The 71,366-nt window shown below is 46.1% G+C and overlaps 1 protein-coding gene across 2 annotated transcripts; it reads right to left on the bottom strand.

Annotated features, from left to right (window-relative positions):
• Window positions 1–33,614: 33,614 nt before the first annotated feature.
• Window positions 33,615–39,388, bottom strand: EMX2 (empty spiracles homeobox 2). Of its 2 annotated transcripts, XM_008490110.2 has the most exons (3): window positions 38,822–39,388; window positions 36,530–36,714; window positions 33,615–33,782 (listed from the first exon to the last, which is right to left on the bottom strand). In XM_008490110.2, the coding sequence occupies exons 1-3, from the start codon at window positions 39,210–39,212 to the stop codon at window positions 33,615–33,617; spliced, it is 744 nt and encodes a 247-aa protein (XP_008488332.1). In that variant the 5' UTR covers window positions 39,213–39,388. The 2 variants fall into 2 exon arrangements, with proteins under 2 accessions (XP_008488332.1, XP_030309295.1); XM_030453435.1 differs by lacking the exon at window positions 36,530–36,714 and having other exon boundaries at window positions 33,679–33,782; window positions 38,822–39,212.
• Window positions 39,389–71,366: the final 31,978 nt, after the last annotated feature.

The following is a 71,366-nucleotide window of genomic DNA, read 5'->3' as shown; positions in this document are numbered from 1 at the left end:
CATCTTCCAGCAAACTCAAGGCAGAAACAACAAAGCAAATAAATAAAATTTTCTGTTAGTAAGAGGCACATCTGCATGTAACTCTGTGTGATTTTCTTTTTTGTGATATAATAACTGTGCTGCTCAGTAGCTGACTGAAAAGTGAAAACTTAATATTGTGAATTATCCTCTAATGCAATTAAAAATTGCAACTGTAAATAAAGTTTTGGGATTTATTAAATGTTTCTTATATCTAACATAAAAATATCAAAAGCTATCAATGCCAGAGGTAGGCATCATTTTTCAGTGTTCTGTAAGTATCTCCTTCACACATTTTTGCCTAATGAAGACACAGTGAGAACCCTTCATTAACTTAATGCATCAATATACCTGAATTACATCATCAGGATGGCTTAACAAAATAAATGTCTCAACATATGTACCTTATTTTTACACCACAGAGCTAAGAAAAGAATACTGGTCTTTACAAATCTAAGGCAATAGACCATCTCTGCAGGTAGATACCCAAGCTGATTTCTTTTTTCTTCCACTGGTTCCTGTGCAAGGTGCAATGTATTTTTTTCCCCAATAAGCTTTCTTGCCAGAAAGGAAGATAGGTGGCTAGAAAACTGCACAGAGGAAAGGCTTTCACAGCTTTACTCCTTTACAAGCCATATGCTTGTAACAGAGCTTTACAAATATTTTAATTTTTATGTAGATTTCCACAGCATCCACCAATACATTTCAACACAGAGCCCAAACTAATGTGCATGGCTCAGTTCTTTCTCTGGTTTCTACCAGTGCAACACAGACTTCAGGGTTCTTATTTCAGATTTTCACTAAAGGAATTGAAACTGAAACCAGCCTTTTCTTTCAGCAGCACTCAGCATGATGCAGTTCAGCAGAATTTACTCAGTTTCTATTAGCACTTATTCAAAGTTGGCCACAAGTGTCAAATGAAGCTCTCATTTATAGAAATCAAGGTACTTAATTAAAATCTTGCCAATAAAAAAGGGATTTTGCATTGTGTAATTGGAAGTCCAGATACTTAATCCTACTTAAAAAATAACAAGTACTCACACTTTCAAATAAAGAAATACCCTTTTTATTTTATTTTCAGTAGTGTGCAAGCAGTAAGCTCTCTATGGTTTTAACCAGTGAATTCTTATAATTTAAATGTTTTTTAATTTCTGGTAAATGTTCATATTTGGGTTTGACTGAATTTTATGATACCATTTTGTATTGTGGAGTTCCCTAGAGCCTCATCAGGATAGGAAAGTTTCCTCTAGAAATCAAGTTTTCATCAGGATTAATAAAAGAAAGTTGCATTTATTTAACTAGTGTTGAGGGATATCTGTCAAAGCATTGGACCAGCAGTCCAGGGTCAAAACTAAAGCTTTTGATACCTCTTTTCTACCTGACAATCTGAGGCAAACCATGAGTTAGAGGATGTGTAAGAGTGATTTGGTGTGTAAGAGCAGCTATCTAGCATTAGGGAGATTCTCTCCTCCACAGACTTCAAAGTTTTATAACAGGAATCTAAGTTTCATGCCCTAATTTGGCAGATGAAGAAACCAAGGCATGGAGCATGGGGTAAGATGTGTCCCAGGTGACCCAGCAGGACAGTGGCAGGACACCCAGGGCTACATCCAGTAGCTCAGGCTGCCTGAAAAATAAATTATAAGGGTCTCAGACTCCACAGATCACTTCCAGGATGCAGGCAAAACACTGAAAAAACAATCCTGAATGTGGAAGACACTTAGTCTGGATCAACACATCTTTTTGAGCAGAGGGAGCTCTAGATGAAGACAGACCAGCAGACCACTGTGTTATAACAATTACCCCATTCATTTCCAAACTCCCATTCCTGAGCCTGCTCCTGAGCTTCTCAGGGTGTTACAGCAACTTATGAAACAAATCAGGGAAGTCTCTGTTTAGACATTGTTTAAACAGGAACATCTGAGAATTCTTTGTAATAGAAGAAGAAGCTAACAGAGAACTCATCCATTTGGAGGGACACTGTGAAGGGACTTGGTGTGGGCTTGCATGTTCCAATTAAATTGCCTTTTTGCTTCTTCTGCATCCCAGGCAGGTTCTGAATCAGTCTTTGAATCATCTTACCTGCAATTTGAGAGCATTGTTCTCTGCTGGATTGCTGTGGACAGAGTATTTTTAATCATTGCTGAAGTGCATGTGGAGGAGCAGAAGGCATCCCAGGAGTCTGGTAACATTCACCTTCTTGCATCTGAAGACAAAAAAAAAAAAGCCCTGTGATGTTCCTTTTTGCACAAAACCTCCTCCTCTCCAGGAACCACCATAGGTTTTGGCAGAATTACAGGTTGTCTGGCAGGCTTTGTGAGGGCTCAAGAACTGCCAGCCCTTCATTTGCCAGGGTGAAAACTGATCCAAAGCTTAAAGGAGTCAACTGAGAGTGTTCCCATGGATTTGATGAGCTTTAGAGCAAACCTAGACCAGCAATGATACACCTAAAAAAAAGCATTTTTAAGCAGTAAACATGACTTGATGCCCACTTCACCCATACATCTGGTTAGATTCACAAGATTGGTAGGAACCACTGAGGTGTCTTGGACTTTTTGTTTTTTAGAACCACCTGGGCATTTCACTTGACATGGGAACAGGAACACAGAAGACTGAATGGAGCTGTAGAGACCTCATATTTGTGCAGCCCTTGGGTTCATCCACTGGTTTTCTGGGACACAGAATAACAAAAGGCTAAAGCCAGAGCTGCTGGAGTCCTCTGAGGAGCTCTGGGAACCAGGCTGAGCTGCTCAGGGATTCATGGAATCACCTTCCACAACACCAGGTTGTTCCAGGCTCCATCCAACCTGGCCTTAAACACCTCTATGGATGGGGCAGCCACAGATTTTCTGGGCAACTTGTGCCAGTGTCTCACCACCCTCATATTAAGTAGTTTCTCCCTAACATCTCACCTAAGCCTCCCTTCTTTCAGTCTGAACCCATTTCCACTCTTCCCATCACTCCATGCCCTTCTAAAACATCCTTTCCTGGAGAACCTTTAGGTTCTGGAAGGTGTTCTGAGTTCTCCTGGAGCCTTCTTACTCCAAGCTGAACAGCCCCAACGTTCTCAGCTCTTCTTCATAGGAACTTCATACGTGCTTCAGCCCTCTGGATCATCCTCATGTCCCTCCTCTGGATTCACTCCAACAGCTCCATGTCCTGCATGGATGCTCACTCTGGGTTGAGCCCATATGCCCATGGTTCCCTGCAATACTTAGCACTGGTCAAGGCAGCTCATGAGCTCTTCTAGACCTGTTTTTCCTCCTTCTAATACACAGCCCCAGCCAAAATACACACTTGGATATCCCTGCCCTGGGGAACTCTGTTACCTACAGGAGTGGAAATGTTGTGCTGTACACCAGCCTCCAAAGCCTGGTCAAATAGTCCAGGTTAACCAACAAAACACATCTCTTAGAGAAACAAACTTTCCCAGATATGATTTTAAGGCTTTGGAGATGCCAAATCTTATTTATCACTGAGATACTTGGTCAGTTTCAAATGATTCTCACCACTAGAGCAGGTGACATTATAGCTCAAAACACTGTTCATTCTCTACACTTACTTTGCTGAGCTGGAAAGCCTGCAATAAGCTAGAAATTTAATTAAAACAAAAAAATATGAGAGTCCTTGTCAACTACCCAGAACCCAGACACCTAAATACAGTGCTTGATTGCAGGATCCTTTGAAATGATGGGCAGCCACCCAGGGAGATGGTGGAATTTGTGGAAGGTTTCAAGTGTTGGAAAGATGCTTAACTCCCCTGAAATTAGGCAGCATTAAACCTGTGAGTGAAAGTTAAAATTCCTTTCACTTCCTATCCATGACCCAAGCTGTGTCCCCTATTCTCAGCCTAGAAGGTTACTCCAGGAGGTGTCTGTTTACAACAGACCTAACACCAACCCTAATCCTATCAACTAAACGTGGTTGAAACTGCAAATTTAAAAATATCTCTTGTGCTCTTATTCTAATTATTATCCACTTTCTCCAGTTTTCTCCAGAGATTTGAGACTTGTTCGTTGCAGCAGGCATATCTATTATTAATCTTTAGGTAGTTAGTGGAATAATTTGCAGCATTCATTAACAAGTATCACCTTATGGATTACTAAAAAGCATCTATGCTTTTGCTAATGAGCCCCAGTAGTGCAATATTTTACATATTTCATAGCCAGACAATTATGTGATGCTTTGTTTTTATGGTCATGATGCTTTGTTTTTATGGTCAATCTGAAAAAGGAATTGTTTTGGACATAAAGACAGCTAACAGGAAAGTATTTAGCACTGGGAAATCTTAGCTTCTGAGCTGCTAAGTCATAACTCTGAAGAGATGGCACATTCCCAACGTATTCTTTTATTATTTCTAAAATCCTAGAGCCCACCAGAAATAAATAAATAAATTAAAGCCTACTATTCACACTTAGGATAAATCATAATACATGCAAAGAGAAAGGAGACAGGGAGTTTCAGAACTAAACTGTTCCTCCATGGAATATTTTCTTTGATTTTAAACAGCTTCCATCTAAAAATAATACAGGTATTTAATACTTGCCCATTTAAAGTGATAAGAAAATATGGATTATATTGGTAAGTGGCTGGTGAAATCATTCATCTCTCAAAAAATGGCCATATATAGGATTAAGCTGTACACATGCATGAAGTGGTAACCTCCCTGAAGTCCAGACATTCACCAACTTTCAGATATGAAGAATTCACCCATTTTACCTCCTGTTCACTCAGAAAAAAAATATTTGCTTCTTCTCCAAGGTATTCTTGTGAAAGAGCATGCTGTTCTCTTACTGCCCTTGTTATTCCAGGTTTCTATTTCTCCCTTTTGCCTTTGTCCTCTTTAAAAACACCAGTGAAGCAAATCCATCCCAGCTCAGGCATGGAGCACTGGCCTAGCTGGGTGTCTGAGCACAGCTCTGGAGGGACCACCTTGAGGCAGAGGGGAATAAATCACTCTCAGTCCCCATTAAATCTTCAGCCTCCCCTTTGAGACTGCGACAAGGGTGCCAATTAATGTCAATTGTCATGGTGCTTTGTGTGACTGGGACACCTGGCCAGGAGGTGATGAGGGGAGATCACCAGCTGAGAGGGTGCAGCACTTGTCTGGGATGCTTTAGTATATAAATTATTTCACAGGTGAGGAAGCAGTGTTGGCTCATCACAAATTTCATTCATTGCCAACACAAGTGGGATGGGAGCTGGTGTTTGACCAGGTTCACAAAGATCTGTAGCACTGCTTAGTTCTTCTGTGGTCTTTTCCTTTTTCCCTGCCTTCTTTATGGCAGTGGGGCTGATGTTCTCCATTTTCAAGATATTTCTGACCAGAATCAATGCTTCATTCATAGCAGTTGCTTGCACAGCTTTACATTCTGGCAGGTATAGATGAAGGCTGTGAAAAATAAGAATAAAAAAAAAAAAAAAAGACTTCTGTGTAGAACCAGCTAAAAACAAAGTTCTGCAACAAGTGAAAAGTGGTTTTTTGTATTAAGCTTGTTAGGTTTTTGTGATCTAATCTCTAATTATTTAGACTGAAACATCCTTAAAAAACACAGCTACCACCCCTCTATGTAGCAAGGAGTAGGTGATGCCTTTCCCATCACAACAGATTAGCATTTCTAAGCAGAATTACATTTTTTAAGTCCCCTAAATCAGCAAGGCCAGCCCAGATCCATGGCTGGTCCCCAAAACCCTGCAGCAATTCCACAGCAGGCTGATATTTAGCATCAACCACAGTGTCTTGAGAAGCAAGATGCTGAGTCTATCTTTCCAGCTCACCCTGGTTCTGGCTGATAGAGAGATACTTGTGTGGGGCAGCTCCACAGTTCAAGTCATGATATGAGGGGCAGAAGGTAGAAATCACTAATTTTTTTTTTAATTAGGGTAGTGTAATACTGAAGAGATGCACAAGGCATTTGTAAGGTTCTCAGATTTCTTGGTCCAGAAACTAAAGTGACTGCCCAGACATCACCTGCCCTGGCAGGACAATAGAAAGGGAAAATATCTCTAGGATATGCCCATCGTTTTGTCCCATCCTGACCGTTGGGGGTCTATATTGGCAATCTGAATCCACAAGCACCCCAAAACTGTAGATCAGATTAAAGAATCCCAGTCCATTTCGAAGACAGCAGGATATTTAACTTGCATTTTGACAAGCATGGAATGATGCAGAGTTAGTGTATGTCATGGGTGTGAGATGGGGACCAGTGTCTGTCAGACAAAAAAAATCTCAATATCAGCAATGTCATCTCTGTGTTTCTCAGGGCACCAGGTTCCCAAGCTGAGCACACCAAATCCCACACAGAATTTCATCAGGAAGGGCTAAAGCCTCACTGCAGAGAACAAGTTGCTTTCCTCACCTTGGGCTCCACCCTTGCCAGGGTGAAATCACAGCAGTTAAATAAAAAAGAATAAAAGCAGTGAGCCCAGCTCCTATCTTTAATTACATGAATGAAACTGGCACTACCAGAGCAAAGGAGAGAAACTCTGAGCAGCTGTGTGCACCCCACATGTTCCTCAAACCAAACCCAGAGGTGGGATTGTCAGCCAGATCAGGATTTCTGGGTGTAAGGGATGGAGTTGGCATCCTTGTGTTGTCCTCCTTCCTGCAAGAATGTCAGGAGGAAACTGATGTCAGTTCAGTGGCACAAAGGGATGTCATAAACAGTGCTAATAACTTCTTAGAAGATACCACAACTCTCTTTTCTTCTCAGTGTTTACTTTTAGCTATTAGCAAGGCCTATAAATGAAATATTTGAAAATATAGATGAAAAATGAAAATATTACCCTTTCACTTGAAAAATCTGGATATTTTGAGATTTAGTAGGGTTTCATTCCCATTTACTACAAGTTTCTTTTTTCAGTGTTCCTGGTGCCTTTTCTCTTTTTTTTTTTCACTCTGTTATCAAAAAATATTTGAAAAAGAAATCAACAAAGAAGAAAAAAAGAAAAAGAGGAGGGAATTAACTGTTTAATTAAAAACATAAACTGTCTGTGAGAAATCTCACTCAGGCTTTCAGAAAAGCAAAACATTTTAACCAACTCTGGCATCAATAGATAATGGATGTTTATGCATTGCCTGTGTTTATAGAACAGCTGAGGTGGAAACTTCTTTGAGAAGTGAATTCACACCTGAAACACATCTCATGCCCATTTCTCTTCAAATCTTCTTTATAGAATAATTGTTGTGCCAGATGCAAGTTACTGAAGTGGTGCTTGTTCCATACCTCCACAAAAGCAGGCTGTGAATATTCAAGGAGTTATCAATTATTGTAATTTACCATTCTTCAAAGGTTACTTAGCTTATTAAAAAGAGAGCAGAGCATTAATCAGAGACCATTTTCCTGTGAGCTTCTACTCTCCTCAGCTCCTCGGGTTGAGTCCATACCCTGTGGTGCCTGGGGATGACTCTCCAAATCTCAACCCTTGTGTTTCCAAAATCCACTTTTTTTTCTAGCAAAGGAACCTGATTTTGCAAGTAAAGATGGCAAAACAAATTGCAGGGACTAATGAACCTTGGGCTTCCCCCAGAAGGCTTGGGCACCCTGTTCTGTCTCAGACCAATCTTACATTTCTCTTTCTGCCTCGTATTTTTAGGTTTCCCTATTCTTTTTTTCACTGATTTTCACTGCAATAGCATTTGGCCTCGTTCCTTGATTTTCATTGAAGCTTCTGTTAGAATTAATTGGTCCCTCAGGACCAACAACATTTGTTGATATCACCAATAACCTGTTACATACAAAAGCAGATTCTGCCCACCCAGGGGAATAATTAGGGAGAAAAATCTGGGGGGGAAACTTCAGGGAGGCTTTTTCACTCTTCTCCTGGCTGTCATGGACTTTGCTAGGAAATTGGTTTAGAATCCTTTGGTCTCTAGGAATAAATGGCTGCCAGAGCCTATTTGAACTCTTTGCAGAAGACTTCAGTGGGATCTCATGTTGCACCCCAATATGAGACTAAAAAAAAATTATGTTTTTCTTCCTATATAGACAGCTATCTCTCTGTTATATTCTGTTTTGAAACTGGCCCCATCATTTTGGAATCTGAAACACCCATCTGCCAATAATCTGTGGAAACTGCAGAGTAGTAATGCCACTCTGCAATTAGTTGTACAATATAATTAGTGTCTTTTCCAGGATTTCTGAGTCATGTCCTTCCAGCATTCTGCAGTGAGAATTAGAGAGGTGTTTCAGGCTTATAGGAATGAGAGTCCCTTTGTGAGAAGCTCCTGAAAACATTAAAGAATGTTCTCAGCAAAATTAAATTATAATGAGATATTATTATGCTGGATTGGAGAACTGATGCTGGATGGCACACCTGTAGGCACATAATTGTACACACTGGCATCAAAAAGAATAAAGACAAATTTTTGAATAATAAACTTTGATGGTAAGTGTGTCAGGGAAATGTCTTTATCTTCTTACAAATCTAGATGTCATTGAACCTGTAGAAAACATGGAATAAATATTAAAAATCAGTCGTTTTAATGATATTTCCCATCCCTCCAAACGTTTCCCATGCTTAAGTTAAGGTTTGAGCCCATCCACTGTGCAGGTACATCTTTTCCTTGCCAACCATTCCAACTTCCCTGGGATCAGAAAACTGCAGGCAGCATGGAGAAGTTTTCTTCCAGGACTCCATTTTCTTATTCCTTTGACACCAGACTCCCAGTATATGAAAACAAGCATCCAGACATTCACTTCCACTTTTCAGGGATGTTCAGATGTCACCCCAAACATTGGAGAGATCCTGCAGATCTCTGGGAGGGATGGCAGAGGTTACACTCATGTTTATTCCACACCAGAGCGAGGTCTGATCCATCTGAGTGCTGAACACTGCACATTTACTGATGCAGAACCTGAGTTTTTCTCATTTAGCCAATGGCCCTGCTCTCTGGCTGGGGGGGGGGGTGATTTGCATACTCATTGCCCAGGTACAGAGCAGGGTCTGGCTGCATCCCCCTGCTCTGGCAATCAGCCACTGCTCACCCAATATGGGATTTGCATAATCCCTCTGCAGCTCTTTCCCAGCAGCTTCACCCTGGGTATGCAAATCCCTCCATTCTCGTTGGCTGCTGCAATTCCTCTGTGCCAATTGGTTTCTCTGCTGCTTAATTTTTGAGATGTTTTCCAGCAATAAAGATTTTTTTTTTCCTTCTGATGTCTTTTGCCATGAAAAGAAGGGAGAAGCCACCCTGAAATCTCCACAAGGGTTGGTCTCCCCTGTGACTTCTTCCATTCCCTTTTCATCTTCCTTGTCCCATCATCCCACCCAGGCCAAGGCTCCCAACCAATCTGTTTTAGTGTGGTTCCACCAGGAGATCCATGTCCTGATTTCTGCTTTAGCTTTACAAGCTGACAGGTATGGCCAAGCCAGATCCTTGGAGAAGAAGAAAGGAAAGGAAAGCAAGCAGGTGGGGACTTCTGAATTAATATGGATCACCTCCAGGCATAGAGGTCCCAATTACCTTCCTGTACTTATTTATATATAATTTCCACTGTTATTTCTGGCCTTTCTGATCTCAGAGCATGGAGTGAGATGTGCTCTCAAGGCAACACAGTATACAAAAGCAGCTAACATGAGCCTCATGACATTAGTGTCCCATTTAATCAGAGAATCACTGGGTTGGAATGGACCTTAAAGATCACCTAATTCCAGTCCCCCTGAATGGGCAGGGACATCTCCCACTAGACCAGGTTGATCCAAGCCTCATCCAACCAGGGAAGGGGCAACCACAGCTCCTCTGGACAACCAGTGCCAGTATTTCCCTAACTTCCCAGAAAAGAATTAATATGTACTTTACATAGCTGTGACACTGAGAGGTAAAACTCTGACTTCAGAAAGGTCAGGAAACAGTCGAAGAACCTTGCAGGAAGAAGCAGATGATTGTGGCTGATTTTCCCTTCAAATCATTTTGAATGAGTACATGCACCTCTATTTGCTTTTAATGTTGTACTAATACACAAGAAAATGTCATTTAATGAGCACATGATGAATCATCAATTAATAAGGTTGATTACTAACACCACCATTATCATAATGTTGAGGTCATGGCTTCAATCTGGAAAAAAAGTATTTCAAACATCAAGATAATTCCTTTGTTTTGGAAAAAAATAGATTATTTTTAACTGCTGGTGGAGTAAGAGGTACTCCCAGTCTGCCTTCTGAGGTTGTATGATATTTGTGCTATATAACACCTTTTCTAAGACCTTTCAAGGAAATAACCTTAGGAATGATGTATGACACAGCTTAATAGTCTAAGAAGAGTCTTTTGCTGACCATCCAGACAGTCATGCACTCAGATTCCCCTCATTTTATGATGTCCCAGAATCCCATAATCCATAAATCTTTGGTAAGTACCTACTTATCTCTGAAGCACCTATACACATTGTTGACAATGTTTTTGTAGAACTGTAAATTCTTACTAGTTACAGGTACTTTAATGTTTCTGCAGCTCAGATATTTACTGATCTGCCCCGGGAAGAAATATGCTCAAGGCAAAATTTTTACTTTATTGCTGTCTGTAATAGGCAGATATTTTTCTTGCTAGGGATTTCCTGCAATAAATACCATTGTCATTCTTACAACTGAAGTTGTTGCCTTGAAACACCTTGTCCTGAAATACTGCCTTCCTGAGCCATTAGTATGCAATTACTACAGCTTTTGACCTAGGTACACAAACACACAGGGTGCTACTTTTATCTGTTCAGTATTCCCAAGGAAAGGACAAATAACAAATATTTAATTTTTAGGTGAAAAAAGGTCCAAAGGACCTTTGGAGCAGGTCCAAAGGAGGGCAACCAGGCTGGTGAAGGGACTGGAGCACAGACCCTATGAGGAGAGGCTGAGAGAGCTGGGGGTGTTCAGCCTAAAGAAGAGGCGGCTCAGGGGAGACCTCATAGCTGTCTACAACTACCTGAAAGGAGGTTGTAACCGGGTGGACGTTGGTCTCTTTTGCCAGATGACTTTCAACAAGACAAGAGGGCACGGTCTTAAGTTGTGCCAGGGGAAATTTAGGTTAGATATTAGAAAGAACTTCTTTACGGAGAGGGTGATCCGGCATTGGAATGGGCTGCCCAGGGAAGTAGTGGATTCTCCGTCCCTGGAGGTATTTAAAAAGAGACTGGATGTGGCACTCAGTGCCATGGTCTAGCAACCACAACGGTGGTTCAAGGGTTGGACTCAATGATCTCTGAGGTCCCTTCCAACCCAGCCGATTCTATGATTCTATGAAAAACTACCTAGGCAAAACAAATCCCCTTTGAGTTATGTCTGAGTCTGTTTTGTAGCCTCAGTGAACACTCATATTAGTAGTGGAGAACAATTACAAAAATATATTTATATGTATAAATGATCCAATTACCACTAAATCAAACCACAGGGTAACAAAGGGATTGCTTGAAGCAGTACTGGGGTGTCACAGAGTAACAAGACACTTTATACTGCCTGTGAATTCTGGTGTAACACACACGCAAGAGAGATGGGTTGAAAGGATGGGCTCAGGAAAAGCACTGTCCTCCATCCCCTGGCAGAACAGGGAGCTGAAGGGTCAGAAGCAGAACTGGTCACCAGAGTAGATCTTTGCTGCTGGGTTTGTAGAAGCACAAGCTAACCAGAAGAAGAGGAAGGTTTGGTGAGGAAGGTCTAGCTCCAAACTGTAGCCACTTTCAGCCACCTTTAGTTATGCCCAAAGCAGAACATACACTCCAGGTATGGATGCTGAGGTTGAGCAATTCTCTCCCCATCTTGTCTTGATAGAGTTACCCAAACCCCAGCACTTAAATGCCTCCTGCAGAAAGGACTAGGGTTGATATCAGCACAAGGAGGCCTAAAATAAACTCCCTGATCCAAACAGAAGCATACAGCTGAAAAACTAGTTATATTTGACTTTGCATAACTGGCATAAGAAACCAGTCTGAACTGGTGCCTTCCTTCCCCTTTGCTTATCTGCCCCCATACCAGTTAGAGAATTCTACTACACTTAAGAATATTTTTTTCTATTTTTTAACATATTTTTATTATGCAAAATACAAAAATGCTTTGTGTCCCAGATCTCATTGCAGTTGTCTAACTTTGCTTTTCAAAAAATGTCATCCCCCCCCCCTCTCTGAATGATAATCTTGCTTTACATGCCATGAAATGTTTGCTTGCCTATTGGAGTGCTGCAGCTTCCTGCTTGCAAGCACTACAACCCAGGCTCTTTAAACTGCAATTATTATCAAAAAAAGGTCTCAATGAGTGACAAGTTCCCACTTCATGCCTCTTCATTTTGCCCATGGGAGAGAGTTAAGCTGCATTGTTTGATTTGTGTACATTGATGTTCTGATAGCACTGGCCAATTCATTTCAGCTGGTGTGGAAATTCATTCCTTGTTGGCTCCCTGTTAAACATTTGTAAGGCAATTTTTATGTCTACCCAGAATCTCTTCTTCTCTAACGACTTAAACACTGCTCTAATTTTTTGTCATTTTTTAATCTCCTGTAGTCTTCTGAGTGCAGGAAGAAAAATAACTCCCTTATTTATGTCTGATTCTCCCTTAACTCGCCCAGTTCTTCCAAAAATGTCTCTGAATAATTACCGTGCTGTTAAACCACCTATCCAGAATTCCTTAGAAATTTACTTCTTATCTCACTTGGAAGTAAATCACAGTTTAATCACCTGCCAAAGCTGGTATTAAGTGCCCAATTAAAAAACAAACCTTTGCAGCTTATCACTTCCTGCTGTAAGGAACAGGTGCAGTTTTAGGTGAGTCCTGGGCCAATTTCTATTGAATTATCTGGTAGGATTCCCACTGGCTACAGGGGGGGATGTGGAATGAGGCAGATGGTGGAGGATTTGTTTGGGGTAAGGACCCAATGGATGTCTTCAGAGCCTGGATAACTCCCTCAAAACTCATCAAAAGCTGCAGGTCCAAAATTCCTAAGGATCTGGCTCTATTACATTCAACAGCCATACAGGTGTGGTTTTAAGCAGAACTGGGAAGAAACATCACTAGGAAAACCTGTTGGAATAGCTGGGGAACCACTGAGGGGCACATCCTAATCAAATGTCATATTTCTTGGCCTTCTGAGCCCTGTTTTGAGATGGTAAAAAGCTGTCATGCAGCATCAAGATGGTGTTATTGCCATGGTCCACCTGAGGAATTTGGTATGGTTTGTCCTGGTTGCACTGCCATAGCTGTCCCATCATTCATGTCTGCCAGTTCAGCACAATTCTGTGTAAATTGCACCAAGGAATCATTCCAATAAAGCATTCAACTACATGTTGCTGGGCATTCAGCAGGGTTTATGCTGCAAAGCTGCTGCTGCTGTTCCCCATCACTCCCCGGGCAATTTCCATGACTGTGAAGGAGAGCAAAGGGAAATCAATGCAAGAGCAAAGTCCCAGCTCAAGCTATGTCAAACCTGGAGTATTATGCCTGGAAAAGAGGGGTAGCACTCATATTTGCTTTGAGCTTACCTGCCCATGCTTTAAATCTGATCCTTACCTGTCATAGCAGAGCTGCACCAGCTCTTTCACTGGGAACCTCTGTATCTGGGGAGGTACCAGCACCAGCCCATTCAGCTTCAGCAGCACCTCTCAATCATCTTTAGTGACACTAACAACCAAACCAACCTCCAAAGACTCCTCTTTTCCGTCACATGGTATTTCTGTGGTGCTGAATAATGCACTGCACACTCTCCTGTCATCAGATATCTTCACTCTTTAATCTTTTATGCAATCTTTACACATGATGTATGATAAAAGGTAGGTTTTGCATCTCCGTAAATGGCGACATTCCATAAACAAGCCATTTTGTCATAAAGTAGTGCACAAGATATTCATCCTCACTTAGTAACTTCCCTAAAAATACATCAAAGCACAGAAGACTGTACTCAGACCTGGGGAGGCCACACCTCGAGTCCTGTGTCCAGTTCTGGGCCCCTCAGCTCAGGAAGGAGATTGAGGTCCTGGATCAGGTCCAAAGGAGGCAACCAGGCTGACAAAGGGACTCGAGCACAGACCCTATGAAGAGAGGCTGAGGGAGCTGGGGGTGTTGAGGCTGGAGAAGAGGAGGCTCAGGGGAGACCTCATCACTCTCTACAACTCCTGAAAGGAGGTTGGAGCCAGGGGGGGGTTGGGCTCTTTTGCCAGGCAACTCTCAGCAAGACAAGAGGGCAGGGTCTCAAGTTGTGCCAGGGGAGGTTTAGGTTGGATATTACAAAGAATTTCTTTCTGGAGAGGGTGATCAGACATTGGAATGGGCTACCCAGGGAAGTAGTGGATTCTCTAGTGAAATGAGGCAGCCAGGTGTCACTAATTGCCAGTGTCACCAGCTTCTCATTAACAGGGGTGCTTGCTGACAAGCCCATCTTTTCCTTTTTCTAGGTCAATCAGTGGTAGGGAAGGAACGGTAGTGGATCTTCTTACCCGACTCCTTGGGTTCTCTGTTAATGCTAGTTTGCGCCAGACTGGATCCCTTTTTTTCTGATTCATCTGAGCACGGGCTCGATTGAGGTCTATGCCCGCATTCTCCACCAGATGTAGCAAGACGAACCTCTCTTAGGGAACAGCACTTCAAGGTCCAACCAGGTGTTCCAGCAGAAACTCACAAGCAATGTTCTAAGCCTGTGGCTCTCAGAGTTGACTAGCCCAGATCGGTGCTGTTGCTCCAAGAGCAACTGGCCTCTCTACGGGCTAGCTCGGGACTGAGCTGAGCCTGTGTCTTAGGTCTTACCTTTTATTGGCCCACTGATCCTGCTCATGTGCAGTGGGGGCCCACCCTAATTAGGCACAGGTGGGCTTGACACAAGCTCATGCTCACTCCCTGGCAATTAGTGGCACCTGGCTGCCTCATTTCACTACAATTCTCCATCCCTGGAGATATTTAAAAAGACACTGGATGTGGCACTCAGTGCCATGGTCTAGGAACCACAGTGGTAGTGGATCAAGGGTTGGACTTGATGATCTCTGAGGTCCCTTCCAACCCAGCTGATTCTATGATTCTATGAGTCTAAGACTGACTGAATGGAAAGTTCAATTCTTCTGATTCATTCTGCTATTACTAAGTACAAAGTCCTTTCCAGGGGATATGCCTGGGTCAGATCTTGAAGACCCTGGCTAAGGAAAACTGCTGAACTGAAGCCCTGGGTGAGAATTGAAGTCAGACCCACAATGTCCATTCAAATCAATCCAGGCTGATTATCAGCAAGTGATGAAATCACTGTTTGTGCCCAATGATACTCACACATTCAGATGCTGGAGTTTGGTTTTTTTTTAGTTATATTCATGTCAGTCATCTTCTTAAATAAAAAACAGCTGCCACCATCAAGCCCACAGAGATGGATTTTCACATTTCTTCTAGTGAATGTTTTTACCAATAATACACATGAAAAGGGCTGAGAAGTTTTATTACATTAATTTAGCCACCATAAATCAGCACACAATACAACACCCGTTTGAATTACCACCTTAGGGCCAACGTGGGAATGATGAAGTGTTATGTTCCAACCCTGACCATGGATTTGATGACAATCCTCTTTTTCACCACCAGGGAAGAGACCATGAGGGAGCCAGGAGTAATAGACTTTGTGATGGTCTCATTTTGCCCATCCAGAGAAGACAGAAAAGCAAAGACAGACCTGGAGCAGACCCTGGTGAGGATGAGTTATCAGTCAGTCTTTGCCAGTGCCTGGGCAGAGGAGGAGCTGTGACCACTGCAGGCTACAGTGGTTGCTCAGCTTTAGTGCACCTCACACACCTGAGAAAGACCTCAGTTTCCTTGCTGGTGAATCAGCCTCTGGAGGAGTCATCATGCAAATGGGATTATGAGCTACTGGGAGCAAGCCAGAAGGAAGGGCAAAACTCCTGGGTGTGTGCCACCTGTCCTGCCCAGCAGAGTGCAGCTCCAGGAGCTTTCCCCTGCTCCAGCTACATAGGTGGGACTCCCCTGGCTCATACAGGAGTAGCTGGTGCTTTTAGATCTCAAGGACTGACAGCCTTGGTTCAATCCTGCTCTGTTGTCTCATTTAGCAGTGGTCAAAGATGCTTTTCTAATCCAACTACAGCTTGCAGCCCACATCTCAGCCCTGCTTTACAGAACACCCCTTTGGCTCTATAATTGGTATATTCAGACAAATGTATAATTGGTATATATCAGCTGTATAATTGGTATATATCAGACAAATGTATAATTTCCTCTTGTGATTTAATAATAAGAAAATAACATTAACTGTAGTTTGGCTTCTTTGCTGTTATTAATTTCTTGCTTCATCAGTCCTTTGACCTTCCTATGGTGGTGGCCAACAATAATGCCACACAGAAAATTGTTGGTTCTTTTGAATATTGTCATATGCCTCCTAAAGCTGGTATTGAGACTACCAGTTTGCTCCTGAGAAGACAAGTTCTATCAGATGATCGTGACTAACTCGTTAATGGAGTCAAGTTAGTGGTCTGGAAGTGAAAGGATTTATTTTTTTGTTTGCTTTTTTAATCTCAACATCAATCCTCAGAGCCAGGGTTATCCCATTTTTGTCTCTTCATCAAGCTGTGGTTATACTGATTCATCGAGATGGTTTGAAATCTTTTCCCTGGTCCTTTGAGACCAGCTGCTTCTTTGTTCTTTAGCATTTTCCTCTCCTCAATATATTTTAGGACCATTCTCTAACCCTGTCTTGTTAAACCTAATTGGACAGGACCTTAATGGAGGTGACTACATCAAATGTCATGTTTTGCTCTTCTCTAACTAGTACCATACTCACTTCCAGGAGCTATTCTTTTGGAGAAACTATTTCTTAGGAAGTATAAATGTTTGGAAAACAAATTAGCTCCAAATGTGCCTAGCCACTCACCCATAAGTCATGACTTGCCTATTTTCCCATGCTTTGTTTCTTGTACCAGTCAAAGGAAAGCTAAAAACAAAATAGATTAAAAGTTTTCACAACATATCATCAAAGGCTATAATTTTGTCCATTCACATAATTTAAACAGGATCAGACTAAGTGAATACTTGGAGGGGACCCACTCTGAACTCACAGGAAACCTCAGTATTGCAGGAACCAGTGGTGTCCGTGCAAGATGGGCACTTAGTGCTGAAGCAATGACACAGTGTGGTTTGCAGAAAAAATTGTGAAAAATTAATCACTTTGAATAGATCCAGTCAAAATGAGGGAACATTCTGTACACCAGATTTATGGTTTTGGTTAGAAGAAGTAAGATTCATCGACTACAACATATCTTTTCAAAGAGCTTTTAAGTGGGGACATGGTGCTTTCCAGTCACTGAACACTGTTCACATCAGGGTATTTTTTTCACTGGCTCTTCTTTTGAGGTAAATGCAAAGCCAGTTTCTTCATCCCATGATACTTTTCAAAGTACTAAGTACATAGCTGAAGAAATATGCACCATGAACTAATTAACCAGTGAAAACAAGCCTCTTTTTTCTGCTTGCAAATTGTCTCAGCAGAATGTGACTCCTACAAATATGGAAGCTTGTAAATCCTAACAGTTTGCTCACTTACAGTGCTAATAAAGGAAAGACAAGAATCCTTTGATTTGAAGGAAGATTAAATCTGGAGCTAAAGGCCTCCCCAAACCTTTCTGATGATGCCCAAAGGCCTCAAAGATGCTCTCTCCACCTCCTGTGCTGAGGGCAGTACCAAAGACCATGGATCTTCTCCATGGCTGCTCAAGCCCAGAGAGCCTTTGCAGGACCCAGGGCTGTGTTCAATTAGTGTGGGAGCAAGACAGAGAGACAACTGCAAGCTCCTTCTCATGTCCAACAGGCTCATCAAATCAAATATATTACATCCGCTGCACTGGAGTCCTGGTGAGCTACTACGTCATCCAAAAGGAAAAATATTCACATTTGGATCATCCAGATGCAAACCCAGGAGCTCATTAGTAAAATTGTGTTGGAAGACATTGAGTCACAATCAGTTTCATCTTCTAATAGTTGCCCAATCACATATCATACAGATTCATCCTTGAGGTTCTCCACTTAAATGTCTTTGCACTGCTCATAAAAACATCAGCTGCTCTGCAAAGGCTAAATAAATATGTAATTGCCTTCCAGTAATATATTTTTCTCCAAAACAGTTCTCAAAAACAGTCACAGATAAACCCATTGCCATTTCAACTGTGTATAAAACATGAGTTTTTATTCAGGGTGAAATCCTGGCCCAAATGCAATCAATGGGAGTTTTGCCATTGACTTCGGTGGGGCCAAGATTTTCTCCCTTGATGCACATGATATATTTTTCCTGACATTTAGAATGATGAAACAGCCCTGGTTCTGATTAGACCGGAGTATAAATAGTATCAGTCAAATAGAGCAAAATTCAAATCAAACCTCAGGCATCTTTGCTGATGCCTCTTTTCTCCACAGTGCTATGTACGAGCCCAGAGACCCAAGTGGCTATTTGGAGTCAAGGACTTCATCTGAATCTCCTTCAGAGGGGGGGTGTTTAACCATAAATCAATGCACAGGGAGCAGAGAGTTAGTAATCATGGAGGCATCTCTTCATATGTCTTCTGACATACATTTCTCCAGCCTGAATTCTTCATTGAAAGAACCCTTGATGTCTCACAGCTTGTTACTAAACGGGGCCTTGACTCCTAATATAATTTAAATGTGTTTAAAATATGCTTCTCAGAAAAACTGCCTCATTTATGAAAACTAGATGCAATAATATAAGGAAGAAATCTGATGCTTGTTTTGACAAGTTTTATATTCTAGTATCTCCTCAAGGAGCATGTCAATATGTTTTAACCTGTTGCTTTATGTTTGAACCAACAGTACTGCAAGAGGAGAACAACATAGCTTGTCCTCTGAGACCATTCAATAAATTGCTTGCACATTGCACAATAGAGAAAAATCTTTCTAATCTTTCCCGAAAATTTGGATTCCTTTTTTTTTTTTTTTTACACAAAGAGAGAGAAAAATAGGATGGTGTCATCAGCGAGCAAAACTAATGACAGAGATTAATAGTTGTTAAACATAAAGGGAATCACTGCAATCATGTCGTTTACTTTACAGAGTAAACCCATAGTTTCTAGGACCTAATTGCAGAGTTTCATTGCCTGGCCCATGCAATGCTGTCCATAGAGCATCTTCTGGATGGTTCCATCCTGGGTAGGGACTCTCTATCCCCGGGCACTGGGGAGGCAGCAGCACTGCCCCTGCCCCACTCACCCCTCCAGCCCCCTGATTGCCACCACTTCATCATTTGCCTCTGCATCACATGTGGGGCTGGGCTATTTCATGAGACATGATAGAGGAAAAGGACCTGTTATTTGCCTGCTACTCAGGCAAAACTCCCACTGGCATCTCTGAGCCCTTAAATAGTACAGCATGTTGCAAGTGGGATTGTTTATTGTGTTCAGTCAGAGCCGGCTGCAGCCAGCTCTCACTACTGACTCAACTACAAGACAGCTCGCCCTCCTGTCATCCCAAACTGCAATGCTCACTGGGCCCAGTTCTGTTTCCACTTAAGTTCTGGAATAAATGGAGTCAAGGCAGCTCCATCATCTTCTTCTGAATCCTAGGGATTCAGGAAAAAAAGCTCTTGAAAAGCTATGAGAGAGATGGGAAGATACGGACCAAGGGTCAGACACTGTGCTGGTGTCAGAGGCAGTGTGATTTACCCAGCCCCATCAGCAAGGGGTGAGCTGGTGTCTAGGGTTTGCTTATACTGCAGCTCACCCCTCTAAAAACCTGCATATCAAAACTTTGGAGTGGATATTGGCAGCTGGGTTTGGTCTCTGGTGGGCCAGAGTCCCCTGCTCTCCTGCTCTGTGCTGCAGTAGCATCCAAGCACAGACCCTTTGCTGCAGATTTATCCACAGACACCTGTCCACAGACATCTAAGAGTGACTGGAATTCAGACTTACAGGTATTGTGGCAATTTACTTGGCTTTATAAATTCTCTTTACAGCCTTATTCACAGACACCACTCAGGAATGCTGCATGCAGCAGGTTGTTTTCTCATTTTAGCAGTGTTAAAATTCATCTGGTATCTTGTCCTTGCTAAGTGCAGGTAGATACACACTCTTGAGTGAATAGGATATGCTCCACTTGTGAAGTGTAGAAGCAGGTCAATAGACAACTTTCAAAAGGAACCATTTAGGATAATTAAGCAGCACATACACACCAGCAAGAGTTTATTTTGTATTGGAAAGCATGTGGTTAGGGAAACAATAGCAGTTTTTTCCCTGGAGAATGTTAATTAAATTGAACACCCTGGAAAACTGAACTATTCTTACCACAAATCTATAAATCAAACTGTTCTGTTTGCTTAATGTAATGCTTTGCTATTCTAGTCACACTGAAGTGGGCCAGCTGCACAATGCCAAGATATTTCCATGATGAGCACATTAGAAACACTGATTGACTATAGATCTTATGGTTGTAAGGCCAAACCCATATCTCATTTACTCCAGAATAACCAAGATCAAAATCTGGCCCATGCTGTTCAGATTAGTGCACAAATAACATGAAAGGTTTGTGCACTCTCTAGCAGATGCATCATGTACTCTCTGTTTGCCCTGTAGAAGCCCCCGGCAGTAATGGACTAGGACTTTGCTATTCTAGGTGATCTGCAAACAACAGAGAAAAATTATTTGCCTTTCTGGTTTACCAAACTAGCTTGGAAATACCTGTGAGGAGATATTCATCTCCTTCACTTATCTTACTTGAGTGAGAGAGCAGCACTGTGCCTGAGGGTACCGCAGGGCAGGCATTAGCAGGGTGGTCTGCCAGGGTACTTGCTTCTCAGAGGCTAAAGGGGCTCTTTTCATTAAGAGATATTCTAATTCTGAAACTCATATTCCCAGTTTTGACACCCTGGGGGCAAGTTTTCAGTCGGCATAAACAAAATTTTCCAACCAACTTGAAGCTGGTAGCTGGGGGTTTGGCCAGCTCAGTAGCAGTCCCTAAGAACATCACCAGCAGGGCTCAGAGCTGGGGGGGGAACTTCAGCTGCCACTCAGATCCATGTCACAGACCCCCACATGGGGGACAGTGCTCATGTTCTCCTTGCAACACTCAGTGTTGATCCAGAACCTGGCAAACTGTTCTCATGTTTTCTTGAGTGGGCTGTGTCTCGAGTTCCTATGGAAAACCCTCACCCTCACTGCCCACTGTTGTTCCTTTTTGGAGGAAAGGTTATTTGAGTTCCAGCCTGTCAGCTTAATACCTGCATTCTCACATAGCAGCCGAATAGAGTTCAGCTCAGGAAAAGATGAGGCATTTCATGTTTTGAAAGGAGGTTTGCATGCACAGAGGAGTTGTGTTAGTATCAGACTCTCTTCTGCAAAAGCAATTCAGAGGAGTGAGATACTGACAAGCTTTAGGAGTAGTCACATGCAGAAAAACAAAGGAGTCCCACCAGCCTTCACATGAGTAAATCTCTGGCTGTACAAGTCAGCAGAGGATCAGTGTGTCTGGAAGAGACTCTTCTTAAATGGAAATGGTCCAAGAGTTGCATAACTGGTAGTGGTCTTTGTGGTATACACAAGACCTTCTGGGCTGTATCAGCGAGCAGAACACATGAAGTGATCTAGCTTTGAATAGCCATAAGAATGTACAATCAGGATGATATATTTTACCCTGAGGACCTTAAATTCCCCAGTGGGATGTCTGCTGCACCGTTACCTGAAAGAGCTCTTACTGTAAGGTCACCTGCATAGCACCCCAGCAGTGCATGTAAAGGCTTCTGACACAAGGCAGGCTCATTCACCAAATCCTGCCTGTTGAAAAATCAAAAAAGGTGACATCTTCCACCAGTCTCAGCCTGACAGCTAAAAGCTTTGCACAAATTTCTGCACCCTTTTCCTAGCAAACCTTGCTTGCTGCCTTTTGATCATACGTTCTCTCTGGGCCAGAAGTGGAAAGGTTTTCAACATTTAACCAGATGGCTCTATTCAGAAGAGCAATCTTATTTTGAATTAATAACTCTCTGGTGACAATATATAGGCAGGAAAAGACAGATATTTTCTAAATAAAAAAGTAAGAAAAAGTGTCAGTGTGGAACAAGGGCTATAAATACATGCATAGCTCTTTCACAATTTAATGATTTCATTTGTAAGATAAAATGTAAATCTTTTGTTTTAAAACATGTAGATTTACTGGTCTTCAATGTATAGCCCAAATATGCTATATATACCCAGTGGAATAGCTTAGATGCTACTGGATTGCAGTTATTTCTTGTCAAAAAAAAAAAAAAAAAAGAGTTCTTCAGCATTAAAATAGTGTCATGAGATGCACATAGCTGAAACTTTTCAAAACATGTAATTTAGCCTTTTTAAGCATTTTTTTTTTAATTCTGTCATGTATTAATGTTTTGGGCTTTCTTACAAGATCTTCAAAATTATGTTATATTAAGAGAAAGGTATGATATAAACCACAGTTGTTCTGCCAGCCATCAGTCACATTACAGGAAAAAATGAACACTTCTTTCATTTTCAATTTTGACCCCTCCAGCATTGTATTGTCCCCACTAATGAGCTGAACATTTTTGCTGATTTGTTATATGTAACAAATACAGAAGCGATGAAACCCACCTGTGTAATTTATTCATTGATTTGGACTTGAATCCAAGTGAGTTCTAAGTAGCTCTTGCCTGTGTGCATGTGTGTGAGAGAGTGAGAATAACTCATCAGCAATGAAAAAGTCCTAAACTTACCTGCTTGAAATATTTATGAGTCATGGAAAATACCATGGATCTCCTTGTGTGCAACCCAGCAGCCATTTCAGAAATTACCCATTTTTGTGTCAAGATCGTGAGTTCATATTTTAGGCAGGGTTCCTGATAACACTTTCTGGGTTTATAAAATAAAAAAATTAAAATTAAATTAAAAGCAAGGAAGGATGGAATGCTGCAGTAAAGCCACCTCAGACACACTCGATGTCCCCTGGTTAGTGCTGAATAAAAGACATTGTGGCCCCATCTCTGTGGGTCCCACCTGATTGCCATTTCTGTAAAACATTTTACAGTTGTGGGGGAGTCTTGATTTCTACCCAGAGCTCTTCAAAACACCGCTGATTCCAAGTCACCTGTTAAAAATCTGTTTTCCTTTAAGCTATTCAAGGGCCTATCTTTTCTCTCAGATGGGAAGTAACCTTGTGAGGGAACTGTTTTTGAACAGTTGGTTTCAGCCTGTTTGAGTTTCTCTTTTACATCTCCAGCCACTTTGGATGTTTGGTTCAGGATCCAAGGGTTGTACAAATTCTTTCACCCAAACAGTCCCACTTGTGTGAGCAGGACAGCAGCTCCTTCCCTTTTTTATTATGAATGAAGGAGGGAGGTTTATGTGAGCCAAGTTTCTGGAGGGGTGAAGGCCTGCTTGTACCTCCCAAACTTTCCAATCACACAGCTGTTTTCTGGCTGGGAAGTGCAAAGGCAGAGCTGCAGAACAGTGCTCCCTGCTCTGCAGAGGCCCTCTGGTTCACCCTTCCAACAGTCTGGTGCCAAACATTATGTGATCCAAATGAAGGAAGCAAAAAAAAAACATAATCAAAAAGCACTGGGAGAAGATATTAAACCTTGGACAAAATATTACACCCAGTAAATGGAGTAACTGTCTGATTGAAAAGAGATAGGATTCCCCCTAAAAAACTTTCTTTCTTGATGAGTTTAGCATTAACAAGCTGACCGGGTCTGAGATAAGCCACAGATTTTACCCCTGGCTTTTTTTTTTTTTTTTAATTATTATTATTATATTTTTCCCCTGGCTGAGTGCTGGTGGCAACAGATTAACAGGTCACCAGACTGGGCCTGAGAATTGCTTCCAATTACCTGCTCTCTGCTTGTTGCACTACAGTCTTAATGATATCATCTCACATGCCCTTCTCTCCCAGCACCCAACAAAAACCTGACAGATAAATAACTCTGCCCGGGTACATCCAAGGGGGAGAGGGATTCATCCTTTCAGAGCTGAATGGCCTTACCCCTTCCTTTTAGCTTCTTCCTTATCCAGACATCGTGGCCAGCATCCTGCAAAGGCTCTTTGCTGAGAAGGACGAAGGGGACTTAAGCCCTCCGGACGGGGACACCGGTCCTGACCCGGCACCTCCCTCCCGCCCCGGCTGCGAGTTCGCGGAGTTTGAGCCTCAGACATCAATTACGGCGAGAAACATCTGAATCAACACAGCATCATTTACTCAAAGAACTGACAGCCCTTCCACTTGAACTGGTTTAAATTAGTCGACGCCACATTCTTTTCCTCCTGTGTGTTTTGTTTTCTGCTTGGTTTTCTTTTTTTTCTTTTTTTTTTTTTTTTTTTTTTTTTTTTTTTTTTTTTTGTTCCCTCCTTCTTTTAAATAGGAATATATAATTGCAGTGATTCACCCAGCTGAATGCGAAACAGCACAGTAGGAAAGAGAAAGAAGCCGAGAACAGGGCCGGAGGGACGGGCCGAGGGATGTGCGCACCCCCGGGCGAGCCGCAGACCAGCGCTCCCCGCCGACCCGTTCCCCGCCTCCTACGGGAGGCCGCGGAGGGTTCCGCAGGTGCGGAGGGCACTGGCCTCCATCGGAACAGGGAGACAAAGCGGTCTCCTTGAGCCTCCGGGCCAGCCCGCGCATCCCCCGGGGAAGGACGGCCGGGAAGGAGGGGCAGGTCCCGGCTCCCCCAGCACCAGCTCATCCCCGGACGGGCAGGAGCCGGGAAGGAGGCCGGGATGGTAGAAATGTCTCAGCCCTGGATTCCTTGCAAGGACCTACCTTTGGGGACATGTGCAGATGGCAAAGCGGGGGCATTAGAATCAAATTGCATACATGTATAAAGGCAGAGCCCTTCGTTGGCAGCCGGAATGTTTAAATGGAGGCAGCTCGAGAAACCTCCTGTATGACTATATGATCGCCCCCAAAAGGTGCAAGAGCCCACCTTAATTAAAGTGATGCAAATGTTTCCTTTTCCTCGCTTTTCGTTTCAGTCACAAGGACGAGCTGCAAAACTGCCCAAATTTTACCATTATACCCAAGAAAGAAGAAGCGACTCCATCCCACCGAAGCTGGGACGTGTCTGGGGTTGCAGGTCCCGCGGCCGAGGAGATGCGGGACCCGATAACCAGGACGGGCAGAGCAGCGGCTGGGGAGAGGGACGAGCTCAGCTCCAGCATCCATTGGCCCCAACCCTACGCTGCGCATCTCCATCCTTTTCCCTTGGACCTCCGAGGGAGAGGGGGACGGGGACGACAGAGAATTGGCGTCCGAGGTCCCTTCCCCGTTTGCTGCCGCCCAGGTCAGGTGCATCCCCCTGTCTGTCTTTGGCCCCTTTCCCAGAGCGGAAAAGTCACCGGGATGGCTCTTCGCAGCAGAGCTCCCCCCAAGATGGTCTTCTGCCCACCGACAGACCAGGCCGGGGAGGATCGTTTCGGGGGGCTGGGTGCCCCCCTCTCACGGCAGCTGGGGGACAGCTGGGAGGAGGGGGTGCGTCCCTGGGGGGCACCCGGGGCTGAGCCGACGGAAACTTTCAATTGCAGCTGCAGCCGTTTCCATGGAAATGTGCGGGGTGGCAACGGGGAGAGCGGTCCCCGCCACCGAGGACACGGCTGTCCTGCCCGCCCCTGCCTGTCCTGTCCGCCAGTGCTGGGTCCTGCGAGGTCAGAACCGCTCCTGCTGCCGGACCGGGACTGTTCGCTTTACCGAGAGGACTCCGTGAGGGTCACCTTTGTTTGCCCATGGAACACCGACAGTACGGACCGAACCCAACCTCTCATGACTTTGCCACAGGGGTGGAAAGAAAGTGGATTTGAGAAAGTCCTTGACTACTCCCAAAGCCAAACTGACGTCAGACCCAGACGGTCTGAAATGGAACCCACGACCCTTCCCCAGGCTCCCTTTGACAATGTCCCTGCGATACTCATTCAGTCCCACACCGCGACCTTGGCTGCTTCTTCCACACATTGCATTTCCTTCCTTCCTTCCTTCCTTCCTTCCTTCCTTCCTTCCTTCCTTCCTTCCTTCCTTCCTTCCTTCCTTCCTTCCTTCCTTCCTTCTTCCTTCCTTCCTTCCTTCCTTCCTTCCTTCCTTCCCTTCCTTCCTTCCTTCCTTCCTTCCTTTTCTTTTTTCCCTCTTTTTCATTCTTTCACTCTTTATTTCTTTTTCTCTTTCTTTTTTTCTTCTTCTTTCTTCTTTTAGCCAGTGCTTTAGCAGGGCTCTGGCTTCCTATTATTTCTCATTCCCCGGGAATCAAAACAAAATAACATCATGGTTACGAAAAGATGTTTTCGCGTTTTATTTGAACAACCGTTACTCTTTCAAATCCCGTCTTCCCCCTTTTCATCCCTTTTCCATTACTCTGAGCAGGGACATTTGGCAGCCCTCGGGGAATCAGGTACTCTTCAAAAAGGCACCGTGTTCCCCGGGACAGGGAGGGTGACACAAGAGATAACTCCCTGGAAAAGGCTGTGTAATCATATTTGTATTCTAAACATCCCATCACGGCAAACGTTTCCTCTCGACATACATATGCCAAATAAAATAGCCGTGATCGTGTGGATTATATAAATGAGATCACAAGAGAGTTTATCTGGGAATCTCAACCCACAAGAATGCACTTTTTTCCTGCCTCTGATACCAGCTTGCTGATCTAAAGATAAAATAACAGCCGTGGCTGTATTGTCCGGCCTTATGGAAGAAGTCGGGACTTTGCTCTTTCTGTGAACACAGCAAAACCACAAAAAGGTTGTTCAAATACTGATAAAACTATGAGCGAAACCCACAAAAATACGGGAATTCGGCAACTTCTTAGAGGCTTGGATCAGCTGCTGCTTCCAGGCGTTGGGGAATTGACAGTGGAGTATTCACATTTATCTGAGTTTGTTTGGGGCCAGGTCACCAACTTTAGTCAACATTTTCGCTTGGGGATCGAAATTATTTTTAATGACTCCAGCATTTTTTAAATCATTCTTATTATAAACGTTTTAAATAAAAACACAATTATATAGTGGAAGGGGGGAGATGCCGGAGAAGCCGAGCATCGCTGTTCTCCTGGGCTGTTCCTTTCCTGCTAGGAAACGGTGAAATTTTCCAGAGCTCCGTGTGTCAGACAAGGGAGAGAGGAGAGGGAAAAAAAGGGGGGCACAAGCTTGTCCCTTCCTTCCCAGAAAAAGACCCACACTTTCAGAAAGGTAATACCAAGTAAGAGGCTGTCTAAAACTATCGTTTCCTGGTGGGGGGCTGTGGGACAGCTTTCTGCCCCCCTTCAAGTCTCCAACAAATGTTTTCAGGCAATTTAGGAGGCAGGGAGACCCTCCGCTCCCTCTTTATAGCCAGGTTGTAAACGACTTTCGGAGATTTACTCACACTCAAACGGTTAATTAAGAAAACATTAAGGGTCCAGCTTAAACCAACAAACGCCAGGCAGCTCCGAGCAGGGTTCCTGCGGCTGCCAGACCCCTTCGCCATCCCACCAGCCTCTCCTGTAGATGAAACCTATGCCTTCGAGCACTTTCATCTTTCTCTCCTCTAACGGGGCGGCTGCTTCTCTCCTTCCCTTTAAGGGGAATTTTTAAGGGGAATTGCTCCCAGTGTCCAAGTCTTTCCGCTCTACCTCCCTCAGTCCCTGCACCGGACCAAACACAGCCGGAACTCGATTTTTTTTTAAGCATCTTTCCCAGAATGAAAAAGAAAACAGACTCCCGCCGATGAGCGTCTTCGGATCTGAAACGAGAGCATCGCGGGGGGGTGGGGGGTAAATGTCCCCGCCTCTGTCTGACCGGTCCCCCGCCACCCCTACCAGAGGACCAGGGCTTTTCTACCTGTCTGGGAAAACAGGCCGGGTGTCCTCCCATCTCCCAGGGATGGTACAACCGTGAGAGAGAGGTCTTTGTGCCTGAGAGCTCCTCTGCCAGCTCCTGCCTCTGCCTTCTCCTCACTATTTAGCTGTCCCAGGGACAAAAAAAAAAAAAGATAGTTTTTCTGTCTGTCCAGGCTTAGGGAAAGAAGAAGGATTAATACGGAGGAGGGGACCGTGCAGAGTGTTGGTGAAAAAGTGTGGACTTCGTTTTAAGACATCAAAAAGGCAATATAGAAAGGGATGGACACTACCTTCCAATATACATTAGTTAGCTGGTGACAAAAACTCCGGACATGTACTGAATGCATAATTACCCCCAACTGAAAATTCCCTATCTAATTTGATATTTGGTGCTCAGCAGAAGCTAGCCTTCGTAAATAATATACAAAGTAAGAAACCTAATCCAGCAGGCTAGAATGTTTAATTCATCATTATGCAAGCTAATTGGAAGGTGATTATATGGTAATTGCTCATTAGTGGTGTATATTTATCGCTGTACCTTATGTCAAGGCCATGGGAATTGTGTAGAGTCTGTTCTCTCATTTCAAGGATCAGTTTCAGAAGCAGGAGCAAAGCGGGCGAGATCAAGTTCTTCCTGACGTCAGGTCCAGCCGTGGGCGATGGAGAGCGGGGCTATAAATGCTCGCCCGGAGCCCCCGCAGCATCCCGGGCTCCTGCCGGGCCGTGCGGGGGACAAGGGGCTGCGGAGGCATCAGAGCCAAGCAGGAAGGAGGAGGAGGAGGCAGAGCCTTCTTTGCCTGGTCCAGGGCTGGGGAAGGCACCTGCGAGGAGGGCTGAACCCCGGCAGGGAGCGGAGCCCGTAGCAGCTGCCCCGCCAAGAGCCTTGCTGGGGAGGCCGTGATCCTTCCCTCCGGGAGGAAGAGGGAACCGAGGGGGCTACCGGCGAGGTTCGCTCACTGCCCACGGGTCGCCTTCCTTCCAACAGGCTTCAATTGCAAAAGGACAATTTAAAGCGAGCCGGGGAAGGTGATTAATGACCCTTTAGCTTTCGAGCGTGGACGAGGGCCTGGGCTTCCCCGGTTGAGTGTGTCCCACCAGGAGAAAGGATGGCGAGGAGAGAGGTTACGGCTCGGGGTCAGGAGGTTCTCTAAACTCCCGCGTCCCCCTCGCAGCGGGACACTTTGGAAAAGTAAATCAGTTGCTGAAGCTCTCAGCAGTTATGAACCGCTGATGGAAACGGGAGCAGGGGCTGGGAGAATCCTGATTATCAGGGAATCCGCGCCCTAGCCAGAGCTGCTCTGCCTGTTTCCTAGGGGGCAGGCAGGCAGGTTGGGTGCTAATTAGGGGGGCGGTGGGGACAGGGGGTGCACTAATTTCGGCCAAGCCTTCCGAAGTAGCAGGGCGATCCATCAAATGAGGGATGGGGGTAAACAATCAGAGTTTCGAAACACAGCAAATAAAGGACTCCAAGAGGCCTCTGGCCTCATCCCGGTCTAGTGGCAAAGAGAAGGGTGCGTGGGTGCGTGTTTGTGCCGCGGGTGCAAATCACACGGTGCGGGACGCGGTGGGAAGCGGTCATGGAGCTGATGGCTTTGTTCCAAGGCAAAGGGTTAAAAATCCAAGGCCAGAAGGTCCAGATCCTGAGCGTGGAGCAAAGCCTGGAAGGCCAGGTCTGGATCTGGACCTCTTCGCCTCTTGCCTTCCCATCAGCAGGGGCCGGGCCGGGTAGGGGAGGCACCAACGGGACCCCCCGGTTCCCTGGGACCGCTGCTTGGCTCTGACACCTCCGGGTAGGGCCGGTGCTGGAGTCGAGTTGTGCCACCCTGGGTCCACACCAAGAGTAAAGGGACAGAGGAGGGAGACGGCGCAAAGCCAGCCGGGCCGATTCGCAGTCACCTGCCAGCACCCGGGGAGAGCCCATCACTCCGCGCCCGCGGACCGCCCCCGCTCAACGCTTCAACGCTGCCGGGGGGAAGAGCCGAAAGGCAGCCCCGAGTGGGTGTGGGGGGTTCTCGGAGCGGCCTGCAGCCCACTGCCCCTCCACCAAGATAAATCCCCTGCTAGGTGCAGAGAGCATCGGACTTTCCGCGGGGCCGGTCGTCCTGGTGGGGGGGGGTGGGCAGCAGGCCTCCGGCAACCGGCAGCGAGATTTCCTTCGAAAGAGCAATAAAAATCCGCCCGAGTCTGAAATTCGCCACCCTAAATACACCCTCCCTCCCCCACCCCTCTCAGTTATTTAATATAAAATGTATTTTTAAACACCCGCTCGGATAGCATCTCGCCAATATTTATATTTCCACGTTGCCTGGCATCCACTGTCCCACATTAGACTCCGTCTCTCTCCCTCTCTCTAATCCTGCCACTTTAAATAGATGAATTAATAAAGCAAATGAGGGTCTAATAAGCTGACTGTCCTGCCTATTGAGGCAGGGGGAGAGAGACTAGAAAGTGCGCCAAATTTGTTTGCAGTGGATCAAGGCTAGCCGCCTTTGCTTCACTTTCTTTATCTTAATTCCGACTTGAAAAGATATAATTATCTAGTTTGAACAGAGCTGCTATCAAATCCTTCTCTAGGCAAGGCAGGGGAGAGCTGGAGTGGATTGCAGTGTTCTGAGCCGCTTGGTGCAGCCGGAGATAGGGAGTAATGAAGTTGTGGAGTCCTGAGATACAAAGGGCATTAACCTCATTAGCATGAAACCTTTTCTTCTAACCATTGTGGGACCCTTTCAGACTCCTAATCCCCCCTATTTTCAAAGCTCGGTTTGTAATAAAGCTTTTAGGGTTTTTTTTCAAAGCTAATGGCATTCTCTGAAGATTTTATTGCTGTTACGCTACATAGGACGCTTAATTTTTTTCCCCTCTCTCCCTCTCTTCCCTCACGGTTTAAAAAAAAATACTAAAAAAAATTTAAAAATTAAAAAAGGTGGGGGGGAGACGTATATGATTCCAGCAGAAATAAGCTTCTCATCAAGATGGGAAACAATTTCTAGGAAGGCCCAAGTCTGCTGTTCAGCCCCGACCCGTTTAATGTTCGCCCATTTGCATGGGTTAGAAGTGGAGCTCAAAGCAACCGGGGCGAGTTCAGGTGAAACGTGCGCCCTGCTCGGCTTCATGATCTGCACCATCAGCTGCTGGAGGAGAGGGGGAGCTGGGGGGGGAAGAAAGCAGCGAGAAGTTTACCTTGGGAATAGCTCTACTAAATAATTATCCTAGGTTGAAATGGAAGGGACTGCATTGCGACATGCGTCCTAACCCTGTCTGGGCCTCTCTCATATTTGTAGCCCTAGTGAATGGAAAGTCACCGCAATTGTAGAAGGACCAATGTTTAAATAAATAAATAAGATGGAATTAAAAAAAAAAAATTAAATTTACATAGTACCCGATAGAGCCACCACGTGCACAGAATGTCTAATCTTAACTTTTCAAGGCAGGATGTTTAACAAAGCTCGTATTTTCGCGATGCATTGTAACTTCGCCTTATCACAGTGTAAAGGGTAGTCAGATTGTCCTAAATTATGTCCAACTAGCCCCCCTGGATCCACGGATTAAGAGATTAAAGGAGACCACTGGGCAATGCCTCCTCTTTCCCCTTCATATTCCTGGTATGATAATTGCCTAAACTGATTTGCACTTTCACAAAAGCTTGCAGGATTCTTTGTAGCTCGAACAGAGCAGACGAGGTTTCTCTATCAATGGAAATAAAACTGATTAATGCAGTCTATCAGGCTAAGGAGCAAATGAAGCATGAAAAAACAACTGTGTACCCCCAGAAAACCAGCTAGTTTCCTCAAGGACCCAGAGCAACTTTTCTTTTTCTACACTTTTTTTTTTTTTTTTCTCCCCTCGACATCTTTAATGTCAGAGTTTTACCCTGTGCCCAGGATCGCTCCCTCAAGATCTGAGGGGAGAGAGAGCAGCAGCTCCCAGGACCTGCTCCTCACCGCAGCGACCTGGCGAGAGAATTAAAAAGACGGGAGGGTGGGGGAAGATATAGAAAACACAAATCCTCTCTCCCTGAATAAAATCCATATTTTTGCAAAGAAAAGCCTCTCTGTCTCTCAGAGGAGCGCGGAGGCTGCGGACCAGTTTCACCTCCCCATTACGAGCTGGTTCGCACTTCGGTTTCTAACCAGGGAAGGGGTTTGGGGTTTTTGTTGCTTTGTTTGTTGGTTTGGGGTTTTTTTTGGAGGGGGGGGTTGTTTGTTTTTTTTAAAGGTATGTATTTACGGGAAGTGGTTTTCTGCGGCTTGCTTTTACAGGTCTATCTACCAGCCAGAGTTCATTTAAAAAAGGCGCCTTTGGCCGCAGGAATGCGCTGCCGCGGGAACGCAGGCCCCGACCCCGGGGGTTCAGCAGCTAAAAAGAAGGTGGTGGTGGGGAGAAATTACCGGTTTCCGAGATTTTGGGGGGGGCAAAAGGGAAAATATATTGCTTTAAAAATTAGGGCATATTGATAAATCTTTATTGACAAAATATTGACAATGACATACTTCTTGGAAGTATATAGTGTGTTAGAATTCTAACAAATTAAACACAAAACACAAAAATATTTACATTCTGGTATAGAAGACATGAAGAAAACATTTGTAACTTTTTTTTTTTTTAGTAGCTCTATGATCTCGGAATATTATTAGGTCAGTGCTTGAAAATTGCCCCAATGAAAATGGCCATTAGGAAAAAAAAAAAAAAAAAAAAAATCTGTGATTTTAAGTCCCTTTTCTCTGGATCCTCCCAGCCTGGGAGATGTCCCCACCGCCAAACCTGGTCGCTAGGTTTGCTTTTTTAAAATCTTAAAAAATAATCATCATCCGGTTTTGCAACGGGGTACAATGAGGGGGGGAATAATTTAATTAGCTTTTTTTTTTTTTTTTTTTTTTTGGCAGCAAAAGTTACGACCAGCCCCAAACACATCCCTCCCCCATCCCCCCCGTTTCCCTCCCGTCCCTCCCCTGCCCCACCGTGTTTGTCCATCCGGAAGGAACACTATGCTTTGTTACTGCTACTTCATTTAGCTTTCACAAACACTTTGACGCCAGAAGTTATCATAAAATGTTTACAGACTGCACATTTCTCGTAAAATAAAATTAAAAAGCACACAGAACCTGTCTTAAAGGGAAAAAATATTACAATTCATTTCTGTCTTTAGGAACCGGGTGTTTTTTCCCGGTTTTTCTTTTTTTTTTTTTTTTTTTTTTTTTTTTTTTTTTTTCCTTTTTTTTTTTTTTTTTTTTTTTTTCGTGCCCAGACGGCTTTACACATGCAATTCAAGTTTCTTAAACAGGTGTAGCTTTTGGCTGCTTATGGAAATTTCTCTTTTAAAGACGGAAAAAACTGTGAAGTGCAAAATGTCCTGTAAAGTGGTAATTTTTCTGGTTTGGTTGAGGGATTTGGGGTTTGTTTGTTTGTTTGTTTGTTTCGCTTTTTTTTTTTTTCTCCCGTGTTTTCAAAGATTTATTTTTCCCAAGGTTTGTTTGTTTGTTTGTTTGTTTGGGTTTTGTTTTGTTTTGTTTTTTGCTGTTGTTTTGTTTTTGTTTTTAATTATTTGACGTTACGCTTTTAAAAGTGGACTGCGAGAAACGGAATACCTGTCAATCACCTCGTCCCGGTGTTTTGGCTTTGATTGACAAATCCCCCCATGCCAGAGTGGTGCCGGCAGTGCCACAGTTCGGACTTCTCGCGGTCTGTCCCTCTCGCTCCCAGCTGTCCTTCCAGACGGGAATCGCGTTTTTGATGAAGATCTCCGTGTCCCTTCCCCACACCGCCACGCCAGGGTGGGTGGGGGGGGGGGTGTGAGCCTTTAACACTTTCTGTTGGTGGGGTGCCTGGCTTTGAAAAGTCCAAAAGTGCCAGTTTTTTTTAATCGTCCGACGTGACGTCTATTTCCTCTGGACTGGCTTGTTTGGTGGCGATTCTCCACCGGTTAATGTGATGAGTCCCTTTTTTCTTCTGTTGGGAGTCTGAACCTTCCTCTTCCAACTTTTGCCGCTTGAACTTTGTCCGTCTGTTCTGAAACCATACTTTTACCTAAGGGAGGAAAGGCATCGGGCGTTAGACCGGACACCGGCCCCGGGGGGATCTGATTGCTCCGTCTCCTGCCCGCACCGTGCCCTGCCCCGCACCGTGCCCTGCCTGCTCTACTCTCTGCCCGCACCGCTACCCAGCTAGGAGCAGGGCGAGTGGATCCAGGCCCCGTGAGCCACCCAAACCTCTCCGGAAAAGCCAAGGACCAGCTGGCCACCAGGCACTCCCGCAGGACCCGCGGCCGCAACGCGGAATGTGCGCGGATGCGCGCTCCGCAGCCGCGCATCCGATGGCGGGACCGGGAAGGGAGGCAAGAGGGAGGGAAACACCCGTGCGCCCTCACGGCTCAGGGACGCGTATCTTAAACGCACGAGTAGGCGAAGCAAAGCGTGGCTGAGCGGCCGTGCCCCGCCGTCGGGGCAACCACCGGAGTGACTCTTGTTGCCCACCGAGGTGCCCAGCACAGGGAAAGCGAAAGGGGGGTGGGGGGAAGTTGGGCCTGCTGTGAGCCCCCCTCCCGTCTCTGTCCCCACCGGCACCCCCGGGCCCGGTCCAGCGAAGCTGAGCGACGGTGTCTCCCCTTCTAAGGGGGCAGCGGGACGGGCCTTGGGGGCTGCGGAGTGAGGTTTGTTTTTTTTTTTTTTTCCACTTGGAAAAGAGAATAAAACGAAAGAAAAAGGCCCGAAATGAAAAACGTCCGGAGCTCCCCTCAGGGTCTCCCCGGGACGCGCCATCCAGGAACGATCGCAGAGAGGCGAAACCTGCAAGCGCCGCCGTAAATATCCTCAATTTGTGCAGCGTCGAATAAATCTGACTTAACCATCCGGCAGCTGACTTCAGTGCTTTAATTACAGATAGTATTGATCTGGGAGCTATCTGCAGGGCTGGCCAGACACACTCCTTGTAGCGTCCAAAGGTAAACATTTTTTTAAAAAAGGAGTTTAAACTCTGGTTCTGTCTGAAAGTGCCTGATAAAGGTCCCAGCAAGGGGGGGGGAAAGGGAACTGGAGTATTTTAATAAGCTGGTTTAACCCGCTTCGCTGCCTCTTCAGAACAGAGACCTGCCTGGCCGGACACACATCTCTCTGCTGCATTTTCATATTCTCCAAAAGTCCCCCATTAAAAAGCTGAGCGGGGAACAAGGGGTGAGTTTAATTTGCTTTTAGTTTGCTAATTGAAGGGGAGGACGGTTCATTTCTGCACGCTGATCTCGCAAAAGGGAGCTCATTTGTAGGGGACTGGGGGGTTGACATCCGGACAAAAGACCCCAACCAGCTTCGGAATCAAGCAGCACAAAGACCACCTTAAATACAGCTTTCCAGTGGAAATAAGCCTGTGACCGGTCCCTTGTTCGAAGAACCTCATAAAAGTGGCGATCCCTTTTTATTGTTTTGTTAGGGAGACATTTTAAAACAAAAGCTCCAACCTCTTTATTGCTTCCCCAACGAAAAGGAGGTGGTTTTTTGTTGTTGTGGCTTTTTTTTTTTTTTTTTGTTTAAAAAAAAAAAAAAAAAAAAGGAGGGAAAAAAAAAAAAAAAAAAAAAAAAAAAGAAAGAAAGAAAAAAAAAGTGTTACAACTTAATCCGCCCAGAGAACGCTGTGTTTACTGGGAACTTTGAACCAGGCTGCGGCTGGGTATTTTGGCTTTTTTTTTTTTTTTTTTAGTACAGTGCCACATACTGTAGCAGAGACAATCCCCATCCACAACCCTCTCTCCACAAGTCTCCTGGAAGGGCACAAAACAAAAGCCCGACATAACAAAAACAACAACCAACAACAACACTCACACCCACCCACCCACCCAACCCCAAACCCCCAGCCTTTCTTTCGGCGAGGAAGAGAAAACCGCGTGAAAAACGCATTCACAGCGGGGCCGTGGGTCCCGCCGATGGGGGGGGGGAGCTCCGCGCCCACCCCCGCCGCCCTCGTCGGTATCCGACCTCGGTACCCGCCGAGACCCTCTCCCTGGGACAAGGGGACTAGGACCGTCTCTAATCGTCCCTCCAGATAGACGCCGAAATACTCTACGGTGCGGTCCTGGCCCGCAGCCAGCCAGCGGGGGGTAGGAGGGAAGAGGGGGGGGGGGATGCCTTGTTGTTAATAATTTCTCTGCTTTTATTTTTCATCTTTATGCCCTCCTGAACCGGCTCCTCATATCCCCGCTGCCGGACGCGGTGCTAGAAACGAGTGAAAAATCATCCAAGAAACTGTATTACTGTCCAAAAAGGAGTTCTCCCTGCTGCCTTTTTTTTAACTTTCCTTTTCTTTTTCTTTTTTTTTTTTTTTTTTTTTTTTTTTTTTTTTTCTTTTTTCTTTTTTTTTTTCTTCATTTTATTTTATTGGAAGGATCTAGGGGGGCCTTTTTCCTCTAACATACAACCACTTCTTCAGGGTCACACCAGTACCACAGAAAAATGACCAGGATCGCCTTTCATTTGCAGCTCTCGGGTGCCGCCGCTCTCCTTCCCGGTCGGGCCGGGGAGATCGAAACGCTGCCCCGAGCCAAGCAGCTCCCCAGAACCGGACCCCGGCACATCCATAGCTCTCACCAACGAGTGAAGTTTCTTAAACACACAGACGACGGGGGAAACTCTTACTCTCCTTCACTAGTATGGGCTAGAGGCCTAAATAACTCAGAGAATTTGCCCGTATTTTTTTCCCCCGCATCTCCTGGCCGGCTAGGTGGGTTTCCCTAAGGAGATCCCAGTACTTTCACTTTCCCGGTTGCCCACTCCTTTTTCCCCTCTTACCTGAGTTTCCGTGAGGCTGAGGCTGTGTGCCAGCTGTTTTCTCTCTGCTCCTACTACATAATGGTTCTTCTCAAAGGCATGTTCCAGTCTCAGTAATTGGGATGGGGAGAAAGCTGTACGGATCCGTTTGGGTTTCCTGGCCAGTGCATTGTGCAATAGGAAGCTCTCCGGGCTGGTTTCATTCCCTGGACATGAGGGTAAAACCAGAGATTAGCAAAACACCTTCCCCAAAGGCGTTCGAGAGGACTTTTTAGCGCGTAAGTATTCGTGCCTCCCACCATTACTCGCAGGAGAAATCGTACTAGAGGGTTTTTTTTTATTATTTTCAGCTTCATTTTTTTGGAATTACATTTTCCTTCGATAAATAAGTGAAGGCAATAAGCGGGGGAATGAGAGGACTCGGAGAAATGCAAATACTAAAACCCAAGCAGGAGAGCACTACGTGGAGGAAAAAAATAAAATAAAATAAAAAACCCCAGCAAAATAATTGGCCAGACCTTGGCAGTGATCTCTTCGGCTTCATCCCCCTCCCCTGGCCCACGGGCAGCCTCATGTCTTCCCTAGTTTGTTGTTTACACCCCGCAGAGAAGCTGCGCTCGGTGCTGCCCGGCCGGTCCCCGCCTCCCTCCCCGGCCGGAGCCGTTCCCCAGGACTCACTTTCCCGGCCTCTCCCTGCTTCCCTCGCCTAAAACTCCGGCCGGGGCCTTCCTCCTCCCTTTCCCCTTTCTTTTTGCCGGTGTATTCCTCGGAACAGGGGGCTCCCGCCGACGCCCTTCCCGCTACCCCGGAGGCGGTGGGAACCGGGGAGGGGGGGGCGAATAAAGAAAGAAAGTTGGGGGAGGCCACGGAACCGGCCCGGGAGGGGGGGTGGTGGGGGGAGGTGTCAGCCGAGGCTTTTTAGTGTTTTTTCCCCTTCCTTTTTTTCCCCTTGTTGGCCCTGTGCTGCTTCTCCAGGTAGGTCTTTCCAAGGTGGAAAAAGCCACCGTGGGTTTCTTTCCTTAAGTGCATTAAAAATCGTTGGAGGAGGAGGGTGTGATTAAAATCAGGCTGTGGCTCAACACCAGGACATTTCCGCCTTTCATCTACCGCTCTTTACCAATCTCCTGATGACTGCGACAAGTAATTTGGTGAGCGAAACCTGTAATTTTATTCTGAGAGGGTAATAATCTATTTCGTATCTCTGTCCCCTGGCTTCGGAGAGAGTGACTCTTTTTCCAACCCGGGTGCAACAGCTCGGCAGCAGAAGGCCGGGGAAATGTATATTGCAGGTGTTTGGTTTTGGTTTTTTTTTTTTTCGTTCGGAAAAAAAAATAAAATACAGGAAAAAAAAAAAGCAGATGGGTCCCTCCGAATGGAGGCTGATTGAGGGTTTTTTTGTTATTGTTTTTTTGTGGTTTGGTTTTTTTGTAAAACGAAAGAGTCAGGAGTTGGACCCATTAAGGTAGAAATCGGATCGCCCTTTGGAGAAGACTGTGCCGGACGCAAAGGGTTAAAAAAGGGTTTTTTTTATTGATTGTGAGGCATTGGATTTGGTTATTTTCCTTTCAGGCGGTTATTAATCGCTTGGCAGCTGGGAGCCCTTCCCTGCCCGTATGGGAGGAATCACCTCTTCTGTCCCCAGCCCTCGCTCTCCTCCGCAGCTCCATCTCCCCTCGCTGATTCGGCCCTGAGATTGTTTTGGATTATTTTACCCCTTTTGCTTTCTTTGGGGTTCGTCTCATTTTTTTTCCCCTATCCCCACGAACAAGGGGATGGGTTGTATCTGGGGGGCAACGGTGGCTCCCCGCAGCCCCGGCAGCCCGGCGGGCACCTCCTCCACCTTCCCCGGGGAGCCTAAACCTCACGATCCCTCCATTCTCCTCTCTGCGGGGCTGCTTTCTTCGGGGGCTCCTCTGTAGCTTTTAACCAGCCGGAACAGCATAAAAATTATAAAAATATACATATAACTACCTTCCCTCCTTCCCCCCCCCTCTTTTAATCCCCCTTTCTTTCGGGGCGACAAAGTCTCAGCCGGCCTTGCCTTCCCGCCTGCCCGCCTCCTCCCAGGGAAACAAAAACAAAACAAGAAAAGACGCAAAGCTAAACCACATCCGAGCCTTTCTGTTCTGACAGCCCCTTAAGTTTGGTGGTGGGGGAAAGAGGCACAAAAGACCCTCGGCCCAGCCGAACCTAACCCTCTGCTTCGGGTAGCGCCCGCCTAAGATCCTTCTTCATCCGCGCCGCGGGGACCGGCCCAGGGTTAGCCGGAGGATGGAGGGGTGGAACAGAGGAAGAAAAAAAAGTTGCACGTACCTTGGAACCTGTGGCCCAGATACCGGTATCGGTGTATTAGCCAGGGGTAGAAGGTAGAGGGGTCCCTTTGCTGCGAGGCGAAGAGTGGGTGCGTAGAGTGCGAAGCGGGCAGCGGGTGAGCGGCCAGGGCATGGGGAGGGGGCACGGGATGAACAGGCACGGCCGGGTTAGGCGGGTGGGAGACGGCCTCTGCAAAGACCAAGTCCGGGTTGGAGTAGACCCCCCTGCCAGTGGAGTGGAAGCCGTTGAGAAAAGGGTTCATCGGGCTGGAATTGGCATAGCTGAGCGCCGCCGGCCGGATAGGATCCTCGGAGCGAGACGCGGGCAAGGGGCTGTCTTTGGCCACCAGCGACTCGATGGTGAAACACCGCTTGGGTGTGGGCTGAAACATGCTGCCGCGGCGAGAGTCCCCGACCAAATCTCTGCCTGGCTCTCTCTGGTGCGCGGGAGGCGATCCGGGGAAGTTTGCAGCAGGGAGTGACTTGAGGAGGGATAGATACACACATAAATAGACAGGGGCTGGAGGAAAAGAAGGCAGCAGCAGCCAGCGGTACCCAAAAGGGAGACACACGCACGCACCACGCACACACACACACACACACACAAAAAGTTGCCGGGAGAAGTTTCCCTCCTGCAAGGAAAAGGCGGTCGCCCCCCCCCCCCCACCCCCCCTCCCTCCCTAAGTCCAAAGACAATCCATGGATGTGATCGGCCCCTTCACAAGTTGTGCAAACGATTTGTTAGTTCATGAGCCTAATTAGTGCTGGGATCACATAAACAGCTTCCTCTGAAGCCTGGTAAATGGCTTGATGATTGGTCGCTATTACTCGCCTTGAGGTTGAAGGGGGAGACTCTTTAAAGTGCGTCAGAGGGGAGGCGAGCGCCGGGCAGCGCCATCGGGAGGGATGGAGCCGCGGATCGGAGTGCGGCGAGAGCGCGCCTGCCTGCGCGGGGGGAGCGTGGATCCCTGCACAATTCTGCCCACCCCTCCGCCCCCGCGCAGCGCCCGGCCCCGCTCCGCGGCCGCGCTGCCCTCCCGCCCCTGCCCCGCCCGACGACCAAGGTAGGGAAACGGAGTGGGGGTGGGTGAGCGGGGGTGTTAATGGGGGGTACAGAGCGCGGGATTGGGGGCGGGAGACACCGCATCTCCTCTCGGGCGGTGTCTGTGAGGGATTTGGGGCTGCTCCGCCAGCGTGACACCCCTCTCCCTGCCACCTCTCGGGTGCTCTCAGCCCGGTGAGGTTACCTTGATCAGCCCCGGGGCGTCCGGGAGAGATGCCCCGCTTAGGAAAGGTTTCGTCTCGGTGAGAGAACGGCTCGCCCTCCTCCTCCGAAATTATTTATTCCCCCTTTGGCTCCTTCGCACTCCCCGCACCGCGCGGTGCGGAAAACAAAGCGGAAGGCAGCTGCATTATGCAAAGCTGGGACACGCCGGGCTCTCGCAGACGGGACAGGGGAGCAAGTCTCCGGTTCCAGCCTTGTCCGGATTTTCGCGATTACCTTTGGGTCCGGGGATGATTTTAGGGCTGAGTTCTCCTCCTCCCATTGGCTGGAGCTGCAGAATAATTATGATCACATCCTAATACTCTTGGCTGGTGCTTACTGTTTATTGGTAGTTAAGGATCTATTATCTATTCATCAGCCTCCCATTTTTGCCAATTACATTCTTCTAAAGTGAAGTACCAGCAGGTATTTTGCACATTTACAATTAATGATAAAAAATCTGGCGTACTTTAAATCTATTACGCCGCTGTGTAATTTATCTTAAAGATGCGGAATTGCTAATGTAAATTAATGTTTCTGTTGAACCGGGGGATGAAGGGAGTTTTAAAGCCAGTCTAGCGTTTCTTTCGTTCGTTACCGGACTTTGTTTTCTATTTTCTTTACACTTTATGCACAAAGAATCCGCTACTCCGCCGCATTAAAATATGCTTTAAAAAAAATCGCTTCCTAAACAGCCCTCTCTTCTTTCCAGTAAAGGGTGGGCTGAACTCTCTTCGCCTTCCCAGCTCTCTCCTAAAAGCGTCTCTTTGGAGCTAGCCGAGATTTTTAACATCATAACCAAATCGATGGACTAAATAGAAGTGACAATAACAGTGCTGGGCACTCAAGGATGCCGGTGGCGGTGCGCCTTTGTTTGGGGACGTGTTTTCCTTTGTGTACCCCCGGCTATCTGCACTTTGTGGAGGGAGAAGTTCACTTTCCGTACGAAACGTAAATGTGTTCTCCAGGTGCTGGGCGGCTGTACGTACAGACATCCATAGCCACACGTGCAGACGATTGCAGAGACAAAGTGGGGGAGATGTTTGTACGGGAAGGCGCGTTGGAGTAACTCTAAGCCTCCTGACAGATTTTGCAGAGAGGTGCCGTCGTCCCAGGTTTCCCACGCTTGGGAAAACCTCTGCTGCCCCGTGGACACTCGGGCAGACAGGGATGCAGGGCTCCGGCCCCGCTGCGCTAAGCTGCTGCGGAGGAGAGCAAGGGGCTTCCTTCCAGACCCACACATGTCCCTCGTGAATCGCGAGTATCTTAACTTTTATGTCCCTTCTCCACTTTTTCCGTGCAAGCTTTCGGCCCTGGACCAGCGGTAAGGCTCTTCTGGCAGGGATTTGGGGGTTACTGACATGTGCGAGGCTGAGAAAAGTGCCCTGAATACGACTGGTGTTTGATGTGCTGAATTCAACAGGGGTCTTGGTTCCTGAGCACTGGAAAAGAAATAAGGGAAACTTCTCCTAGGAAGAGCCATGTCCTGCATCTGCGTGTTTACACTTCCCCGGGGCAGCAGAGTGAATCTGAATTGGAAAAACTTCAAATCCTTTTTTTTTTATTCTTTCTTTCCTTTTTTTTTCTTTCTTTTTTTTTCTTTTTTTCTTTTTTCTTTTTTTTTTCTTTTTTTTCTTTTTCTTTTTTTTTTTTTTTTTCTTTTCTTTTATTTTCTTTTTCCCAGACATCCTGCCATAATAACAGGGCCCGTTTGAAAACTGCATCAAGTAATTCAGCAGTTAAGAAGGGAGGAATTATATTCCTGTGAAAAAACTGTCACACACGCAGAGCCGGGATTACCCTCCAAAAAAATCTCAGTAAATTTCCCTCGATCGTCCTGGCTTCAGGGAAATATCCTCTAGCCTAAAATCCCTTTCTCTTTGCTCTGGGGAGGAGGCTACAACTGCAGCCGGGAGTTCTCCCCTTCCAGATCCGATTTCAGCCCGGGAAGCGGGTGTCCTCGGCTGCAGCAGCCGGGGTGTCCCCGCGCCGCACTGGGTCCTGCTCGCTCTCCATGCTACTTGTAAACATATACATATCTATGCATATATATATCTCTGTGTGTGTGTATGTGAACATACGGTCAGAGAAACGGTAAGGAGAGCCCGGGGAGCACGGTCCCTCTCTGCGTCATGGAGAACTTAGGCCGGGGACAGCCAAAATAAAAACCAGGGGGACTCGGGGTGGGATTCTCCAGGATTTTCCCCTTCCCTATAAATTTTTGTTTCTCTCTCAGCGGAGGCTTCTAGTGAGCCCATGGGCCGTCCGCACCCGGCGCTTCCCCAGGCCGGGCCCGCTGTGCTCTATCCCGGGCTACCTCTGAATCATCTCCCGAATCTCGTCTCTTGAACTTTTCCTACCCAACGTCTTGACAGCCTGCTCTCGCTGTCCTCTTGGCGTCTATAAGGAGAAAATCTGGCAGGGTCTTCTTTCCCAGCAATCCCCGATCTCTCTAAGCACACTGAGAGGCAGCCTCTCTCTCGGAGGGAGGGGTGTGCTACATTCGCAGTCAAATTACATGGCTGGCCTCGAAGGTACTAGCTTCGGAATTCCAAACTAATACTCATCTTTTAAAAGACGAGCCAAGGAGAATACGCGAGGAAGGCCTCAGATGCAGGAGACCTGGGGGTAAGGGGGCTGTTTAGGGGCTGAGCCAGGCTGAACTTTCGCGGGCGAAGGGATGGCGGAGAGGGAAGTTTCAGTCTCCCCTCAACTTTATTTTCCAGGAGGGATCCATCCCTCCCTTCTCTTTCCAATCCCAGGGATCCCGTGCCCACAGAGGGGAGGGGAGGTAGCCCAGGCAGGTAGTGTCTGGCAAGGGGCCACGTGAGTCAAAGGAGCGGGGGAAATGCGTCATTTAATTCTTTTCTGGACATCCTAAATCCCAGGCAATATGTCTAAGAGTGCTGCGAGCCCTTCACAAAAGCGCGATATGCGGCGGGAGATGACTGGAGCGCGGACCACGAAACGCAAACGGGGCTCGGAGCCGAACTCGGCAGAGTGCACCGGAGCCGGGACGGGCTGCAGAACCTGCGGAGGTTACTGATCCAGCGGGGAGGGGGCGAGGTGTTCTCCGCCGAGCAGGTGGATTTCCTCCGCAGGGGTCCCGGAGCAGCCGGAGCCCAGCGTGACGAGGGCCACGCTCTCCACGCAGCTAGGGCTTTCGAGTGGGCCTCCCACAGGCCTCTCCATAGAGGAAAGCAGCCCTAAAATCCTCACCCCCCAATTTTGTCTCTGCCACCGGGGACCTGTCTCACTGGCGGACAGGGACTGCAGCGGACACAGGGGAACTGTGAAATTGCCTCGCTGTCCGGCTTCCCTCAGCGCGGCCCAGAGGAATAGCAATGCGGGACCGTCGCTTTATTTTTTTTCTTTTCGACCCTAATTCAGAGCGTCCTCTCCCCTCGAAAATCCCCACCTGGCCGAGCACCCGCGTCGGCTCTCTTCACTTCACAAGCCCGGTCCGGAGCTTGCCAGCCGCGGGCAGCCCAGGCTTTGTTCGCACATCTGTTTTCGTCTGGGGAAGGTCGGGTTTGCGGTTCCGAAATGACGTTAGTAACGCGGGACACCAAGAAAAAGAGCAAATCCCCGCGTTTACACGCGAAGCCGTAGCCTGCACCCATCCGTGACAGACCCCGGCTCATTTTAAATGTCAACATGTGCTGAGGAAGAGGCAAAAAATACCGCAGCTGCGGGCGGGCGCGGTAACCACAGCGCACAGCGCCGAGAGGGACAGCTCGGCCGCGGCCCGCATCCCTTTACACGTCTCCTGACAGCCCTTGTCGGTGTCCCCTGTCGGTGTCCCCTGCCCGTGTCCCCTGCCCGTCCCGTCCCGTCCCCTCCCGCTGCGCGGGGCGCGGTGGCGGCAGCGCGCACGCAGATCCCCACGCGCATCCGCGGGGCGGCAGCGCCCCCTGCCGGCCGCCGGGCAACCCCCGCGGCGCCGCCGCCGGCCGCGGGTGCGGGCAGGGACCGGCATTTGCCCGCGGGGAGACCTGCGCTCGCCCACCCCGAGGAAAAGCCGCAAGGAGCCTCCAAAACTCTTCCCGTATCTGTTAAATCCATAGGGGCTCGCAGGTGGTTTTCTTTTTTGAAGGGCGCAAGGGGAGACCGCACCCCCCCGACAGACTCACACGTGGGTGACCGCAGCTCCACGCACACGCACTTTAAAATCTCCCCCGTGCCATGCCCCTTGTCACAGCGCTTATTTGAAGCCCTGGGTGTTAAATACCTCACCAAACAAAATCCTAAAAACTTTAACTGCGGGGATTTTTGCTTCCAAACGACGGATTCAGTCCCTGCCTTATTTTCACACCTCCTTAAAAATCGCGGCTTGCTGCACGCCACGCGCGGACACTTTTGTCACTCGTGCGCGGTGTGGTGTGGGCGAGGGGAGTTTTTAAACGTGTCTGCCTTCCCCGAGCCCCGGTTCCGTCCCGAAAGGGACCGTCCGGTCGGGGGTCTCCTGGCCTCGGAGAGGGCGTGCTGGCGGGGTGCCGGTGGTACCGGGTGTTACTGCCCGTTTCCGGCTGAACTGGCGAACAGACAGGCTCTGCCCGGCACCACTACTTGGGGAGACCCTGAAACTGCGGATTTCTGACTGCATATCCTCTGCGAAAACCGCGTCTGCTGCCAGGGCTCTCCCTGGATGAAAACTCGCCAGGCTGAAGAAAGAAAACACCGAAACAAAACAAAAAAACCCCAAAACACCCCAACCAACCAACCAAAAAAAACAACAACAAAAAAACCCCCAACCCCCCAAAAAACCTAACCCCCCCCCCCCCAAAACACCAAAATCCAAAAAATTAGAGGCAGAACTGCAGGCCACCCAGGGACTGCAGGTGTCCAGGCTTCAGATATCCCACGGGGAAGCACTCGTCTTCTCCTTTGCAAGCAAAAAGGTGCCCGAGCCTCCACACAGAGAGGTTGCTGTTGTGTGGGAAGAGGGTAGGGGCAGCTCTTGCACCTCGTGTTTATCTTTTTTTTTTTTTTTTTTTCCGAGGGTTGTGGGTTATCAGTGGGAAAACGATGCATTCCCAAATAGGAATGCACCGTCTACGGCATAAACACTCGCTCTCTACCTGGACGGGACGAGTGGGACAGGGGGGAGACACGGATGGGCCCCGGGGATGCTCATTATGCACTGCACTGCTCTGCGCGGTGCTGTGCGGAGCTGCTTTATTTCGCCCGCTCTGGTCTCCTTCTTCCTGACCCCTATATAATGTTCTCCATCACTCCCGCTCCTGCGCAGCGCAATCGGGCTTTTCTCCTGTAGCTGTCAGGAAGGAGAGGAGCTGCTGCCCTGCCCAGATGCTGGTTGCTCCCATACCGCAGCTCCCGGTGGGACCCACACCAGAGTCCCTTGGACCAGGGTAGCAGAGGCGGGAGGGATCACGCAGAAGCTGGAGGGAACACGCCCGAGGAGGGGGCTGTAGTTACAAACTTTCCTAAACTTTTCCTCTGGAGTGAGCACAACACTGTCGGTATGTGGAGAAAACAAACCAAACCAAACTAAAATAATTCTTCGAAAGCTTCGGTGCTGAAGGAAAAGAAAATAAAATCACACTGTTATTTACAAATAGTTCTGCTCCTCATTTTTTGTTACTACTGAAATACTTTTAGTTCCCCATTCAGACATTTGATTTTGTCAATTATTCTTATTTTATCGTGCTCCCAAAGGGCCCGATCCTGCCGTCCCGGCAAAGCACGTTTGGTTTTCATTTCACGAAGCGTTTTGGTGGGCAACAGCAAAATTTCGCCCCTATTTTTTTATAGGATCGAGGACTTCTTATGCAGCAGGCGGGGCCATATGGTGAATTCCCATGCTGACCTCCTGTAGCTGGAAGCCCCTGCCTGGCTCTGCCAGGAGGACCCCGGGCAACCGCAAACGCCGCTCGGGGTGGCCTGTGTCATCTCACCTGGCAGCTGAGGACCCAGGTCGAGCCTGGAGGGAAATTAGTTCTGCTGGGAGTTAGCCCTCTGCCCGGTGGTCAGGCCACTTCTTTAATGTGTGTGTGTCCCGACTTTTCTCTCGTCGTTTAGGGAATTTCGAGTTTGGAAAGTGCAAAGAGATTTTCGGAGCGGATTCAGTTTTCACCCCCTCACCAGCCCCTCCAACCACCCGAGACATCTGTGTCCCAGTGACCTGCATGAGTTTGAAGTAAAAGAGACGCAATAATTCTCAAATAATTCTCGAAGCTTCTAAATCACAGCGATTCAACGTTAGCGCATTAAAGTGCTATTTAGGACACTAATTAATGGGTATTTCATTTGAAATAATGCGTTTTTTCGACGACTTGAAGTATATAATTGCTTTCAGTGGCATATTAGAAAAGAAACGTAAGTATCCCGCTTTGACACGCACATCGTCGCTGAATTCCTTCCCTAGCTTATGTGTGTTCCCAAATATCCAAGCTCCCAGAGATGTGTGCGCTGTTGAAGTCATACAGAGTGTAATAAAACAGAACTCCTAAAAGCAAAACGAGCTGTTTCCGCGGATGTTTCAGACCCCCGAGGCGACTTTTTTTTTTTTTTTTTTTTTTTTTTCCTACATGCATAATGTATGTCAAACATATACTTGGGGGCTTTTGCTTAAACTGTGCGTGTGATTCCATCGGGCTACCGCTCCGTTCCGTTTTGTTGGTTGCCTCCATGCAACAACTGCATTCAACCCCAGAGTAATTCCGAACTAGAGGAGTTTTTACAGTATTTTTTTTTTGTCTTTTATTCTCCTGGAAGGGGAAATAAATTGGGAAAAATCTTGTTTCGGAGTTTTAGAAAACTTTACTTGGCTGCAGCGCACAAATTAAGGGATACCTGGGGCAGAGGTGCCTCCCTTTTCCCGGATGGCTTCACTGCCCGTTCCCCTCGAGGGGGGAGACGCCGTTTGCTCGCCGTTGATCCATCTCTTTTCCCCGTAGGAACCACGGGGCCGGTGAGGCCGGTGCAGGGACTCACTGCACAACAACGGCAAACTCCCCCGTTTACTGGGCAGGCACCGGGCTGCGAGGGGGCAGCGACCGCGGGGTTCGGTCGACCCTTTCACAGCTGCTAGAACGTATCTGTGAACACCTTGGAGCACCGATCCAGCGGCGGGCCCGTGTTTCAATAGCTTGTGCCAGGGAGCAGGGGGACGAGCAAGGAGCGGGACGGCATCCCCAAGCACCGGCGGCTCTAACCCGGCCAGGGCTTTGACCCGGGCCGGGGCTCTCAGCCGAGCACGTTCCGGGGCTGTGGGAGGCAGGAAGGGCACCTCAGGGGCTGCTGCAGCACCGTGTTTCCTTTCATCCTTTTCCAGTCGTTCAGGCGGAGGAGCAGCAGCCCGGAATCCAAAGTGACCCCTTCTCCCCACTCCTGTTAGGTCTGGGCTGTTGGATGCTGCAATCCAACGAAAGTCTGAACTCGAGGGATAATTTTCCCCATATGGACAAGCGAAAGAGCACACGGCGGTTCTTTCCAGCGATCGCCTACCTCTGATTGTTTTTTCACTTTCCACGGCTATGTTACAGAGGGAAGGAAAAAATAATTATACAAAAAAAAAAAAAAAAAAAAAAAAAAAAAAGGAGGAAAACAGGAAAACATTTGATACGTTAAAAAAAAGGGGTTTATTTGATCGCAGGTCGGAGGGGGCAGCCAGAGCTTAGGGCGTAGCAGGCGGACTGCACCGCGACTCGTGCCCCGCGGAGGGAAAGCGCAGAGCCGCGCAGCACAGCTGCGGCCGCGGGGTCCCGGAGAGGGAGAGCTCCCCGGAGCCAAAGGCAAGGGGTGATGATGGCAAAGCAGGAGCCTGGATCTCCTCGTAGGAAGGCGTGCGTGAGGCTGCGAGGGCTCTGCTCCACACACAGTGCTACCGCAGAACCTCGCCGTGGAAAATCTGCTCTGCAGCTTCCCAGCTCAGGACAGGCAAGTCCCGGTTTAGCGCTGCTCGTCCCGCAGCTCCTCGCCTAGGTAGGGCGAAAAACGGGCAGCGGAGGCAGCGTTGCAGGCAGCGCGCCCTGGGCCACAGATGGGTTGGGGTGAGGAAAGCCCCGGCGGCAGAAAGAAGAGGCCCCGGTCTGCTATTTCAGCAGAAGGGAGAGGGGAAGGAATAGAAGAAGCTTGGAGAAGGTTGCAGCCGGGCCGCGGTGTGACATTGGAGAGAAGAGACGAGAGGAGGGCAGTATGTGACCACCGGGGACAGGACACACACACACACACACATATATATATATATTTTTTTTCTTTTTTTTTGGTGAAACTAACATCTATCTGTAGTTCGCTCCTTCCAGCTCCTTCCAGCGAACTGTTTCACGCATCAACAGGCGAGGATGTTTACGGAGCTGCAGACGGTGCCTCGCCTCGTTCCCCCGTCTATATCACAACGGGACCGAACTGATCCGCGAAGCGATCTTCCAAAATTCGGGTTGTTCCTTATAAGCGAGCAAACCTGATGTGTTTATTTGTTTGTTTATTTATTTGTTTGCGAGAGTTGCGCCGTTTTTCTTGCTTGCAATCGAACTGCGCGCCGCTGCAGAAGTCCGCTCCCGGCGATCGCTGCAGCGACGTTGAGTTAGGGAACTACTACAGGTGTTATTGCGGTGCTTGGGAATTCATACTCCTTCCTTCTCCCCCCTCCTCCTTCCCGGAGTTATTTTCTAGCCTTCCCAGATAGCTGGGAAAGGGTCCCACATACCCCGGAGCTGTAAATTGAGAGCCGAAATCACTTGATCTCACTGATCTTTGGAGAATTAAATCTGGCCTCATTTTACAGGAGGAAGCGAAGTCAATCTAGGAGGTTTTGAGAAGAAAGGCTGTTATTTCCTAGACGATAGGCGTTTAAGTTGTTAAATATTAGTTTTTAATTACATATTGTTCTTTAAAAAAAAATATTTATACTTAAGTCCGGCAGGTATTCAATTGAATTTTTCAAGCCATCAGCTAACCATTCTTTACACGACTGATGGAAAACAGCCCATTGTGCGAGCGCCCGGCTGTGTTTCCTCAGCAGACGGCTCTTGAAGTCCTCACCATTGTCCTTCGTGCTTCTCACCGAAGCCTCCGCGCAGCGCCGGGCCCGGGGCTTCAGCCGCCCCGCGGACGCGGAGCAGGCGCGCAGCCGGCGTTAGCGGTGGGTGAGCCGAGACCCGCACCGCTCCGCCGGGGGCTGCGCGGGGGGGAGAGTGGCTGTGGCAGAACTTAGCAGCGGAGGATGGGAGGGTGCAGGAAAGGCTCTTTCTGTCGCACTCAGGCAAAGCCACGGAGGGAAGAAACTAAGGGAAAAAAACTATTGGTAATGCATAAAACCAGTGGTAATAAATGTAGCGGCGACCCCACGGGGATTTGCAAGCTGCCCACCAGGTATCGGAGGCCAGCCGGGTGGCTAAAAGGGTCTCCAGCACGTTCAGGGTTTGGTGGGGGTCAGGGCTGGGAGCTCAGCCCTGGCTGCAGGCGGGATGTGTGTGTCCCAGCTCTGACCTGCTGCACTAGTGGAGGGGGGACCCCTTGGCAAGGCTCTGAGGGTGACTGTGAGAGGGGCTGATCCTGCCTACCCCCTCACTGCTGTCCTGACCCTGGTCTCCAGCACCCTCTGATTATTTAGAAACTGTCTAACCACTCTTTTATAGAGTATAATATTTATTCCTTATATAGAAACACAAAGGCCATGCTCTTTTTGGCCCAAACTCTTTTGCATCTACTTTCAACCAGAGGATTTGCCCCTGCCCCATCAACTTCCTCCATCTGAATATGCCATTGTGTAAAATTATTTCTGCTTCCCCCTTGCCCCATTCCTCCATCTGCTCCATTCCTCCACATGCCCCATATCTGCACCCCACCACCTCTTCCCCACCTCTTCCTTCAGATTGGCATCCCTTGGCCTCAGCGTCCCCCAGAACCAGGCCACCACTTTCCTGTACAGGCCTCTAGAGCCATGGAGTGGGGCCAGGTCTTTCACAGCAGTAAGGCTCAGGTCCACAGGGCACAGATCACACTTTGATTCACCAAGAGGTACACAGACCTCTCACTGGACAGATAACCACACTTTAAAGCCATTTGTACAGACACTTTGCACTGGAGCTGCCTGGTTTGGAAGTCAAGTTTGTGGACAAGCTTTGGAGGGGGTGAGAGACTTATTTTGGCATGTAAATATTTCTGCTCTCCATAAACTGGCAGAGATGACTAAAATGAACACATGGGGTTTAGCATCTGTTTAGCTAGATGCTTTTCAGAGAGAAATATTGGCTTTTCACCTCCAGGTCCTAAATGGGAAGTAAAAAGATGTTGGCATCCTCTATTCTGTTTGCAATTGCCTATTCCAGGATTAAAGAGATCTCCATTTTACTGGCTCTCTTTCATTTAACTATTTGGAGACCGAGGAAGGAAAATACATGCCAAAAAGAAAAGAATAGCTGCATGGGATCATTACTTGCAATTCAGTGTAAAAATATTCTAACAAACCCATTTCTATCCCAGTGCAGTTGAAAAAAAATAGCACATAGCAGTCAACAGCCCATTCCGCTCTGCTGGACAGCACGGAAAGTTTTAGGCAACTAAATTCCTAATGGGAGACAGCAGCAAACAGCACAATGATGGCTTTGACTGAACCATGTGGCAGCTTTAATTGCTAGAAATGTCAGTAACAGTGAAAATATTACAGTTTTAGTAAATGGGAGACTTCCCACAAGTGGAAAAGGGTATAGTCTATATGGACAGGAACCAACAGGAGCATTAGCTTCAAGTGGCACACTTGGAAGTGCAGAGGAATGAGCACTTGGAAGGAAGTCAGGATAAAAACAGAGCCATCCGGTGTAGCATGCAGGGTGTGTGCTTGAGGGAAAAGCTCATCCAGGAACAACCCCTTTTCAGATTGACACTGACAAAGAAGGGAGCATCATTTGTGCCTGGATACATTTCCGTTGTCGCTGCTACCATGAACAGAACATTTCATATTAAAAAATAGGCTCGGGAAAGCATGAGCGGAGCTGGCCAGCCCAGAGCCCTTGGTTTTCTTCTTGTGCAGAGCTGGGAGCAAATCCCTGAGCTCCTTCCTGCCTGTGCTGCTCCCCCAGGCCCGCGGGGATGCTGCCCACTTGTGGCTGGCCTTGTTTGAAGCAGAAGATGCCGAAAGTCCCTGCAGAGGGGCCAGACAGAAGGCTCTTGAAAAACACGGCTCTTGACTTCTCCAGAGTTGATTCTTCCATGGTTTGGACATCCCAAAACAGTCAGGGAGAAGGGAATTACAAGCATCTGCGGATCCACGTTGCATTAGAGCTACCTGTGAACATCCAGGACTCTGAAGGAACCCCTGAGAGATTCTCTTGAATCTCATCCTTGCACTGTCAGCTGGGGTCAAGTGCAGTTCAATGGGACTCTGAAGCTCTGGCATCTAAAAGCCTTCCTGGAGGACCATTTGGTTCTGGATTATCCATTTGCCTCCCAATAATATTTAATGGACCCTATGAAGGATTAGGGCTCAATTTTGCCAGGCTCCTTTTTGGTGTCCAGATGACAACCCCTGGCACAGGGGTGCAACCAAGAGGGCCAAGTAAGTGCCTGTGTCTTGAGCAAAGCTAGAAACAAAAGTGTTAAAACTACAGTAAGCAATGGAATCATAGAATGGTTTGGGTTGGAAGGGACCTTAAAGATCATCTAGTTCCATGCCCCCTGCATGGGCAGGGACATCTCTCACTAGACCAAGTTGCTCAAAACCCCATCCAGCCTGGACTTGAACACATCCAGGGATGGGGAAGCCACAGCTTCTCTGGGCAACCTGGGCCAGGGGCTCACCACCCTGGTGGTGAAATATAGTGAGAAATGGTGAAGCTAAGGCCAAAAGGACACATCTACCTTCTGTGCACTGATTATGAACTGCTTTTAGCTCTGGATAAAGTCAGTGGTAAACTTTCTCTCAATATTCAGATTGCGAGATTACACGATATTGCATGTTGATTGAATGATTGCATTTAACTCTCAAATAGTATCATTTTGTTTTTTTATTGAAGTCTTCAACATCATGCAGTGCTGTACAACATTTGGTGCAGAGACAGAATCATCAAGAATGTCCAAAAGCAAATGACAGGACAAGCTGTAGAAGCAGGATGTGTAGTCCCAGAACAGGTGTCTCACGTATGTGATTTAGGCAATTACATTTTAACACTTACTCTCCAAGCTACTGCATCACTATGAACAATGCTTCATTTGTATTTCCTACAGAAAACCTCCTTTCATCCTTAGAACAATTAAATAGTTAGCAAGCCATCAAAAAATGGCCATTTGAGCTCAGAGGAGGGAGCTACCAAATTCTCCTTCTGACCATGATGCTGTATAACCCAGATTTGTGGTCAAAATGAAAGAAGAAAACTGAGGCCTCAGAGAGACAATCGCAACAGATTTACATAGTTTGGAATTTTTCCTGATTTTTCCAATTTTTCCAGTAGACACTGATTCTTCCTCTGTTATCCTTAGATTAGATTGAGAAGTAACAGACAAGGGGTAACTCCAGCCACAGCTTACTACCTCACCTTAATCAAAAGCTGCCAGTAGCCTCATGGAAATGAAAGGGAGGAAGTGCTTGCAGTTAATATCCACTAAAATCCAGCATTCTTCTTCAACTGTCCCAGGTTGGAGGCTGCACCTTAACCAACGATGGGCTCCACCTTCAGCTCCCAGCATGTTTCCTGCTGTCAGACATTCTGGAGGAGATACAGACTCTCATGTTCCTGAGCAAAGTATACCCTTGGGGATGTCTGTTGGGCAACTTTCCTGAGCCATAAACATGTTCTCCAATTTAGATCAGAAACATTAGCAACTACCAAACAAAAACATCCAACACACGCAGGCAGCCAAAATAGAATAAATAACCAGTCAGGCCTCTGCTATGCAAATACTTCCAGTTATATAAAGCAGCACTATGTTAACTTCAAAAAGTTCATTAAAAGGTTCCCTGGAGCTGTGTTTTTTACCCACAGCAGTCAGTTTTCAGGTCACTGGCCATGCAATCTACCAGAGATCATTGGGTGCTGGCTGTATTATTCCCTATTAGTGTGGTGCCAGCCCAGAGACAGCAATGCAGAACAAAAGGATGATCCCTGCCCCAGAGCACTTCCAATTTTAATCTAAGATAGGAAAAAAAAAGAGAGAGGAAAAAAAATTAAAAAAGAAAAGGAAACATCAGGTGGAGACAGAGAAGGGAAAAGAAAGGATGAGACAGGACTGATTGGTGTGATAGTGAGAGGCCTGAGCACAGCAGCTGCTATTTGGCATCAGATTCTTCATGTAAGGGATGGCTGGATGGGGCCTGTAGAGAACTTGCCAGCACATTTTACCACATGAGCCATACGTTCTGTGTCACAACTGCCAAAAGCACTTTGGGGTTGTAAGGGTGGTTTGTGGTTGTGGTTTGGCAAGAAGTATAAGGAGGCAAGAGCGTGTGTCTTTCAACTGTAGGGATATGCCAAGATTAAAGAAAAAAAAAATAGCAAGGCTCTCCAGCTCAGTCCCTGTGACACTATCATGAAAAGAAATGTTTATTTATAACAAGACAGCAAATTTGTGAATCACAAAACCTAACTGGCAGCCTCGAGTGAATTGGAAGAATCAGTTTTCCCCCCTCCCCAACCTATTCAAGCTGCAATAGCGGGGCTTGGCGAGCCTGATTCTTGAAGGGAGGTTGGGAACAGCATCTGGGAGCTCCTGGATCCTGCAAAGAGCTGCCAGATGTTCACAGGAGGCTGTTAGATGGTCAGGGTAGGATCTGAACTGCCCCAGTGTTGGGGTTTTTTTTTGTTTTGTTTTATTTTCTTGCATGTATCTGGCATGATATGCACCTCAGTTTGGAAACCTTGACCCATATTAGGTTACACTTCTAGTTAAAAAATGGTTTGTGTCAGCTTGAAAACCACATCCTTCAAAACATGATGTACTTCAACATTCTTTTGCTCCCCCCCCCGCCCCATGGACTTTAATTTAGTAGGGTTTTAAGAGCATCATGTGCTTGAACTCTGAGCTGCTCCCAGGCATCTAAAAAAGTAATTGGAGTATTTAGGCTTTAAATGGATTCCCTTTTCAATCTAAATGGTATCACACATCAGAGATGTCAGTATGAGTGGTTGAAGAGAGATTAGAAATTCTCCTAAAGAGTCTGGTAATTAAATCATCCACACATCCACATATTTGAAGAAGCTCTGACTGCCCTAGGCCCCATCTCCTCCATGCTCCCATCACCTCAGAGCATGTGCTATGAAAAAAACCATCCTGCCTGAAGACATTGGGTGCCAGTCCTGCTATTGGTTGTTCCCTGGGGATTTCTCTGGACCTTTTCCTGAAGGAATATTACTTTTTTGATGAAGACTCCTGAACCCAGACCCAGGCATTGATTTTGGTGACCAGCTCCAGCCAGCAGCTGATGGAATTAGTCCCTAAAGAATCTTCAGGATTTATGCCTTCATCTTTTTATTCCTCACATACAATCCCTAATGCCTACAAACCTTCACAAATAGGAATAAGTGTTGGCTAAATTCAAGTTCAGACCTGAGTACAGCTGTTATAATTAAGCCATATTAATCACTTATCTTTTCAGTTTCTTTTTCTAAGCTCAGAAGTGTTTATCTTCTCTGAAAGGAGGCATAAATACCAGCAGCAATGGTCCCATGTCCCAGGGGATACTGTCTGGTACCACTTCAAAAAGTGGATGAGGATGCACTTGCCCATGGCCCCTTAAGTATTCCCTTGCCACTGGACAGGTTATCACAGAGAGGAGGTTACAGCCAGCACCAGCCTGCTGATTATCACAGTGATATCCTCCACATACACTCTCAGGAAAGTCTAACCTCCTAATATTTACACAGCAAAATTATCATAAATAAAATCAGCCCTTCATCTTTCTGCTTACTAAATTCTGTACCCACATATTGGTCTTAAACTAGTGCATGTTAATTATGAGTGGCCAAAATGATTCCTCTTTAATGTTCTTAACTATCAGTTTCATTTTCTTTCTTTACTTTGCTTACAGAGCTGCTGCATGGATGTTCCCACTTTCTGTTAGTGTAGCTCTATTTGGAGAGCTTTGTGCAAGCTCATTCCTGATACAGAAATTGGCCCTTTTCCTCCTCCTTTCCTTCTAAACTATAACTTATGAAGAGATCTACAATTCAGAAGGAAATACATAAGTTTTTCTATGCTATCCCTGTACTAGGTAAGGTGGAAATGGCACCAGTAGCTCTTTTCTAACTGCACCCTTATTACATTAGTTGCTGCAATAACTCACAAACACATAACCTCAAATCCTGGCACCCAGCTCTACCTGGAGATAGTAAAGTCACCAGCACTGAATCCAATCATTGCCTAACCCTTGCTAACATGTTGTCTTAAAAGCCTGACAGATTTCCTTTGCTTTGTCCTCATGCCCTTCTGAACATGCCAGAATTAAATATTAATCCCAAACCATGACATCTCCTGGGTGGATTTTACATTTCCATTCTGCAAGATCAGTTTTTTTTATACCTGGGCAGGAGTTTGGTGACACCCAGCAGCACAGTCACCCCAGGGAACCATGCAACTCATACAGTGACTCCAGCAGGTTCCCCAAGGGCCCTTCCCACACCCTCTGCTACAACTCACAAAGCAGCCACGTGCTGCTGACCAGATTTCAGATATTTCATGTAAAATATTGGGCCCCACAGTCAGCATGTCTTAGCCACCTGGGCTTGGGGCATGCACATTATCAAGGGAGGAAATACCTGCACTTTAAGTGCAATTTAAAAATTGGATTTATGTTTTTTTAAGCACTCTCCCCCCCCTTGTCCTGAGCTAGTCCAAAGTAGTCGTGCCCAAGGACTCCAAGAGCCAAGTGGAAGGGCATGATGAACATTCTCTCTTTCAAGTGTCTGCAGCTTCTACATTTGCTGTTTCATTCGGGCTTTCTGAAAATGGTTTTCAATGAACTGAATTACTTTCAGTTGTAAATCTAAGCTGGAAAAATGCAATATTAGGCATATCTGGCTCGCCGTCTCTCAAGTAATATCCATGTGCACATTCCTTCCCCTTGCCAATCTCTGTTTGTTCATGATTCTGCTGTATTTTAAGCAAAGAACCTTGCATATGGTAGCAGCCCTCCACTGGTCACAATTCAAGGCAGCTGCAGCTTTCTAAATGAAACACAGTATGGAAGTCCTTAAAACAAACAGAGACGCTTGGACTTTTAAGCACAGAAGTGTTTGAGATTCACTAAATATACACAGCAGCTCATTCTTTTATGCTTCCAAAGCTTGCTGGAGGAAGCAGGGCTTGTCATTTAGTAGAGTAATTATAATGATTCATTATTATGATTATTAATTATAATCATATAATCACAGTAATGATTAATAATTATAGTCATTACTATTTATATTAGAGGAGATCCTAGAGGCCCCAGTCAGAATAGGGAGCCCCATTGTGCTTCACATGGTAAAGACAGATAATTAAGGACATTCTAATGACACAGGGACTGTGGTCAAGGACCCAGATCCTTCAGATCTGAGCACTGTGTTTGCTCAATACAACATATGCACTGTGGGGGGGCACCAGCTACATGATTTCCACTTAGGACCCTGAAATGTAAAGACAGGCTTGTGTAAATGTTCATTATATGATATTATTTATACCATAACTTCTGCCAAGCAGGGGCAGCAGTCTGTCTTGCCCACCAAGACACTGCCTGTAGGAATTGCTGAGCCTCTGCAGCACATTTTTTTCACTCCTGGAGTTTGCTACCTGCAGAACAGTGCAGAAAATGCAATAGCCTCATATTGCATGCTCAGGAGCCTCCTGGAGCCACGGGACTATCCAAATTACTGACCCTAAGACTAAGTGTGAAGATAAAAGTATGCAAGTCTTTTCAAGATTAAGTTCTTGCCCTTTTGTGCTGCCTGTACATAAATTGCTGCTTTCTTGACACCTCCTTGTACGTGTTTGGCTTTGAAGATGCGGGAGGCAGGGAGCTCTGCATCCAGTGCTGCAATTGCTCTATTTTTTCCCAGTCTACTCCTAAACTGAAATTTCTCTGTTCTTCTAGTCTAGCCCCAGGTTGCTTGGCTAACCAGTAAAACTTCTCCAGATTATTCTGTTTAGAGGCCACAGGACAGACTGAACTGTGAGGAGTTGTGAGGCAATCTAATGTAATGATCTTAAAAGGTTTCTCAAGTGATAGAAGCAAGGAACATAGTCCTTTTGCAAAAGGGGTGAAAATCCATTACTTCAAAAACAGGTAAATACAAAAAGATGGTGGTGCTCTACCCCTCCCCTCCAACTCTCCCAAAGAGGAAGAAGCTCAGGTGATAATGGGCTTATCTTGCAATCATTAAAAACTTGATCCCCTGATGCACAGGCAGGTCTGCTGCAAACTTCATTAGAAGAATTAATGGGAGTCAATTTGGCTTGTGCTCCATGACACAACACAGAAGAAAAAACCAGAAGGAGCCCTAGAAATATGTTGGTTCTTTCAGTAACACAAGAAAAGGGACTGGCTGATGCTCAGCTGCAGATGTCCTTGTCCCTGCAGGACAGCAGGGAGGTTTAATTGCACAACAAGATTCTTCGGGGGATTATTTGGTTATTAAAAAGCCTTCCATCCCTAGGTAGTCCCAGTGAAAAGTTCCACGGAAAGAAACTAAGAGGCTGGGAAATGAAGTTTGGAAATGGCAAAGTTAAAGCTTTTTTATGGTCCCAGTCCCTGATTACGTGATCACATGTGTGTGTTGAACGGGGAGCGAGGCGGAGCTGTGTCCTCCAAGTGAGTGAGTTATGGTGGAGCCTTGTCTGATTCACTACAAAGGTTGGATGGTATGCACTCAAGAAGACATGTGGCTGCTCAGCAAACAATGAGCATAAAAATAAAAATTGAACAGCTGCCTCATTTGCTAAGCACGTCCATCTTGTTTGTTGAGCAAGCCTGGGTTCCTGTGGAGGAGAAAAAAAAAAAAAAAAAAGGAAAAAAAAAAAAAAAAAAGAGTCTGATGATATTAGCTATATATATACACTGCATGTGGATACATCAATATTGGAAGCTTTGTAAAGCTGGGATCTGTCCTGGACTCCAGACAGATATAAGAATAAAAGACATCCTAGAGAATATTGCATTTTTGGCAACATGTGTTGGCTCAAAGGAACTGTAAAGGAAGTAAATTAAAGACTCCCAAGAATGTATATATTTATAGCACTTTTCATACGAGGATCCCAAAACACCTCTCAAAAAATTAAGTTTCACAACATTACTGTGATCTAAGTAACAAGCATCATTTTCTTTTAATGTGTGAAGTGTTTCAGAAGAAGATGAGGTAGTTTAACCAGACCATTAAGAGCAAGAATTTCTGAATTTTAGGCTCCCATTTTAACTCTTAGGCAAACTGTCTTTTATGAAAACATCCAAGGAAACTATTGATTTTCATGCTTCCTTGCCCTTCTCCAGCAATCCAGCCCAGTGCTCAGGCATATGGTTAACTTCAGGCCATTGATTGTTGGCCGGTGTTTCTGAAAAACCTTTTGGCATGAAGTACATACAGTTTTGAGCAACAAAGTAGGTTTATAAGAGCATTGGTCATTTTACCAACTGTGCCTAGAATTTCCTGGACGTTATGAATGTTCATCTGAATCCCCAGTGTCTGACTGTATTAAAAGACTGTCCTCAAAAAGGAACATTCCAAATTTCCATGATCCTTGCCAGTTTCCAATGATTTGACGTTTATTTGAGCTGTTGTGCAAAGTTTTCTGTTGAGTCAGATCATTCAGGACGAGCTGCTGGGACCACAGAGTGTCAGCAGAACATAATTCATCTGTGGCTGATGGCAGCACATGTATTGGGTAGGTAATGCTGCTTTGTGCCAAGATATGCCACCAAGAAATTTGGTGGTGTTTCTTTTGTTTTGTTTTCCCATTAAAACAGGAATTAAATGTTTCATAGGCCCTTTGGTTGCTTGTTGGATCTCTTTAGAAAGAAAAATTTCTGAAGCATCTTTGTGACGTGAGAAGAGAGAAGGAGAAGCAATATGTTGATTTTAAAGAATGCCTCAGCACCCTGTTGTCTGTACTGTCTGTGTTGCCTTGAGACTTTGTTGGCTTTTTGGTTAATTTAGCTTCATTTTTGTGCTTTCTACATGTACACACACACCTGCTCCACCTCTTCCTTTTCATTCCAAGAGGAATGCCATGAGACTTCACAAAGTGCTCATACCAAGCTCTTTGTCCTCAGAATAGAAGAAATACCCACCAAGATTATTCCTCGCTTTTGTAGCATGAACTACAGCTGAATGAAATTCCTTGGGTTGCACAGTGAGACCAGGTCTTTGAGCCCACGTCTGCTTTCTGTGAAAACAGTTCCCCCACGAAGGCAAAACAAGAAATTGATTAATTAATTAATTAATTAATTGTGACCTATTCTCAAAAGTAAGTAGGTATGGAGCTCCAATTAGCTTTTGTGTCTCTAGATGGGACATCTTGGCTGGAAGGTAGAGCTTGAGTTGACTTAATTGCTTAGATATTAAGCCATGCAAGGCAAAGACCTTCTGTACTTGTGTAGTACCTACCAGGACTGGAACCAGACTGAAGTTCCTCAGCAAGATGCAAATAATGGATACAGCTACATAAGAGGACACTGAGCCACTCATTCTAAGCCCCAAGATGTTTGGACTGCAAATAAAGAAAGATACGTGGGGATATAATCTGCTGTTGAGTTTTAACACAGTTCCTGTTAACTCTGAGCTCACCCCAGCCATAACAATAGCAGGCTGCAGGTTTTGTTTCCATCCCTGACATTTACTAAGCACTGCAAGACTAAAACATTTTGAAGGTTATAATCAGTGTCCTGCAGAACGAATGACAAATGTCAACTCTTACACTCTTGCATGGTCTGAGCAGGAATAAGACAACTCTATAGACTGAGGAAAGTTTATTATTACAAATACCTTATTAAATCTAAATGGTAATGGCATTCCAATTAGCTCATTGTTAGAAATCTTTCATGTTTGACTTTCATTTAGACTGATTACAGGAATAATGCAGACCCTGTATAAGTAATTGGCACAAAATAAAAGCGTTTGAGCTGCAAAAACCCTCCTAGAGGCTGCACTCTTTAAAAAAAAAATAAATAAAAGCTTCCTATCTTTCCCAGCTCATGAGCTCTCTCTGTTCACCATAATAATGAGACAACCCATTGAGTCTCCTGTGGGCCTGGTGGTATCAGAGCTCCCTTTTTACCTACCCCTCTCTTCTCAGGAGCTGTAGGGGGGCTCCTTCTCTTTTACTCTCCACCATCCTATTCTTAGCTCCCTTCCTCACAAGCCTGGGCCCTCTTTTATTGATCCTGCTCAACTGTGGATTCTTTCACACTCAGATCACAAGCCAGCCTCCATCTCTCCCACACCCTCCTCCACCTCCTCCTCCTCCTCCTAGCAGCCCTTCCACTCTCTCCAGACAAGCAGCTGGGAACATGTGTGTCCTTTCCCTGTCCTGGTTCCCTGCTCCTTGCAGAGAAAAGGAATTTTCTGCTGCAGCAAAGCCTCCAGGAGCCTGGGGGAGGCTATCAGTGTCTCCTCACAGTGGGGTCCTGCGTGCCTCCTTCAGAGAGGAGGGTATGGGAAAGGGCATTTTCAAGACTGTTGCAACCTAGGACAGAGATTTTATTTTCTTCCCCTGGTAGAAGGAGGTCCAAAGAAGGAGGACCCACCAAGGCATCTCTCTTGCCATGGAGAAGGACAGAGCACAGCCCTTGGAGAGCTCAACCAGGTTGGTGAGTCCTGGGTTCCCTCCATGGGTTAAGTTCTAGTTGGGCAAAGGTGCACCAAGCTTGGAGGACCCAACTCACAAGTGGGTGCAGGCTGAGGAGGAAACATCCTGTTGTGAAAGACACTGGTTTCAGGGAAAGGCATCCAAAACCATTGCCTGGACTCCCAGCTTGTTAGGTTAAGGAGCAGCACGAGATATTTGGTGAGAAGGGAGAAGGCCACAAGCATTCATCTCTGCCAGACCTCCCTTCCTCCTTCTCCGACTAATCTGGTGCCAGCCTTGTCCAGTTTCTGGGCACAGAAGCTAAAGCAAAATGTTCAGTGTGGGAAAGCTTTCCTGTTTTTTGCTCTGGGAATGTGCAACGGGTCCCACCCTGCTCTGGGCTAGGGTCCTTCCCTGCACCTTTTGCCCTTTCCCACCTCCCTCTGGTTGGGAAGGAAACCTGGCAGGTGGGCTGAGGGGATCTGAGATGTACTCCAGCTGCTTCCCCAGCACTGGGATCAAGCTGGGAGCAGCACTCTGGATCACAGCTTCCTGGCAGCGTAGACACAGCATGTGTTCGCCGTATGACGGCGCGCCAGGAAAGGTCTCTCTGGTGTGGGAAAGGGAAGGGCCAGAAGTTCCTACTTAGGAACTACTTGGCTTCTGCAGAGCCCTGGAGGGTGAGCTAGGAGCCTTGTGTGAGCAAGCAGTGGGGTTTTGGGAAAAGCTGAGGAAGTAGATGGCAGCCACAGGCAGCTGTAGGATAGCAATGAAGCGAAAATGGGGACTGGACAACCTGAAAGCTGGACCAGGATCTGTCTTGCTGCTCTTGAAGGGAAAGAGTTGTAGCACTGGCACAAAGGTGGTGAACTAATTGGGCAGTGAATCAGGGCCTCAGAAAGGCTGTGAGATCCCCATCCTTGGGGGTTTTCAAAACTCAGACTAAAAGCCCTGAGAAACTGGTCTGGATTCAGTGTTGACCATACTTTGAGGAGGAGCTTGGATTGGGGTTCTCCACAGTTTTAACAGTGATTGAATGCCCATATGGGTTGGTTAGGAACAGTTATTTTTCTCTCTCCATTTAGTCAAAGCATCTTTTATTTCTGATAACAACACCTGAAGAATTTCCTCCCCTACTGGAACTGTGCAGTGTTCAGAGAAACCTGCCCATGCTGGAGGGCATTGTCCCTGGGATGCTGTGGTCCCCATCCTCACTGACCAACCAACCAACTACAAACCTTTGGGTCAGCTTAGTAATCCTCTGCATTTGATTGCCTACAATGCCTCTGTAGTGTTGGGGACCATCAGCCTGCTGGTTGCATACCTTCTTTCCTTCCTCTTGCCTATTAAAAACCAGTAAATGACTCTCCTGATGAAATTAGGGAAGAATTTCCATAGATGGTTCAGGACGTTCAAGTCTCTCTGGGCACTGATACTTCATATTGGCTGGACCATGATCTGGTGTGAAAGTCAGTAGTGTTCTAAATTTGATCTACTCTAACCTGCTAGGAATTAGTTGCCCCCACCCCCCCCCCAAAAAAAAAGAAAAAAGGGGGGGGGGACAAATACTGTCTAAAAAACCCGAAACAGTAAAATAATGACTAGCTACAAGCGCATGCCTAACTAAAGCACAAAGCCAAGTGTGTGCTTAAATGCTTTTCTGGATAGAATATGGATATGTTCTTGAGCTGAAATTGAAAAGTGCTCCATAGCTGAAACATATAAACAGACCTGTACAAGAGAGCCTGTTCTGTGCAAATGAGAGTGTTCCCATGGATGGCTAAGTTTTAAATTACGTCTGATTTTTATGGGGCTCTTTGAACCAGAAACCACGACAGAACTTTTAATACTAAGCTGGCAGTAATTTAGGCATTGCTGTATTGTCAGGCATATTTATCCTGCCTTTGTATTTGTAACTGGTTTATATTTACTTGTCACATTAAAATAACCAAGAATTCACTTTTGCATGTTTGAGCCATTCTGATGAGGTATGTAGGGATAAGAGCCTTGCTATCTGTCTGCAGTAATAAAGATGAAAAGTCTGCTGACATCCCAAACAAGCTGTAAACTAGATCATTCAGCAAAGTTTGTTTTAATGCTTAAAATTACTGTGTTGTCACTGCCAATCTGGGACTTCAGGTGAAACCTTGGATGCATCGAAATAATCTGTGACAATGGACCTGGAGGCAGTACCTGGCTTCATTCTTCTGAATAACCCTCCTTGCACTTCTGTCTGTAAGGTTAACCAGAGAGGAAATTCTGCAGAGTAAATTTTCTCTGTTTAAAACCCACAGGCCTTCATAGGCCTTACAAATTATATTTACATTTAGTTAAAAAGTAGAAATACTAGCCATTTTTCTGTAGGTTTTTTGTTTGTTTGATTGTTGTGGTTTTTTGTTTTGTTTTTTAGATTCTGAACTGGTTCAGAATTTCTCTGCAAGATGTTTCATGATAATCTTTTTATAAATAATAAGATAGTCAGACAAGGTTCCCTTTAACCCCAAAGTTCTGATTTGCAAGTTTAATAAGTTTCCAAACATATTATTAAGAACTGGGAGGTGGGGGAGGAGGAAGGGAGGGGAAAAAAGTAAAACAAAGAATTGAGGTGCATTAATGATACTCTAGAGTGGAACTGATCCACTCTCAGATCTGGATGAATTCCTTCTGTAGCCCCTGAAATTTATCCTTCTTATCTGTTTTAGAATTAAATCATCTCCTTATCTCAGTTGTATACCCATTCTGTACTCTTTATCACAGAATATACACCCTGTCGACATCCCAAAAGTTATAGCCAGAGTGATTAATGATTTTGGTATCTGGATTTTGACATGAGGCTCCTCAGAAAGAGCCTAATTTGGGTTGTGATTTCTTTGTTTAGTCCGTGCTTTCTGCTAAAGAGTGCATTTGTGAGGAAAAAAAAACAAAAATTGGAGGCTGCTGAACATTAGATTCCCAAAGCTGCCAGGAATTTCAAGCACTGGACACCTAGGAAAACAATTTTGTCCTCTGTACACACCAGTACCAACCCATGGTCTCTGAAGGAGCTCCAGGAAAGGACAGATGACACAAACCCCAAAGAGACTTTTTAGATCAGGGCAAAAACTCCTGTTCAAGGGTGAAATAGAGCACCAGGACAATGCTGTCCCTAATCCCTCAATTAGCACCACCTGAACCAAATGAAGCCTTTTGGGGGTCAAGGTAATGAGTGGAGGACATGAGTGAATTGCTCCTAACAGGCAAGTTCAAATGAGAAAGATGAGACAATCAGGCCAGGGGGAGGTGAAAGGGAATTCTGATGATTATAAACTCTTCGGAAATCCAGCAGAGGGAGGATCTCTATGGCTGAAAAACAATCAGGCCAGGGGGAGGTGAAAGAGGGAATTCTGATGATTATAGCTATTTGGAAATCCAGGGGAGGGAGGATCCCTATGGCTGAAAAACATTTCCACACCTAGAATTTGTGGAGGATGAGGTTTTGGTGGTGACTGGTTCTTTGATGTCTTTTCCTTTCCCCGCCTTTATCTGAGCTTCACTTGAGCCTCAACCAGCAGCTTGCTCCCAGGTGAGGTTAATTCCTAGATGCTGTGAGGAGCTATCAGCCAGCTTTTTAAAACACTGTTTAATTAGCAGTGATATTACATTTTAGAATGGAAGCCTGTACACAAAGGGCTGGAGTTAGGAATTACAGTAACAGAGGATAAGCTACGGAGAGACAACAACAAGAGATATTAATGCAGTGCCCAGACATGCCCGGGTATTGTGCTCAAAGCTCTCCAAGTGATGAGTGTGTATGTGGGATATTTGACTAAAGGCTCACTGAGCAGAAAAGGAAAGAAAGCAAATAGAAGAGAGAGAGGTGAAGAAGAAGGAAAAACTAATATTTCCAAGCCACTGTATCACCTGGAAATTCAGGTATACAGAGTCTTCCACTGGAGAGGCAGTTGCACTGGGCAAAATTTAGTCAGGGGGTTTCCCTGTGTGTGGTGTGATGCAACAGCACAATAAATACACAGGATAGTTGTCTTACAGGTCAGGAGCCTGTGCTGGCACCATGTGCATACTTAATAATATGTATTTCCCAAATGAAATAATTCTATCATAAAGTGAAATTTAAGTCCTTTGCTCTTTGTAGCTGCTTTGTAAAAGCTTAATTAGCTGAGCACTATGAAAAGGATTCTCTTCTCCTGCATTGATACACTCCCTATTTTAATATCAGATTTAGAAAAAGACATCAGTAATAATCCCAGCTCCTTATCCTCCAACTTCCACTTAACAAAACCAGACCAGCTCAGAGTGAAGAGCCAGAACATTCTGTGCATGAGAAACATGGCTGGATGGTCTGAGGAGTTCCAGGCCTGACACTGAAGTCTCTCTGTGGCAAAAGCAACTGAAGAGGGTGATGGGATCATCAAATCTTTGCATAAATTGCAGCAAGGCCAGAGATTTGTTAGCAAACTAAACACAAAGTAAGCCACAGCTACACCAGGAAACCCAACATATTTGGCAAGCAGCATTTTAACAAAATAGATCTTCAAAAATAAAAGGTCCTGACAAGTATTTCTCAGGTTTCTGCCCCTTTTTCAGAAGAGCAAACATTGCATTAATGTGTTTTAGAACTCCTTACTGCTTTCTTGCCAAAATGCCCTGAAAAGATTCACATTTGCCTCTCATCTCAGTTACAGCATGAACCTCCATCTATGTCTTCCACAGCAAGTTAAGAAGCTGGCACTTTCCTTACCCCCTCTAGCTGTGGAAAAGTTGCTTTTGTCTAAGATTTTCAAAGGGGCAGGATCCAATCAAGTATCTTGAGGGATCCAGTCCACCCAAATCAGGGAAAGTTCAAGGGAGGAAGAGGTGGTGAGTACTGGGATTGGTGATGGAGAACTTCCCATGGGATTGTCCCAGGGTGGATGTTAGTGGTAAGCAAATGCAACTGGGTGAGCCACAACTTGTAAGGAAGGTCCAGCACCTCAGAGGTACCCAAACATTTGGCCCCATGTCCTCGGAGAAGTACAGGTATATAGCACCCATGGATTGCAGAAGGTTTGAGCACAGAGCCTCTTCTGTGAGTTTGAGAACAGAGCCAAGATCTCAGGTTCCAACCTCTGTTAGCCAAATGAGTGACTTTAGGATATAGCCCAGAAGAGAGGAACAAGGAATACTTTGGGGTCATTATGTACAAATAACCAAGCAGAATTCTAGGCTTGCTCTGATCCTGCTGTATGGCTCAATGAAGTAGTTGAAAAGATCCTTCACAGTTTTAGTAGATCAGTCCCAGTGCTCTGCTCTTCTGCTGAGTGAGCTGGAACACTGCCTGTCTCCTGCCTCTTCCCAGGGTGAGTGAAAAGCAGTCCAGAGACATTAAGGCAAATTTATCCTTTGATTTAAGCAAGGTTTTGACTGGGGCTCAGGCTGGCCCAAAGTGAGCCTCTGGTTTTATCAAGAGTTGTAAGTAACTCAGCCTGTGTCAAAGTGCAAATGACGTCTCAGTCTGCCACATGCAAACCCTGAAACAGTAAAGATGTCATTAAATACTCCCCATCTCAGGCAGGGCACTCTTGCCAAGCCTTGTAGAATTTGGCATCACTTATAATGATTAATCCACTAGTATTTATTATCATTACTATTTAATATTCTTCTCCAAATTGTGAGAATGGGGAGTTGAGGCTGTGAACATCCTGCAGGCCAATTCAATTTCAGGAGGAGCAAACTTCTCCACTTCAAGAGCTATTTCCATTTGCTTTGCACAGAGTGTGCCTGGCTGAGCAATACATGGAGCAAGGGTGACAGCCTGTGGCAAAGAGAAGAATTTCAATATCTTAATCCTTTAGATTTGCACTTGCTTTTGATCTATTCTTCAGACAAAGGTGGTAACATTGTGGTTGCTGCTCTCATTCCTGGTTTGAAGGATGGGGGATTGCCATCCTTTCTCCCTCTTTTTTTCTCCCCACTCCTTCTGGATATTTCCAAGTGCTGAATTAACTAACAGTCCATTAGACCCAAAGGTGCTATTCCTGGCTGCACAACTTGAAGGAAATAATTTTGCTGGCAACTTTGCAAGCATCACTCCACTAGGATGGCTGTTTGGCTCCTTTTGACTCCAAAAGAGAGGAGCAATTGAGCAACTTATTCCTCCCTCTGTGACATGGGTCCTGTTAAAGCCATCTGATGCTGAGGTCTTTCAGTTGGCAAAGCAATAATTTGACTTAAGAGCAAGATTGAGACCCTGCACTCCTAATAATATTGTAGGTGGGTTTAATTCTCAAAAGATCTATTCTGGGTCAGGATTTTCTGCTGCTGCTTCTTTCTCTTGAGCAGTAGAGTTAAAAAAATAAAAATCTATATTCTTTCTATACTTTGCCTGAATTAATCCAATAAATTTTCTCTAAAGCGACACTAAATGAGTCACAGATGGCTTTGCCCTTTACAGGTTGCAGAAATCACCCATTACAGTTCTTTTAATTTATCAGTGAGGGAAAATAAGATGGCCTCTTGCTCCCTTTGCAATAATAATCAGAAACAGTCTATTTGGAGTTTAATTTACCCAAAATACGTATTGATAGTTGCAATGAGGAATATGTGACCTCTCTGAGACTCACCAGTGGTTGGAAGGTGGATAGCTTTTATAAAACCACCTTTAATAAAAAAGAGTGTTATATGGAGTATGTTTGGTGTATTTAAGCATATGGTTTCCATATCAGGAGCTAAGATGGCAAACATATGTTTTACCTTCTGACTAACCTTCCTCAGACTCATCACTCCTTGCAGGAAGAAAGCTGCAAAGGATTTTTTTAATTTTATTTTATTTTTATTTTACAACTCAATGGAAGAGCTGGAGAAATTTCATGAGGAATGTAAAGCTCATGTAAGCTTTGCTTTTATTTTTTTTTTTCCCCCCTGCTCATACAAAGAGAAGAGGAGATGAAATTTGTCTCTAGGCTTAGCCCAGCTCCCCCTGTGGGATCCCTCAAAGTGGTGGGGAGAAAAAAACCCAGGCATGGAGATCTCCTCTGAGCAGATCCTGGGAAGAGCATCCCCAGGAGACCCTGGAGCTTCCCAGGGTGGGCTGGGGAGGGGGGGTGGCAGAGCTGTGCCTGTGAGTCCCAGTTGTGCACCCCAAGCCAGGACACGGAGCAGGGAGGGCAGCTTGGTGCTGGCTCCCCTCACCTTTTGGAGAGGGGTTGCCTCACCTCACCGGTGATAAATCGAGCGGTCCCCCTTGCTTTTTTGTCACTTGCCTAATCCTGTGCCCTTCTTTTCATGTGCAGTAATTGGGAACATCTGTTCCCACCGCCGGGGCCGTGCAGAACAATGGCAACAGCTGTTTCATTTCGCCCCGGGCCAGCGCTTCCTGTTCAGTCTGCATCTGCCCTTCTGGGTCCAATTTATGCTCCCGAGTTGGGTTTGTTTGGTTTTTGGTTTGGTTTTTTTTTTTTTTTTTTTTTTTTTTTTTTTTTTTTTTGTTGGTTTTTTTTGTTGTGTCTTTTTTTTTTTTCTCTTTCCTTTTTCCCCTTGACCCCTCTATATGATGGGATTTGGAGGAGCACACGGTCCATCCACTCAGTGAGTTCCTGTGGGACCCTCTGTCTGACCCCCTCAAGGCTCTGTGTGGAGAGGAGGGGGTCCATGGGGATGCCAAACCAAAATTATTATAAACCTTGGTGAAAAAAAACCAACCCAGAGAACCCCAGTGTGGTATAAATGAGTTGTAAAGGTGGGCTGATGTATGGGGCAGGCAGCCCCTGAGCACACACATCCCCGTGGAGAGTAGGGTGGCCAAGGTCCAGCTGGGACTGGCTGCTCAGCCATGACCCATCCCAGCTCCACAGCCCCCCCTGAGCACAGCCTGCAGCAGTGGTGGCCTCTGGGAGTGCTCTTAAGCTCCCAGCAGCTCGAACCCCAAGCTCCTCATCCCTGGATTTCCCAAACCCCAAATGAGGATCACCTGGGCAAGGGAAACAAAAGGTACCAGTCCTCCCAGAGGGGAAGAAGAGCTGGTTTCAGGCTGCATCCCACAAGTGTTTGAGGCCAGGACAGGGCCATGTTAGGCTGTGGGCTGGTTTAAAGCTCTGGAGATGTTCAGGATGCTTCCTTTGAGTCGAGTTCATACCCAGGGTCTGCAGGATTTTTCCTTCCTCCCCTCTTTTTATATTTTTTTCTTCTCCCTGAGAAAGCAGCTGCATTCTTTCCTGAGTTAATTGTACCTTTCTGGGTTGCCATATCTCAGTGGTGGGGAAGAGAGATTTAATGTGAACTTCAAGCTGCCTTTTCCATGCTACAGAAATCTCCAATCAGCACAGTATATATTTTGTATAATTGCTCTTTGGCATCCCCCCTTTTACTTGCTAATTAAAGCGAAAGAAAACGGTGGTGAAATGTTCCAGTGTGTTTTTATAGGACAAGAAAAACTAAACCCCTCTTTTGTTTATAAATGCAGGGTATTTTAACAGGCCAGAGAATCAGCTCTTTTTCACAGGCATGCTGCTGAAATTTATAATTTCTTTTCTCTTGAGCCAGGCACTGAGCACATCTGCAGCTTGGGATCAGCTTCACAGTGGTGCAAATGGCCATGGCTTGGTACATGTTTATCACCAGCAGCTCAGGATAACTTGTCAGCAATTCCTTCTAAGGGTAGATGGATAACATCATAGACACTTAGTGAGTGTATATGTATGGTGTGTATATACATTTTTCTGACCTGTATTTATTGCTGGTTCCTGGTATTTATTTGGGCAAGGCCTTGTGGCACTGAATGGCTATCTCTACATCAGTTCTCATCTGTCATGTTCTCCTGTCCATGTGAAATGCTCACACTGTTTGTGATGTGATCATGTTCTCTGCTACTGGGGACAATAAATTTCCTAAATCCTGTCCAAAAGGGAATGGGAGAAGATGGGTATTGCCCCACTTGGCCCCACCACATCTATGCCTCAGGTCTTGATTGTCCAGGCATCCAGGGGGTGGTGCTGGGTGATCCTGAGTGTCACTGGTCACCACTCACCTGGTTCCTGAATCCACAAGGATTTTCCTGCTCTTGGCAGTGATGATGCTCACACTTTCTGTACACCCACACCATTATGGTAGAGGCCTGGGCTGATGTCTTCAGGGAGACATTTGCCATCATGGTAAATGAAGGTGTCCCACACAATAATGTGGAGTCACAGATCACCTGCAGGACCTCTGAGACCTCGGGATTATTCCCACAGTTTCAGGAACTCTGCCCATAAGAGGTTCATACCATGGTCATGAGGGAAGCACGTTCTGTTCTTGCAATGAGAGCATCTTGTAATTTTTACTTAATAAAACTCTGCAAGTTTTCTATGATTTATTCTCAAGGTGGTACTAAAAATAGCTCTTTCCCTTCCCACAAGTCCTTTTTTAAAGAGAGACAATTTCATTTTTCACTATGAAGCCAGTCTTCCATGAGGGGGTAGGAAGAAATGTCATCACCTCTGTTTCCTGTCCTCATTCCCTCACTTGTGACTGTAAGGTTGGTTTTGTCTCCAGTGCAGTTTTGTTTCTCCTGGATGATTCATTATTTGGGTCCCATTTCAGCCCAGGAGTGCCACTGCCTAGGTCTCAGAGACATCCCTGTTTTGCTTGGGACACATCTCTGTCCATCCCACACTTGAGGTGGAGAAAATCCTGAAGTTCCAAGTCCTGACCTTTGCCAAAAGGCTGCCATCCCCTGCCAAAACAATGTGGGTATCTGAAATACCTGCTGCTGTATTTGTTTGCTCTTCTTTTTTTTTTTCTTTAAGCAGGTTCTTGCCAGGGCTGATGCTATCAGGTGTCAGTACTTCTCTGGATGGGATCTACTTCAAGGGTTGGACTTGATGATCTCTGAGGTCCCTTCCAACCCAGCCAGTTCTATGATTCTATGATTCTGCTGCATCATGATGCTAATACTTCACGTCTTTCTGAGCCAAGTGGGATTGACTTTGAAAGTCTTCCACACACAAAAAAAAGAGATGAAAACATGTTGGTTTAGCTAAAGAAAATGCATTGTAAGATGCATTCCATGTGGCCCTGATTTGGGACGTACCCAGGGTGTCAGTTCATGTTGATGTATTCATGGGCCACACACAATCAGGGGTCTGCAACATGAGTCTCTCCCTTCTTTTCTGTTAACAATGTCCATCCCAGGCTGAAGGATCACCAGGTCCAGCTGTGTTGGTCCCAGCAGCCCAGTGCTGAGCCCCTACATCCTGCTGCCTTGTTTGATAACTCCTGGGTTGTGATGACATCAGATTGCATCCTTACCCTCTGGGAAAGACCTAGGAGGGCATTCAGAGCTGCTGATCACACCAGGGAGCCAGAGTAACTAGCTGCTGACAGATTTATAGGTCTTAGGCCAATTAAAATGCTGTTTATTGCCTTTAGAAGGGGCCTATTTGTTTCTAATTTTAGCAGTAAGTTTGGGAGGTGACTAGCTTAGCAGTGAATTGTATGGGACATGAATTTTTCCCATAGCACTGTTGTTATTATTAATTAGTAAGTATTATTAATTAGTATTTGTCCTCAGACATCATTCTGCCAAAGCAGGGCAGAATCAGAATACCACCCAAAC

The sequence above is a fragment of the Calypte anna genome, chromosome 6 (assembly GCF_003957555.1).
Source record: "Calypte anna isolate BGI_N300 chromosome 6, bCalAnn1_v1.p, whole genome shotgun sequence".
NCBI lineage: Eukaryota > Metazoa > Chordata > Aves > Apodiformes > Trochilidae > Calypte > Calypte anna.
Note: the sequence above shows the minus strand (reverse complement) of the source record. Positions and strands in the feature narration are given on the sequence as shown.

Excerpts from the sequence above, each read along its gene's own strand:
- EMX2 (XM_008490110.2), bottom strand. The coding sequence starts at position 39,212 with ATGTTTCAGCCCACACCCAAGCGGTGTTTCACCATCGAGTCGCTGGTG. Across the intron at positions 36,715-38,821 it reads TCTGGGCCACAGGTTCCAAG|GGAATGAAACCAGCCCGGAG; the intron begins GTACGTGCAACT and ends CCTCATGTCCAG. Across the intron at positions 33,783-36,529 it reads TCAGCCTCACGGAAACTCAG|GTAAAAGTATGGTTTCAGAA; the intron begins GTAAGAGGGGAA and ends TTCCTCCCTTAG.